The 72,089-nt window shown below is 43.1% G+C and overlaps 2 protein-coding genes across 3 annotated transcripts; one reads left to right on the top strand and one right to left on the bottom strand.

The window, feature by feature from the left end:
- Positions 1-483: 483 nt before the first annotated feature.
- Positions 484-5,152, bottom strand: rabl3 (RAB, member of RAS oncogene family-like 3). 2 transcript variants are annotated; one of them, XM_020462178.2, is made up of 8 exons: positions 5,031-5,152; positions 4,596-4,681; positions 4,225-4,354; positions 4,015-4,129; positions 3,715-3,865; positions 3,408-3,479; positions 2,095-2,133; positions 484-1,979 (listed from the first exon to the last, which is right to left on the bottom strand). In XM_020462178.2, exons 1-8 carry the CDS (start codon positions 5,074-5,076, stop codon positions 1,923-1,925), a joined length of 696 nt encoding a protein of 231 aa, XP_020317767.1. In that variant the 5' UTR covers positions 5,077-5,152; the 3' UTR covers positions 484-1,922. The 2 variants fall into 2 exon arrangements, with proteins under 2 accessions (XP_020317767.1, XP_020317766.1); XM_020462177.2 differs by having other exon boundaries at positions 4,590-4,681.
- Positions 5,153-5,246: 94 nt separating this feature from the next.
- gtf2e1 (general transcription factor IIE, polypeptide 1, alpha) lies at positions 5,247-43,490 on the top strand. Its single transcript, XM_020462162.2, has 5 exons — positions 5,247-5,377; positions 5,841-6,481; positions 37,786-37,987; positions 38,498-38,745; positions 41,671-43,490. Exons 2-5 carry the CDS (start codon positions 6,034-6,036, stop codon positions 42,135-42,137), a joined length of 1,365 nt encoding a protein of 454 aa, XP_020317751.1. The 5' UTR covers positions 5,247-5,377; positions 5,841-6,033; the 3' UTR covers positions 42,138-43,490.
- The last annotated feature ends 28,599 nt before the right edge of the window (positions 43,491-72,089 follow it).

Raw genomic sequence — 72,089 nt, forward strand, 5'->3', positions numbered from 1 at the left:
GCGGGCACATCAATGGACTGACCGGCTGCCTATCGGTTCCTAGGACACATTCTCTACACTTTAAAATCATGGCTTTTACCCAGAGACACCTATGATTGTGTACATTGTTGCTCGACTAAATACGAGCCAGTTAACTGCATCTGACAGAATTATGTAAATTGTTTTTTTTTGGTGCCGAGTGACTTGAACAAAATGAATAATAAAAGGTGATGTAATCTAATATCTGTTCCTGCACATTTGAAACAGTGATTCATAGCACACGGCCATAGTTTACGGCAGGGTTGCAAACGCACCTTGTGCTCTTACCCTCAGTTGTGTTCATAGACTCTGATTTCCCCAACGGTCAAACTCCTAGACAGAATATCAACAAGCACTAAGGATGGTGTCCTAGCCAAAAAGGTATAAGACTAGGTATTATGACCCATACAAGATACCACAGGAAGCATCCCATGCTTACACCCAGAAAATACCTTCAGTCCTGGATTCATTTTGTCAAAATGTTACATTTGTATTCAGAATTCTGTGTTCTTATAACAATTAATATTGGAAAATAAATTGAAACACATCCTTACTATGTCATAATATGGGTAATCCTGAATGAATCGTGAATAATGAGTGAGAAAGTTTGATGCACAAATATCAGAACCCCAAGACATGCTAACCAAGACTTTCTCGCTCGTCATTACTCAGGATTCATCCAGGTCTATCCATAATCATGTTAGCATCCACATTACTGTATAAGTGTTTAGAAACATTATATTCTTATTTACAATAATTGACTCAAATGACAATACATGATTCACCATTAATTTCTATTAGGCACAAAAATAATCTTAAACAATCCAAACAAACAGCAAATGCATCCAACAAATTTAGAGTCACACACTTGATGTAGTCATTGCGTGCTATGAATATGGGACCAAATACTACACTTTTTACTACTTTAATACACAAGTGAATTTGTCCCAATGACTTTTGGTTCCCTAAAATGGAGGGACTGTCAAAAGTGCTATAATATCCAAAAGGTTCACCCAATATGGATGAAAATACCCTCAAATTGAAGCTGACAGTCTGGACTTTAACCTCAGTCATTGTATCCTTTTCACATTCAAAGTACTGAAGTAGAGCCAAAACAACAAGTGTCACCGTCCCAATACCTCTGGAGCTCACTGTATATGCCAATGAGGAATGAGGGGGACGATTAGGTGGCCATGATGGAAATGGGGCCAGGTTGAGAATTTAGCCAGGACAATGGGGTTAACACCCCTACTCTAGCAATAAGTGCCAAGTGGGTTTGACCACAGTATTATAGGTCCACTGCAGCGGTTTCTCTCAAAAGGATTTCTGGGTAACAAATGTGATTGTTTGAAATTGGCAACCTCTGGAACAGTAGATTTTCTAGTAGGACCATATCCATTAGGCCAGAGAACAGCATTCCACACTTTGCCGTCTCCTGTACTATACACACACACACACACACAACAGGGCAGTGCGGAATACTGTCCTCTAGCCTAATGGATATGGCTGTTACTGTTGCAGAGGTTAAGAAGCTATTTCTCAATCAAGAATTGTGCTAGGACTGTCTAGGAGAAAACTAGCTATTATTGGCAGAGAGGTTTGGAGCGTTCTTATTGGTTTATTAACTAATGTATGTCACCAGGCCAAAACATCCCACCACAACAAGCTGAGATTTCACTCAGTGTTTTCAAACAGCTCTTACACTAAAAGGAAATTATCACAATATTATTTCAACCTCAGTGTGAAAAAAAAGAAGTAAAAACCCCCCAGAAAAATCACGTTTTTGACTGCACTTGGCCTTTAGAGATTTTTTTTAAAGAAAGAAAAAAAGACAAGGTTCACTTGTTGAGTGAGAGACTGCACTGAATCAGGTTGAAACCAGAGGCCCCAGCGCTGTCCACCTCTCAGTCGTAGTGAACACTTTTGAAGTTGAAGCGTTTCCTCTCTGTGAAACCTGTCATCTGGAGAGGAGGAGAGATGGTTTTATGTTTCAGAGCTGATAAAGTAATGGTTTCAAAATGGGAAAAACCAGAGCAGTGTTTCATGTTCATTATGGATACATAGACCATCACTTACTTGACTAGGGTCTCTGGTGAAGTATCTCTTCTCTACAACCTAAAATAAAAGACAAGTATTATGTTTTTTTGTACATGCTCATGCACTCTCGTATAGAACGAACAGTATCCAGTGCCTTCGGAAAGTATTCAGACCCCTTGACTTTCCACATTATTAGGTTACAGCCTAATTCTAAAATGAATTAAATTGTCCCCCCCCCCCTCAATCTACACAGAATATCCCATAATGACAAAGTACAAAAACAGGTTCAGAATATTTTGCTAAATTATTAAAAATAAAAAACAGAAATATCACATTTACATAACTATTCATACCATTTACTCAGTACTTTGTTTTAGCACCTTTGTGGGAGATATTAATGCCTCGAGTCTTCTAGGGTATGACGCTACAAGCTTGGCACACCTGTATTTGGGGAGTTTGTCCCATTTTTCTTTGCAGATCCTCTCAAGCTCTGTCAGGCTGGATGGGGAATGGAGCATCGCTGCACAGCTACTTTCAGGTCTCTCCAGAGATGTTGTCCTGTCCTGTTGGAAGGTGAAACTTCGCCCTAATCCTGAGTGCTCTGGAGCAGGTTTTCATCAAGGATTCTCTGTACTTAGCACCATTCATCTTTGCCTCGATCCGGACTAGTCTCCCAGTCCCTGCATCTGAAAAACATCCCCACAGCATGATGCTGCCATCACCATGCTTGACCGTAGAGATGGTGCCAGGTTTCCTCCAGACGGGATGCTTGGCATTCAGACCAAAGAGTTCAATTTGGGTTTCACCAGACCAGAGAATCTTGTTTCTCATGGTCTGCGAGTCCTTTGTCATGTGCCTTTTACCGAGTGGCTTCCGTCTGGCCACTACCATAAAGGCCTGATTGTCCTTCTGGAAGGTTCTCCCATCTTCACAGAGGAACTCTGGAGCTCTGTCAGAGTGACCATTGGGTCACCTCCTTGACCAAGGCCCTTCTCCCCCTGTTGCTCAGTTTGGTCAGGCTGCCAGCTCAAAGCGTCTTGGTGGTTCCAAACTTCCTCCATTTAAGAATGGAGGACACGGTGTTCTTAGGGACCTTCTTAGGGACTCAAATGTTATAGAAACATCTCAAGGATGATCAATGGAAACAGGATGCACCGGAGTTCAATTTTGAGTCTCATAGCAAAGGGTCTGAATATTTACGTAAATAAGGTATTTCTGGTTTTTATTTGTTATAAATTGACAAAAATTTATAAAAACCTGTTTACACTGTCATTACAGTCTATTGTGTGTAGATTACTTTATTAAGGGGGTTCAAATATGTAAGAAGAAGCATCCGCTTCTGAACATTTCACCTTGTCAAAGAATCTGCTCAACTTCACAGCGTTGGACGTGCCTGCAGCAAAGTATCTTTGGTTGGTGCAATCCTGTCATGAGAATCGAGGAAAAAACATGACCTAAACCACAAGCCTCAAGGCACTACCTGTAGCCTATTCAATAGCTGTTACAATATTAATGATGTGTGCCTACTGCCCATACATTGGGCTTTTATTGTTAGCAAATGCACATTGCTGCAGCAAATAATGTTCTTTTTGACCGAGTGATGGGTAGCTCAGAATCTATAGAGGCCTAGAAGGATAGTTGAGGTGAGGCTTCACCTACCAGGTTGATCTCCTCTGCGTTGAAGTCTTCAGACAGGAAAGCTGTCCTGGTGAGAACATCATTCCTCTTGTTCTCTGGGATCTGGTCAAACTTGGTGCCGATCAGGAGCAAAGGCACAGAGCTGTCAGCAAACTGTTCTCTGTCATAATCACTGGAAGTATTCAGGCAAGACATTCAAGAACAGACTTTCAAGAAGTACATAACCTTTCTCCTATGCAGGATAGCAACTTCTATTTAACAAGCTTTAAAATGTATTAAATTGAGGTAAGCTATTTAATTCCAGCAGTAGAAGATACTTGCCCATTTGAGACGATTACCCCCGTTGGGGAGGAGTCTTTGTTCAAGGCTTCTAGGGACCAGCGATACAGATTCTGGGAGGATTTCTTGTTCGTTAGGTCGTGAACTAACACAATACCTGTAAGGATACAATTATGTGTCATTACAGATCTATACAGGTTATCATTTTTCTCATGTGGTGACTGACAAAGCCAGTCAGTGCTGCAGCTTTACCATTGACAGAGTTGTAGAAAACGGCTCTGGTGCTTTTCAGACTGCTGGTACTGCCCACAGAGCCGCCAACATCCCATAATTCAATGTAGTAGGTCTTCTCCTCTGGAGTGCCCTCCTTGTAGTCGTGGACCTGTAAAACCAACTCTTAGAATAACCTTAGAATGTGACTGGTAAAACCTCCAAGAAAAGTAATCTTCAGGAAAAAACAATGAGTCAATTAATGGACTAAAGTAATAAAGAAAAAGCTAACAGAGTTGAGTTTGAGTTTATTTTTTTTTACAGGGGACAGTGCACATTAATCAACATTTCAGTAAAAGTGGCAGTTTTAGCCAGTTGGCTAATTTTCTACCGCAGTCCTTTCCTACCCGTACATCCACGGAGCAGCCTACAGTCCATGATGGATTTCCCAACACTTGGTTCTGACACAGCAGATGAACGAGTGAAGACTTCCCAACACCTGTCATGACAAAATAATAATTATAGCTAGGAGACAAATCCAGTATTTTTTCAAGCACATAGTTAAGTTCACTTCTCATGTCTAGGTATATTTTTAAGTGCATCAAGGGAAGCCATCAGCAGAGATTACAAAATAAGATTAGACTTAGGTTTTCTAAATAACTACTATATGTAGTTAGCAAACATTAGCTAGCTATATGTCTAGCTTAACCAGCTAACGTTAGTTACCACGGATAGGAACAAGGGGGACATTAATGTTTTAGATAAACATATTTGACCAAACCATGTCGAAAGACAACATTTACAAAAGACAATACGATTAGTGAGACATAAATTAATAGGATACCTACCTGAATCACCCAAAACTAGCACCTTCACTCTGTCAAGAGACGCCATTTAATTTTTGTCCTGGAAGTAAACAGTCAAGTTCCAGCCCAAAGAATACACTTGTTCTCTTATTGGTTTAGGCGAACGGTTTCCATTTCTAACTATCCACTTTTACAACAACAACATTGGAAATTGTGAACGTCAATCAAAAAAGTGTTGCGTTGATTGGCTGTTAAAGTACAGCATGACGTAAAGCCAATCGGAATAGAAAACATTTTTCCAGAGTTCCATGGCGAAAAAATGTAGAGAAAAGTACGAAGCAGATCATCCACAAGCTTTCAAGTTATTGCAAGAGAACACATGCAATTGAGTGAGTGTCGGATGTTCTGTATTTCATACATGTGTTGTAGTTAAAGCTAGCTAGCTCGTTTATTCTCACAGAGATAAATTGTATTGCGCTAACCCGTGATGTAGCTAGCTGTAAACTGAGCTAGCTACTGTTAGCATAGTTGCTAGCTAGCCAGTTTGATTTCTATTCATTCCGTTTCCATTCGCGAGTATTAGCTAACAACAAAAAGTATCGTTGGCTAAATAATATTTTGGCTAACCATATAGGTTTTGCATTACAGCCGGTTCATCTCTCATTTGGATATGTTTGACTGTAACTGTTATGACTTACAAGCTAGCTAACCACATTGCCACCCCGTCCACGTTGGATGAACACATGTTCATGTTTTTAACAAAGAGTTCCTTAGTTATTAGTAATCCTACTGATGGATGGTGATGTCTAAGTTTCAATACCAGATTGTATAAACAGTGTTCCTTTGTTGCAGATCCCACCACAGAGAAGGACCCCCTTGACCCCTTGCTGGGGTTTCTCCCCCTCAAGATCCTCTCCTTTCTGCCTGAAGTTTACACACCCTCCTATCCAACCACCCCACAGACACAGACACGTTTCAGGCTATCTATTGTAGCCTTTACTTATTCTCTACCAGTCTGCTACCCCATAGGACAGCCATATAGAAGATGTCAGAGCCAGAATTATTAACAAAGGTCCCTGCTTCGCTGAAGCGCCTGGCCAAGCAGGTAGTGCGGGGCTTTTACGGGGTGGAGCATGCCCTGGCTCTGGATGTCCTTATCCGCAACCCCTGCGTCCGCGAGGAGGACATGCTGGAGCTGCTGAAGTTTGACCGAAAGCAGCTGCGCTCGGTGCTCAATACGCTCAAGGGCGACAAGTTCGTCAAGTGCCGCATGCGGGTGGAGACGGCTCCCGACGGCAAGACCACGCGTCACAACTACTACTTCATCAACTACCGCCTGCTGGTCAATGTGGTCAAGTACAAGCTGGATCACATGCGGCGGCGCATCGAGACGGATGAAAGGGACTCCACCAACCGGGCGTCGTTCCGCTGCCCCTGCTGCTTCAGCACCTTCACTGACCTGGAGGCCAATCAACTGTTTGACCCCATGACAGGTGAGGAGAGAGAGGGTGGGGTGGGGGGTAGGTGGGATAATAGGGTGGAGGGGGGGTAGGTGGGATAATAGGGTGGAGGGAGGAGAGGAGGAAGTGAGAGAAAGAGGGAGAGTTTTGCAGAAGCATGAGACGTGTAGAGAGGCACTGGTGGACTTACCATTAGGCAGAAGAGGCATTTGCCTCAGGTGTCACATCATCAAGGGGCTGCATGAGCTAGGCATAATATATAAACCTGCAGAAAACTTTAGTGATGCCCTGATATGATGTTTTTGGCTGATATCTGATGTTTTTCTTGCCCCCCCAAAAAACGATACAGATAATCGATATTTAAAATTTTTGTGGCCTTTTAAGCATTCTAGTACAGTTAAATAGTTAACACAGACATGGACGCAGCGGTCTAAGACACTACAGTCCCTTGTTCGAATCCAGACTCTATCACATCTGGCCGTGATTGGGAGTCCCATAGGGCGGCGCACAATTGGCCCAGCGTCGTCCGGGTTTGAAGGCCGTCATTGTAAATAAGTATTTGTTCTTAACTGACTTGCCTAGTTAAATAAAGGTTACATACACACACACCACACTGACCCCAAAAAATATATATTTACCAGTAAAACATAATCAAAACCTATTTATTTCACTTACTTGCCATTTTGTTGTTAATTTCTTAAGTCGTTTCATTCTCAACCTGGATTTCTATGGAAATCCGTTTGGGTCTTTGCGTGTCAAAAAAGATACATGTCAAATAACACTATTTGACGTGTCAAATATGCTTGTTGACCAATCAGGATCTGAATATGACTGCATGTCACATAATGATTTAACGCTTTCATACATTTTTTTAATGTAGTTATTACACATTGATTACACGATCACTTGTATTTCATATGTCACAACGATTCATCGATACGTATGCTGTGATGCTGGTGAAGTCTCGCGCACCTACATTGCTGGTCCTAAAAAAAAAAAGCTAGCTCATGGATGCAAACAATGTTCTTCCCCAAAAACATAGCAAAATTACAATCTGTTTCAGGAGCTGTAGTTAGCTAGCTAACCATATCGCTAGGTGTCATCCATCTAAAGTAACCCTAATTTATAAGACAGTTCTTATTTCATTAATGGTGGTTGGACCCATCTATGTGAAGCTAGCCACAGTAGTGGACTTTGAAGTTGGCCTTCAAAATAAAAATATAGCATAATTCTACTGTTTGTATTCATTTGCATCGCTGTCAATGACATACTTTTATTTTGAAGGCAAACCTGCGAATTCCACTATTGTGCCTAATCCTTATTGTGGCTAGCTTCACAAAACAACCCAGTTTGGTCGAGCCTCACTAGCATGATGAAGGTAGCTGGCAGCTTTTAACATAAGCTTTGGGCAACGAGGTTAAGTAGCTGGCTAGTTATTTATTTTCATTTAAGTGAATTTCAATAGGCGAACAACAATTGTCAACCTAGCTAATACTTACTCGCAAGGACTCCTAAATCATTGCTAAGAATAATGAAAATGACTGCAGTTTCTAATAGTCAATGTTTTCAGGCTGTTTGTATTGCAGTTAGCTAGGTACCAAGCTAAAGCTAGCTACCCCAGAAGTTGCGGTCGAACAAATGATGCTTTATTACCAATGCGGTATTGGAAACACATTGTTCGTTGTCAGTGTTTGCAGACTTTTTTTGTACAACTTTGACAGTGCGACTGTATCTTTTTTGACACGCAAAGACCCAAACGGCGTTTCATCGAATTTATGTCATGAAGATATTAGCAGTGACGGGCATTGAATTCCTTTATCTTGGCTTTAATGGATTTCTCCTTTGAGTTGTCTCGCTGAAATTTCAACTGACTGCTCGACTTATTGACTGTTCGATCCACACAGCAGACATTGTGAGGTAGTTTGGGGATGCTGTGTTGCACGTGTAGCACAACATTTTGCCTGGCGTCATTACTTCATGTACCTACGTTATATAGGTATGCACGTCTGCTTTGACATCGGTTTTTCACATCGGCGTTAAACTAGACATCGGGCCGCTACTGATGTTGGCATTTTTAGCTAATATCGTCCGATTCCGATATGTTCACCGATATTATTGTGCATCCCTAGAAAACGTTATACTGAAGTACTGAAATTCCCACAGAAGAATGTTTCTTAAAATATATAAATATTATATAAATAAATACACCCTTTGCCTTGATGAAAGCTTTGCCAAATTCTTGAAATTCTCTCTACTAGCTTCATGAGGTACTCACCTTAAATGCATTTCAATGAACAGGTGTGCCTTGTTAATTTCTGGAATTTATTTCAGCCAATCAGTTGTGTTGGGACAATGTAAGGGTGGTATACAGACGATAGCCCTATTTTTGTTAAAGACGAAGTCCATATTATGGCAAGAACAGCTCAAATAAGCAGAAAGAAAAAATAGTCCATCATTACTTTAAGACATGGTCAGTCCATCTGGAAAATTTCAGGAACCTTGAATGTTTCTTCAAGTGCATTCGTAAAAACCATCAAATGCTATGCTGAAACTGGTTCTCATGAGGACCGCCACAGGAATAGAAGACCAGCCCCAGAAATTGCAGCCCAAATAAATGCTTCAGATTTCAAGTAACATCAACTGTTCAGAGGGGACTGTGTGAATCAGGCCTTTGTGGTTGAATTGCTGCAAAGAAACCACTACTAAAGGACACCAAAAGAAGAAGACTTGCTTAGGCCAAGAAACACGAGCAATGGACATTAGACCGGTGGAGTCCAAGTTTGAGATTTTTGGTTCCAACCGCCACATCGTTGTGAGATACAGAGTAGGTGAATGGATGATCTCCGCATGTGTGGTTCCCACCATGAAGCATGGAGGAGGTGGTGAGTGGGTGCTTTGCTGGTGACACTGTCTGTGATTTATTTAGAATTCAAGGCACACTTAACCAGCATGGCTACCACAGCATTCTGCAGCGATTATGCCATCCCATCTTAGTGGGACGATAATCTTTTTTTTCAACAGGACAATGAGCCAACACACCTCCAGGCTGTGTAAGAGCTATTTGACCAAGAAGGGGAGTGATGGAGTGCTGTGTCAGATGACCCGACCTCAATGCAATTGAGATAGTTTGGGATACGTTGGACCACAAAGTGAAGGAAACAAGTGCTTATGTGACAATGTGCGTCTAAGTGGTAGGTGTATAGGAGTCAGGCGCAGGAGAGCAGGGAATGTCTGAGAAGCGTGTTTTTTTAATAGAAAGTCCACCAACACAGGAATGGCACAATCAAAAGGTACAACGCCCTCGACCACAGAGAACCTGTGCAAACGCACAGAGAAACAAACAACGTTCCGACACTAATTAAACTTCAGAACCCGTGAAAACAAATGACGGGAATACCGAACCGAGCACCTCACAATAGAAGACTAGTCCCGCACAAACTAAGCAGACAACAGGTTACCATATTATACACACAGAAATGAACGCAAATGAAACCAGGTGTGAAAAAAAAAACGACAAAACAAACAGAACAGGAAAACGGGATCGGTGGTGGCTAGTAGCCCGGCGACGCCGACCGCCACCCAAACAGGGAGAGGAGTTACCCTCGGTAGAAGTCGTGAATGCTTAGCATATGTGTGAATTTTTACAAGACTGTTAGAAAAGCATTCCTCATGAAGCTGGTTGAAAGAATGCCAAGAGTGTCATCAAGGCAAATGGTGGCTACTTTGAAGAATGTAAAATATATTTGGATTTGTTTAACACTTTTTTTTGGTTACTACATGATTCCATAAGTGGAATTTCATAGTTTTGATGTCTTCACTATTCTACAATCTAGAAAATACAAAAAAATATATATAAAAATGTAAAAAATAATAGTAGCGAGGCTATACAGGGGGTACCGGTACAGAGTGAATGTGCTGGGGAACAATGCAGGTAGAGGTAAAGCGACTGCATAGATAATAGAGAGTAACAGCTGTGTGTGTGTGTGTGTGTGTGTGTGTGTGTGTGGGGTGGGTGGGTGGGGGGGGCGGGCGGGTGGGGGGGGCAATGCAAATTGTACCGGTAGCCATTTGATTAGCTGTTTTGGAGTTTTATGGCTTGGGGGTAGAAGCTGTTAAGAAGCCTTTTGGACCTAGACTTGGCGCTCTGGTACTGCTTGCCGTGCGGTAGCAGAGATAACAGTTTATGACCAGAGTGGCTGGAGTCTTTGGCAATTTTACGGCCTTTTCTCTGATGCCTGATATAGAGGTACTGGATTGCAGGAAGCCAGGCCCCAGTGATATAATGAGCCGTATGCACTATTCTCTGTAGTAGAGGTCGACCGATTATGATTTTTCAACGCTGATACCGATTATTGGAGGACCAAAAAAGCCGATACCGATTAATCGGCAATTTTTTAAATGATTTTTTATTTGTAATAATGACAATTACAACAATACTGAATGAACACTTTTATTTTAACTTAATATAATACATCAATAAAATCAATTTAGCCTCAAATAAATTATGAATTCAATTTGGTTTAAATAATGCAAAAACAAAGTGTTGGAGAAGAAAGTAAAAGTGCAATATGTGCCATGTAAGAAAGCTAACGTTTCAGTTCCTTGCTCAGAACATGAGAACATATGAAAGTTGGTGGTTCCTTTTAACATGAGTCTTCAATATTCCCAGGAAATAAGTATTAGGTTGTAGTATTTATAGGAATTATAGGACTATTTCTCTCTATACCATTTGTATTTCACAAACCTCTGACTATTGGAAGTTCTTATAGGCACTTTAGTATTGCCAGTGTAATAGTATAGCTTCCGTCCCTCTCCTCGCCCCTACCTGGGCTCGAAGCTGCGTTACCCATGCAGAGCAAGGGGAATAACTACTCTAAGTCTCAGAGCGAGTGACGTTTGAAACGCTATTAGTGCGCACCCCGCTAACTAGCTAGCAATTTCACATCGGTTACACCAGCCAAATCTTGGGAGTTGATGGGCTTGAAGTCATAAACAGGGCAATGCTTGAAGCACAGGGAAGAGCTGCTGGCAAACGCATGAAAGTGCTGTTTGAATGAATGCTTACGAGCCTGCTGCTGCCTACCATCGCTCAGTCAGAATGCTCTATCAAATCATAGACTTAATTATAACATAATAACACACAGAAATACGAGCGTTAGGTCATTAATATGGTCAAATCCGGAAACTATCATCTCGAAAACAAGACGTTTATTCTTTCTGTGAAATACGGAACCGTTCTGTATTTTATCTAACGGGTGGCATCCATAAGTCTAAATATTCCTGTTACATTGCACAACCTTCAATGTTATGTCATAATTACGTAAAATTCTGGCAAATTAGTTCGCAATGAGCCAGGCAGCCCAAACTGTTGCATATACCCTGACTCTGCGTGCAATGAACGCAAGAGAAGTGACACAATTTCACCTGGTTAATATTGCCTACTAACCTGGATTTCTTTTAGCTAAATATGCAGGTTTAAAAATATATGCTTCTGTGTATTGATTTTAAGAAGGGCATTGATGTTTATGGATATGGACACATTGGAGCAAGGACAGTCCTTTTTCGCGAATACACACCGCATCGATTATACGTTAGATAAACTATTAATATCATCAACTGTGTAGTTAACTAGTGATTATGATTGATTGGCCTCCTGGGTGGTGCAGTGGTTTAGTGCGCTGTACTATCAGAGACTCTGGGTTCGCGCCCAGGCTCTGTCGTAACCGGGAGGTCCGTGGGGCGACGCACAATTGGCCTAGCATCGTCCGGGTTAGGGAGGGCTTGGCCGTTAGGGATATCCTTGTCTCATCGCGCACCAGCGACTCCTGTGGCGGGCCGGGAGCAGTGCGCGCTAACCAAGGTTGCCAGGTGCACAGTGTTTCCTCCGACACATTGGTGCGGCTGGCTTCCGGGTTGGATGCGCACTGTGTTAAGAAGCAGTGCGGCTTGGTTGGGTTGTGTTTCGGAGGACGCATGACTTTCAACCTTCGTCTCCCGAGCCCGTACGGGAGTTGTAGCGATGAGACAAGATAGTAACTACTACAACAATTGGATACCACGAAATTGGGGAGAAAAAGGGCAAAAAAAAATCTAAAGACAGATTATGATTTATTGTTTTTTATAAGGTAAGTTTAATGCTAGCTAGCAATTTACCTTGGCTTACTGCAGTTGTGTAACAGGCAGGCTCCTCGTGGAGTGCAATGAGAGGCAGGTGGTTAGAGCGTTAGGCTAGTTAACCGTAAGGTTGTAAGATTGAATCCCCGAGCTGACAAGGTAAATGTCTGTCGTTCTGCCCCTGAACAAGGCTGTTAACCCACCGTTCCTAGGCCCGTCATTGAAAATAAGAATGTGTTCTTAAATGACTTGCCTAGTTAAATAAAGATTAAATAAAGGTGTTACATTATTATTTTTTAATCTGCCAAATCGGTTTTCAAAATTTACAGATTTCCGATTTGTTATGAAAACTTGAAATCAGCCCTAATTAATTGGCCATTCCGATTAATGGGGCGGCAGGGTAGCCTAGTGGTTAGAGCGTTGGACTAGTAACCGGAAGGTTGCAAGTTCAAACCCCCGAGCTGACAAGGTACAAATCTGTTGTTCTGCCTCTGAACAGGCAGTTAACCCACTGTTCCTAGGCCGTCATTGAAAATAAGAATTTGTTCTTAACTGACTTGCCTAATTAAATAAAGGTCAAATTTAAAAAAAATCATCGTCGACCTCTACTCTGTAGTGCCTTGAGGTCGGAGGCCGAGCAGTTGCCGTACCAGGCGGTGATGCAACCAATCAGGATGCTCTCGGTGGTACAGCTGTAAAACCTTTTGAGGATCTGAGGACCCATGCCAAATCTTTTCAGTCTCTTGAGGGGGAATAGGCTTTGTCGTGTTCGGTCCTCCTTTTCCTGTAGTCCACAATCATCTCCTTTGTCTTGATCACATTGAGGGAGAGGTTGTTGTTCTTGCACCACACGGTCAGGTCTTTGACCACCTCCCTATAGGCTGTCTCATCGTTGGTCATCCCAGATGAGGGAAAAACACAGTTTCAATGCGTAGTACATGTAATTGCTAGGTGTTACATAGAATTTAGCAAGTTAAAATGATGTGTAACTTGAGGGGTACTTACTTGTACTTAAAGTGTGCTTTATATAGTTCATTACCCATCCTGACAACCTGGCCCTCCTTTTAAAGCTTCTGGATATTTCACTTCATTTCTGTACCTTATTGTGAAATGAAACTTCCGGAAGCTTTAAAACGAGGACCAGGTTGTCATGATGGGTAATGTACTATTTAAGCCCACATTTAGTTACAAGTAAGTACCCCTCAAGATATACTTAATTTTAATGAGCTAAATCCTGTGTAACAACTAGTTATTACATTGTACTAGGCAACCATTACATGTACTACGCTTTGAAGTAGTGTATTTTTCCACATCTGGTATGCCACCCATATTAGATCCCAGTCAGTGAGGTTGATCTACAGATCTTTGTTTTTACCAGCTCAACCAAGTTAACCCAAATGGTACACTTTTTATTTTATTTTGGGGGCCATTGCTAGCAACATCACTGAGTGGAGACATAGTTTGAACAGTGCACATTCGAGGGTAAGTAATTAGAGCCTATTTAGCATAGACACCCAGCACATCCACGGGGGATCACAACCTTTTGTGACAGCAACTGTATGCAGCTGAGTAGAAGCGAAACACTAAGTTGGTGAATTTAGTGGAAACATGCCCATTTGTAACCAGCATGGTAACAAGCATGAATTGTTATACCTCTGTAATTATATACTTCAATTACGACCAGTTACAGTTAACTAAAATACTTGTTAGTGTAATCGCATGTATTACATTGTAATCAGTACCCTTTAATATGAAGTGTTACTGAAAAACGGTTAGTGCTTCGCCCAAGCAAGGCATTTGATTGGTCTCCACCCCTATTTAGCTATTTTGCCATGAACTTCTCCAGGCTTTCCCGTATTAGGGATGCCTGGTTTTTGATGAGGCTAGCTTGGGGGGGGGGGGTCTCACACTGGGCTCTGCCTGGGGCCTTCAAATCACTAAATCTTACCCCTGCAGAGAGGAGGGTTGGGGAGAGGGGGAGATATTTTGGCAGTTATAGCTGCAATATGTAACTTTTTCTGACCAAATTCACATAGACTTGCTTTCAATGAGAATGACAGATATTTCTATGTGGTATATCTGTTCTATGTGCTCTATTTCTATACCTCACAAATACTAAATTTAAGAAGGTATCTTTTGCTTTCATTTTTGTACACCAGCTTCAAACAGCTGAAATACAATAGTTTTGGTTAGATGGTACAATGATTCTCTACACTATACGTGCTTGTTTTGTAACAAACTAAAAATAGGCAAACTATTAGATTTTTAGCAACCAGGAAATGGCGGAGCGATTCATGCATAGTGCACCAACCTTCCAGGCTTTTCTTCTGCTGATCGGTGTATTCCATTGTCCCCGATATTCATTTTAGGGACATGTGGTCATTCATGGGTTCTTCCACTAGATGGCAGTAAATGCTAATCAAATGTGGATATTCTGGCTCCCCGCTCAGTTTGCACTCCATGCACCATTGTCTGTCTGGGCCTTCTCTAGAGTTGGACCTCTACACAGCATGTAATCCAGTATGTTCTTCTCAGGGTTCTAGACTAACTTCGAACTCTAACCCTTTTTCAGTTGATGACATCAATTTTTGGTGACCTGACCAAAATGTGCCTGCATTCCATACAGAACTAGGCTAATAATGTCTAGCCATTATTTAAATGTTACTTTTTTTTAAATTTGCGGTCTGAGCAAGTATCCTATAGTCTATAATGACCTATCCTCCATACACAAATAATTACATTTTAACTTGATGATATTATTTACATGGATTGTTTGGATGGAAAAAATAAAACCTTTTGCCAAAAGGGAAAGGGGTTGTTCTTGTTAGCTATGTTCTATAGTTGTAAGGACCTGTAATCTGTTATCTTTTGGTAAATTCTGTTTTTCCAGGTTTCTTAGTTTATCTTTTTTTTTCTTCAGGTTTTCATGCTCAAAATCAAACTTTTTAAAATATGTTTTTATATAAAATAAATTGGATGTATGTACACAACAATTCTTAAACCACGTCAGTAGACCACTTTTGAGGCCTGGGAACAAAAACAACCAGAGAAAGAGAAGACAATATATGCGCGAGACGAGACGCATGCGCATGTTTACATGGTTCTGCGCATGCTTCAGGTGATAGGAATCTGAACCCACTACCAGAGCTTTGAAAAGTGGATGTAATTATACTTTCCTGTGGATATGTCTCACATTCCTACTGCCAAAAGGACCACATGGACAACCGGTAAAGTATGTTCAAGTATCATTTTATTCAACCTTCTGGCTTGTAGAGGATACTTTCCTGATTTTAAACACTAATTTCTGCCCGATGTAGACTTCGTGTTTCCAGGCAAAGGAGAAGGCAACTCAATTCTGCCACGAGTCGATGTTTGTCGGAGTGGATTGTCAGTGGACTGGAACAACATTATAATCATTTGTTCACTGCAAATTGACCACAACTAAGCCCAGAAATAGATTTGTATTTGAATATAACAATGATTTCTTACCTTGATTACATTGAGACACGATCACGTCTCTTTTTTTTATTCGTGGGAATACTTGGGATCAGATTTCCTAAATTAAATTCATTTTTAGCTATATTCCTGGTAATTTCAGTCTTTTCTGACCAAAAATGAAAAACTCCCCTCTGTCTTCTCCCTACGTACGCTGTGTAATAGGCTACCCTTACGGGGGGGAAAACACATTTTACACGTCAAATCAAATGTTTAAAAATGTGGTTTGGAAGACTTCACGTGATATTTCACACGTGGATAATTTTCACGAGATTGCATCCCTGCAAACAAAAATGAGTCGTAAGGATGTCCAACTTTCAACTTGTTTTCAACTTACATGTTAGAAAAATACTTTGACATACATGACTACATTGTCTATGTTAATTTATTATTTAACATGTCCTCACCTGGGATCTGAACTCACAACCTCGTGGTTCATTGCATTCCGATCATCCCGCTACGCCATCACGTCTGTCAGTAACTGATTTAATCTGTATTCCTATGCTTTGGACTTCAAAGTAAATCTCAGCTTTGTTAAAAATACACTTGAGAAAATGGATTATCGTGATTCATGAGTAACATTTAGGACTGTGGCTGTCATGACATTGTCAGCCGGTTATTGTCATACAAATGACTGCCGGTCTTACAGTAATTGACAGCTAATTAACAAACATGTTTAGCATCTCCTGGTTTCCTCGCATACAAGCCGCATAGAAGCCTCTGACGACTTTGGAAAACATCTGCAATTAATCCATTTATTTTAGGCAGGTTTAAAGAAACATGATATACAATAGAACTTAGCTGAATAAAAGAATTGGTTATGTTGAGTGTAAAAGTGACTATTTTGAAACAGGTCCTATATGCTAGATTTAGAGTTATTTGTCCATTTTAGTTGTGAATGATACAAACCTTAGAATGTCTTAGAAATCAAAACATATGTGGGCTGCAGGATGCGACTATAGGCTATCAATAAAAAAGCTTGCGCTCTGCTCCTTGCCTCAGGATGCATACGCTGTTCTCTCATTATGTGATGACATTTTTACCCATCAGACTGTTCTCAATTCAATCTTGTCTTTACTAATGTCAAATTATACTGAACAAAAATATAAACGTAACATGTCAAAGATTTTACTGAGTTACAGTTCGTATAAGAAAATCAGTCAATGTAAATATGTTAATTAGGCCCTAATTTCACATGATTGTGCAGCCATGGGTGGGCATAGGCCCACCCACTGGGGAGCCAGGTCCAGCCAATCAGAATTAGCCCCCCCCCCTCCCAAAGGGCTTTATTAGATGATCCCGCAGGTGAAGGCGGTTGTTTGCGGTTGTGAGGTCAGTTGGACATACTGCCACATTTTTGGAGGCATACTGCCACATTGGAGGCAGCTTATGGTAGAGAAATTAACATTCAATTATCTGGAAACGTCTCTGGTGGACATTCCTGCAGTCAGTATGCCAATCGCACACTACCTCAACTTGAGACATCTGTGGCATTGTGCTGTGTGCCAAAACTGCACATTTTAGTGGCCTTTTATTGTCCCCAGCACGAGGTGCACCTGTGTAATGATCATGCTTTTTAATCAGCTTTTTGATATGCCACACCTGTCAGGTGGATGGATTATCTGTGCAAATGAGAAATGCTCACTAATAGGGATGTAAAGAAATTTGTGCACAACATTTTAGAGAAATTAGCTTTTTGTGTGTAGAGTTCAGCGATTTTGGTAAAGAAAAAAGCTCATGAAATATGGGACCAACACTTTACATGTTGCGTTTTTATATTATTGTTCAGTGTAGTTTCCCGTTATCAAATGGGCAGGAACAGGGGCAGAGGGATAACGACATGTCATCCATATTCACTCGAATAGCGAATTAAGGCCACTTTCATTCCAGGTTGTATTTCACTCATGCCAGGTAGACTACGCCGATTATTTCACTCCACACATCAACCACTGTTAGAGGAGCATGCAGTCTCTCGCTGCGCGACATGTCATATTCCACCCAAACTCTGTATGCCATGGGCTCTCTAACCCTGTTTCTGCAGCTACCCAGTGCTTAATTTGGGAAACCAAGTGAAATCTGTTCGGGAACATCGATGCTAACATGTTTTCACAAAGAAACATATTTAATTAAACTGTTACCAACCCTTATCTTTGCTCGCTCGAGAAAGGAATGAAGGAGAGAGAGGAGATGGAAACACAGTGGTGAGATATTCTGTAGCTATAGGTAATGTCAGCCTATTAATTATGAAAAAAAATCCCTTTTACTAGACTATTCAAATACAAATTAACTATAATTGTAGGATGCCCTGCACAATCTATGAACCAACAGCATCGCCTAGGCCTATACGTTCTCTCCTAGACTCATGGATAAAAAGTTTAGAGCGTAGCATGAGGTAACCAGTCTATCCAGTATGCATAATAATACAGTCCACACTAAAAGGCGATTACTAGAATTTGATTAATTTTGGAGTGTAGGCTAGACCACGTGTCGCCAACCTTTTCTGAGTCAAGATCACTTTCTGAGTCCTACTCTTATCTATTTGTTTTTTTACATTTAAAAAAATGTAACTAGGCAAGTCTGTTAAGAACAAATTCTTATTTACAATGACGGCCTACCGGGGAACAGAGGGTTAACTGCCTTGTTCGGGGCAAGAACGACAGATTTGTTCCTTGTCAGCTCGGGGATTCAATCCAGAAACCTTTCTGTTACTGGCCCAACACTCTAACCACTAGGCTACCTGCCACTTTAATAACTCTGCCCACATGTATATATTACCTCGACTAACTGGTGCCCCCGCGCATTGATTCTGTACCGGTACCCCCTGTATATAGCCCCGCTATTGTTATTTTACTGCTTCTCTTGAATTATTTGTTACTTTATTTCTTATATTTTTAGGTATTTTTCTTAACTGCATTGTTGGTTAAGGGCATGTAAAGTAAGCATTTCACTGTAAGGTCTACCTACTCCTGTTGTATCTGGCGCATGTGACATAACATTTGATTTGATTTTGATTTGATCATCTTTGCTGTGCGCTCTAGGCTTGTTTGTTTTTACATTCTATGGCTCGAGGAAACTGTTCAGACACGGTGATCTGAGCTATCTGATTGGTCAGCGGTAGGCCTATAGGTGCACTTGATTAGCTATTTGGTCCTGCCTGGTATGCGGAGTTCTACTTTCCGATACATGAAATGGTTCAAAATGGGAACAATTTGCCTTCCCGGCGCTAGGCCTGCTGAATCAAGTGCACCTACTGCCAACAGCGTTAAACCCCCAAAAATCGGAAAGCAAGGCTTTATCGTTGTTGTTTTTTAAAATGTTTGGTGATTGACAAGTTGGTGCGTAATATGCAGTAGGGTAAGGGCACAATCATTATTTTAATTCATTTTCCCCCATTTCTTTTTCAAGCTTGGGCTCAAATACAGAGCCTTCAGAAAGTGTTCACCCCAGGACTTATTCCACATTTTGTTACAGCCTTAATTCAAAATGGATTAAATCATTTCCCCCCCCACCCATCTACATACAATACCCGACAATGACAAAGTTCATTTAAATACATTTTAAAATTAATAAATATCTCATTTTCACAAGTATTCACACTCCTGAGTCGATACATGTTCAAATCACCCTGTCAGCGATAATAGGTGTGACTCTTTCTGGGTATGTCTCAGAGATTTGCACACCTGGATTGTGCCCATTTAAAAAAAAATATATATAAAATATAAAAATATATATATATATATATATTAAAAAATTCTTCAAGCTCTGTCAAATTGGTCGTTGATCATTGCTAGACAACCATTTTCAAGTCTTGCCATAGACTTTCACTCACTTAGAACATCTTGGTAGGCAACTCCAGTGTAGATTTGGCCTTGTGTTTTTAGGTTGACCTGCTGAAAGGGGAACCAGGTTTTCCTCTAGGATTTTTGCATGTGCTTAGCTCCATTCCGATAAAAAAAAAATATATATTCAGGAAAACTGTCCTTAACGATTACAAGAATACCCATAACATGATGAAGCCACCACTATACTTGAAAATATGGACGGTGGCACTCAGTAATGTGTTGTATTGGATTTTCCCCAAACATAACACTTTGTATTCAGAACAAAAAGGGAATTGCTTTGCCACAAGAATCAATCAACACCTTAGAAATGCTGTCCGTTTCATTTTTATTAGGCTTTGAAACAACATCCACAACGTCCATGTTTTCCCACTCAGTTTCAACCTGTTGTTGAACCAACGCATGTCCAGAGTGAATAAGAGATGACTTTGACTAAACGGACGCGCGTCATGACCTCGGTAAAATTCCACGACTGCCGGTGCAGCGGCAACATAGTCAAAGCAACACCACTAGTAACATTAAATCAGAATTATATACCTCACCAACATTCGAAAACTACACAAAGCCCTTAAATTGCTGAAATATCCAGTGGAGTTCAAATCCCAGGTGGGGTCATATTGAAAGTCATCACTAAGTGATCATGTCAAATGTAATCATACTGATTAAAGATGTTAACACTATTTTAACTGTACAGCATACCACTTACCTTGGAAAAAAACCCCAAACCATTTATTTACTTCCCTTACAAAAAAACCATGTGAAATCGCATTTTGGCTGTTTTCACATGTTGAACAATGAGCAAAAATTATCACGTGAAAGAAAGACACATGAGGTCAGTTGTTCATATGTGAAACCATATGTTCACATGTATTACAGTTCACATCTTAACACCCTTTTCACATGTGAGGAGAATAACATGTTTTCACCTCATATGTGAAATCTGCAGTTTCACGTGTGAAAAACATCCAAATGTTGTCACGTGTAGTTTAGTGGTATCATGTTGAAATGTTGCATCCCCATGTTGTATTTCACATGAGATCATGTTTTCACATGTTGAAATGTTTTCATTTGTGCAGTTTCATGTTGTCACGTGGTTTTTCCATAACGGTACCCTGACTGTGTGCAGTGAGGCTCCAGTTTGCCTTTCAGCGCTCTCTGCCATGTATAATTCATCCGACCTGCAGTTTAGTACTGCGTCTCCCCCCCCCCCCCCCCCCCCCCCATTTCCCCCAGAATTATTTACTAAGAGTGGAGAGGGGGAGTAAAGGAATGAGAGAGCGACTGAAGGCGAATCCACACGCGCGGTAGTCACACCACAGCTCCTTAGCGTGAGTTATAACTCAGCCTGCCTGGCTGGTTGGTAGCGGGGGACATTGTCGTAGATTTGAAGACTGTCTAAATACTCCGGTGTATTTCACACAAACCCAAACGCACACAAATCAGCTATGAAGTCTGGCTGCCTGCTCCTAGCTCTCTCTAGGGCATCCATTTTCCAACAGGACAGCTGGAGATATAGCTGTAGCAGGGCCCAGGCCTACCAGCACAGTCAGGGAGCCCTGCCCCGAGGTAGGCACAGATCCTGCTGACTGCACAGTGCACACTCCCCGGAGTGGAACCCTTTTTGGGGGGGTTGGATGGGTTGGGGGGGGGGGGGGGCTCGAAGCTCGCTCTAAAAACTAATTTTATTTAAGAAAAGTTAAAACGCTGATAGAGCGCCCTCCTTTCCATATTGGGTCTATTCTTTTCCGTAACAATTGAGCAAATTGTTTAAACAGTCTTCCGTAGCTCTTAAAGATGATTTTTCAGTCACAGAAATCCCAGAGTAAGAAAATTCTCGTCTATTGAAAACCTTGATTGCTTATGTAGACAACCCTTCATTTTCAAACCGCAATATCTATTGTCATTAGAAAATGAATAATTCAACAAGCATTTACACTTACACTATACAAGTGTACAAAATGTATGAGTCATCGTGGCATGGTTTGTATTAGGCTTGGGCAGTATACCGTATAGTACAGGGGTCACCAACCTTTTCTGAGTCAAGATCACTTTCGCAGTCAAAAAGAAAGCTGAGATCTACTGCTCAGATATATATATATATATATATATATATATATATATATATATATATATATATATATTTTTTTTTACATTAACCTCACACAAACAATTTTGTAGGAATGAAGTTTGGGCAGTAGGCCTAATAGATTATCACAGCATATTGGCTATACGATTGGCCTGCCAATATTGTTAATCAGACCATGTTATATTTCTAACTCGAGCATTGATAACAAAATAGAGCAGTTGGTTTAGCACTTGTGAGCCACTGTGGAGCATGAATTGAAATAATTCGCTTTTTTTATTTTACTGGACTGATGGTACCTGCATCTGATGTTCAACGAGGTCAAATCACGACGTCAAAGTCGGAACTCTAGAAAGATGCCCGAGTTTCCGACTTGGAATTTCATTTTGGATGACCGTTCAAAACCATTTTTCCCAACCGCCTCTCGCGGTCTCTGCTCTCTCCTTCCTTTCCTCTGCTGAGACTGACCAGAGAGAGAGGGGACAGTCTTCCACCTGCTCTCTCCTTCCTTTCCTCCGCTGAGACTGACCAGAGAGAGAGGGGACAGTCTTCCACCTGCTCTCTCCATCCTTTCCTCCGCTGAGACTGACCAGAGAGAGGGGACACAGTCTTCCACCTGCTCTCTCCTTCCTTTCCTCTGCTGAGACTGACCAGAGAGAGAGGGGACAGTCTTCCACCTGCTCTTTCCTTTCTTTCCTCTGCTGAGACTGACCAGAGAGAGGGGACACAGTCTTCCACCTGATGGCAAAACTCGAGTCGCACCGCATCTGCCTCATGCACAAATTCATGTTGTTCCTATGACCAGAGAAAGTGAAATATTCCTTCATATTAAAATTGACACTCCGAGCTGCTAATAATAATGAAACGCAGGGCTTTCAATACTTGGCTATTCATTCATTGCAACTGCAGCCCGAGCGGAAGAACGGAGAAGCGCGTTTTGTAATAGTGTTGAATAAAAACAGTGACAGTGCTGAATATCAACGTAAACATGAACTCACTCATCAAAACAGCAGCTCTTTGCTGTATTCGTTAACAGTCCCTCTGTGGTCATGGTTTTAAAAGTTATTAAATCTTAAGCAGGCTAGTAGCCTATTAAACTTGACTGTGGCCAGGGTCATGGAAGTTCTGTAGCCACGGTGATTTTAGCTATCCGATTGGGCAGCCCAGTAGGTGCACTCTATTTAGTCACAGATTTGCTGGTCTGCCGGGTGGGCGGAGTTTGTCTCATGGGAATACTTTGCTCACCCGGTGCGCAGGACTTTTGAATCAAGTGCACCTACCGGCAACAGCTCAACACTATTTTTTTTTTAAAGGAGCGCAAGGCTTTGCCGTTCGTTGGCTTTTCTACAGAAATATTTGGTGATCGACTAGGAATGCCTTGAAGATCGACCAGTTGATCACGATCGACCGGTTGGCGACCACTGGTATAGTATTTAACATATAATTGGGTGTTTTGAAATACTGACAGTAAGATTTTCAAACCCTCCCCCCAAAAATGCATATATCCCCAAAAGCACATGCCCATACAGTGCATTTAAAAAACGATTCACACCATGACTTTTTCTGCATTTTGTTGTTAGACTGAATTGTTTTTGTCACTTACTTACACACGATATCCCATAATGTCAGTGGAATTATGTTTTTTGAAATATTTTTGTCTTGAGTGAAGTATTCAACCCCTTTCTTATGGCAAGCCGAACAAGTTCAGGAGTAAAAATCTGCTTAACAAGTCACAACATAAGTTGCATGGACTCTGTGTGCGATAATAGTGTCTAACATGGTTTTTGAATTAATAACTTTACTTAACTTAATAACTGTACTCCAAACATTTATCTGTAAGGTCCCTCAGTCGAGCAGGGAATTTCAAACACCGAGACCAAGGAGGTTTTCCAATGCCTCGCAAAGAAGGGCTCCTATTGGTAGATGGGCATGGCCGCGGGAAGATGTTTTGGGTTGGGTGTGCTGTCACGAGGAATGATAAAGTTCTAGTACACTCATTTAGTTGAAAAAGCACACTGATCCGAGTAATAAAGGCCTAGTTAACAAAATGTTTTCAAATATAGAGGCCTCCATCGCAGCGCTAGCTGTGCCACCAGAGACTCTGGGTTCGCGCCCAGACTCTTTCGTATCCGGCCGCGACCGGGAGGTCTGTGGGGCGACGCACAATTGGCCGGGTTAGGGCGTCGTCCGGGTTAGGGAGGGTTTGGCCGGTAGGGATGTCCTTGTCTCATCGCGCACCAGCGACTCCTGTGGCGGGCCGGGCGCAGTGCACGTTAACCAAGGTCGCCAGGTGCACGGTGTTTCCTCCGACACATTGGTGCGGCTGGCTTCCGGGTTGGATGAGCGCTGTGTTAAGAAGCAACTTGGTTGGGTTGTGTTTCGGGGGACGCATGACTTTCGACCTTCATCTCTCTGAGCCCGTACGGGAGTTGTAGCGATGAGACAAGATTGTAATTCCTAACAATTGGACACTAAGGGGGTAAAATAAATAAATATGTATACAATTATTCCAATCATGAATCCTGTTTGCATCAAGGCACTAAAGTAATACTGCAAAAAATGTGGCAAAGCAATTAACTTTTAGACCAGAATACCAAATACAACACAGTACCACTCTCCAGGACTGGGTCGTTTTTCAGGATAAAAGATTAACTGAATGGAGCAAAGCACAGGCAAAATCCTAGAGGTAAATCTGGTTCAGTCTGCTTTCCACCAGACACTGGGGCTTAGCAAAACTGTTACAGTTTTGCCTTAGATCTGTCAAGACCTGAAAATAGTTGTAGCAATGATCAACAACCAATTGACAGGGCTTAATGAATTTTGAAAAGAATAATGGACAAATGTTGTACAATCCAGGTGTGGAAAGCTCTTAGAGACGTACCCAGAAAGATTCAAAGCTGTAATCGCTGCCAAAGGTGCTTCCACAAAGTATTGACTCAGTGGTGTCCCCTGAATGCTTATGTAAATTATTTCTGTATTTCATTTTCAAAAATGTACCAAAACATGTTTTCACTTTGTCATTATGGGGTATTGTGTGTAGATGGGTGAGAAAATTCAGGGTGTAAGTCGAGGGGTATGAACACTTTCTGGACACACACGTGCGCACCTGCACACACCCTAAAGCTCGGAAACCGTTCCTATATTCTCTCTGCTCTCTCGTTTTTCTAATTTTCTGCTCACTGGATAGAAAATTGGGAGCTAATTTGAGGAAATTGGCTGCCTCTTGTACGCTTTTAGGCGATTTGAATGAAGCCGAGTTGGTTGGTAAAGTGCACAAAGGCCTCATTTCCACTTAGGCCTAGCTGATGACAATTGCCTCCCAGGTGAAGCAGGAACTAGGCTAATTGCTCCCGTATCTATGATTACTGAATAACTAAGTTGTTTCAGAACACAGCTACTGTAAAGTGCCATGTCCACAGCACCACTTTATACAACACAGTTGCTCTGATAGTTAGTGCTAGAAAAACAGGAAGCACGGCACACATTTGTCAACAGCAAGAGGGTAACTCTTTCCTCCATTTCCTCGCCGTGCGAATCACAGCTGCCAAGAAAGTACACTTGTGTAACGACAACATGCCAACAGCCTAATTGAGAAACGTGGTTCAGAAAGCTTAGCCTAATGCTGCAGAATCCTACAAAACACCCCGTGCTGAATCCTTTGTGTCCATACGGCCTGAGGTCATCCTCGGTGCCGACACATTGACTGAGGTTCAGTGACGGGCGAGAGGGAGAAAGCTAATTCATCTGTCCCATGTTTATTAATCTCTTCTCTCTTTCCTACACTATCCTGGAGGACTGGCACCTGTCCAGGGTGCACTGCTGCAAAATGGATGACATCACAGCCTTCCCGCTGCTGCAGTGGGAGCTACACATTACACACTCCCTCTCTTCTGTGTGTGTGCATATGTCTGTGTGGTATGACTGGTACACTGCTTTTCATGAGATGTCTCGTTGTGATTCCAGACAACATAGTCTACATTCAACTTTGTCTGGACCTACGTCAAAGTTCTGTTCTACTGTTGGATAATAGCTAAATACATGTGTTCATCATTCCCTTTAGCGGTCTTGATTGTTCCTTCGTCAAGGTGAGGCTCCATGATATCACTCTGCCTCAAAACAGACATCAGAGAACTGGAGCTGTTGCTAGGATACGCACGACAGTCAGTGAAGAGGTAGTACACAAGTCAGCCTGGGTAGGAATCCAGTTAAAAACCGAGCTGTTTGTTGAAGGAACACCATTGGTCATGCAGGAAAAGGGAATATCCAAACTTGTGTAGCTAAATGATACTCTCCAGGCCTACTCCACACTCTGAAAGACTGTCAGCTTTGTGAAAGTGAGCCTAACTAGACCCCACCGAAAGTTTTCATTTCTTACAAGAGTCAATATGTTAAACGTCTTGAATCCTTTGCACCTTTTTTAGATGCTAAACACAACAAACCATAAAGCCATTGAGTGGTTGACGGTGATGCCCAACTCAGCCCACTGCAGAGTCACTAAACGAGACCTTGTTCTCAGCATGACTCGCTGTCAAAATAAAGGTTGAGTGAAATACATTTGAGCCTTCTAGCCCACTCATGTGTTGCCAAACCATCCAGGCCTAGTGATTAGCTCCAGTGAGACTCATGTCAGTCTCGTGGAAGAAAGCGCAGAGAGGGACAATGTTGCTCGACCAGCATTGTTTCCAAATGTGAAGTTGGTAACAGTAGGTTAGTGGTGTCATCTCCATCAGTTTGAGGAGAAGAGCCGGAGACAGACTGTAGAGCTTGAAGGACCGCGTGAACCACTCTTCCTCTGCGTCGGCCCCATATCGTCTATGATTGGAGAAGGGAATATCCAAACCTTTTGTAGATAAACGATACTCTCCAGTTATTAGGGCTACTCTGTGTTTTATCATGAAGAAGAAAGATCTATATCATGATTGGCTGTTTGTCCCGGGCAGATAAGCTGATCTTTGGTTTGATTGGCTGTGTGTCTCGGGCAGATAAGATCTTCTTTGGCGGTCGAAGTCGCATTCAAACATAAAATTTAGCCGATGCTCCTATAGTTTCTGAATAAATGGCTGGGCCTACATAAAGCTGTCCCAATAGCAGAGCTTTCTTTTCAGCACCATGAAGTGAATCCTTACCACTGCTAGAGCTGGCTATCAGCAGAGCCTTGTCTGGCAGCAAAACAGATTATAACAGCTTCACCTACTGCCTTTAAAAAAAAACATTGCTGATATGGCTCTTGCGTAAACAAATGTGGTTTCTACTGACAATTGAGATGTACAAACTATGGCATAACGGGACAACAAGAGGATGAGGCAATCCACAATTTTGATTAAGACAATGAGTGAGCTAGGATGGATGTAGTCAATATAACTATTTGTTCAGCACTTTTGAAATGTACAGCGACATAATTCAGAACATGGGCCGTTCTTACAGTATTCTCCCTGTACACCAAGTCAGAACCGTATGATAAATAAAGGGGGCATATAAGCAGACAATGAAAGGTCTTACAATATTCAATAATTACTTTAGTCTAAAACAGGCTATAGGCTACATGTGCACTACCAAGTCTGAACAGTAGGCTAAATTATGAGGGGGAAAGGGACCAAATTATTAGGGTGAGGCACATGGGCTACTAACAGCTTAACACACTTAGTATTACTTTCTTAGCTACCGTATACATGTCTCCCTGGCATATTACATAATTTATGCAGCTGCATACAATAAATGTTTGGACTCACCTTGTTCTGCTGTGCTCACTTGAACAGGAAGGTGATGTGGCGGTCCTTGTGGGCAAATTTTGTCATCAGTCTGCCATTCCCTGGATTTTAAGGTGCTTTCAAGACAGCGGGAAACTCTGGGGAAAAAAACAAGGTTGAATTATGACATCAGTGATCTTCAGATCAGAGTTCTAGAAAGAGGCCCGAGTTCCCGATTTGTAATTCCAAATTGGATGACCATTCAAAATGTATTTTCCCAGTTGGGGAGAGTTAAAAAAAAAATTTTTTACGAGTTCCCAGTTGTCTTGAAAGCACTGAAGTCTGTGATTTCAGAGTTTCGAGTTGTTTTGAATGCGGCAGAAGTCATGCTGGATTGACAGCATGGCCAATGCCCACGGTGTTGGAATGTTTATCCTTTTAAGCTTGGAAAAAAGACCCTTAAACCCAGACTTGGACCACACACCCACTCCACTGAATGGCAGGCTAGGGATTTATTTGCAACACTTGCAGTTATCCACTGATTCCTTCCAAACCACTAATTTGTTGAATTTGTGATTTCAAACTTGTTGTGTAATGTTTATCCAATGGCTGATGAGCACCAATACATTTTATTTATAATTTCTCTTCATATGACAACGATTGAAAAAGATATGCAAGTAGATTGTCGGCTTGATTCATGATGACTGCTAGCTAAGATTTCGAAAGAATAATGTTGCCATGTCCAATCAAAGCTATGGTAGATATAACATGATTTGACATCATTTTATATGTGGCCAATGACCTTGAGCCTTCTTGGATAGGCACTTCTAATGTAACACTATGGTAGCACCCAAGGGAATTTTCGAGCTCTACCCGTAGATTCTGCGGTGACGTAGTGGTCTCATGAGTGACAGAACACTGAGCCAATCCCGGCGCAACTAGAGAATATTACCAACCCCTACACTTCGTATTCTCCGCTAGCTGCCCCACCACCACAGAAAGCACTGAGCTAGGCTGAAACACCTGCATTTTGGAGCTGCCTTACTCAAGAAAGCAAAAAGGAGACCATGTTTATGTGCGACTTTTTTCACTCAATGATTATTTTTTTCCTCCATTGTTTGCAAACTGATATGTGACACAAATGAATGCCAAAATAACATGCAAAACAGGCAACAAAAAAAGTATCTTAAAAAAAAAAAATTTGCTAAATAGGTAAAGCTCTGCCCTGCTCTGATTGATGGGTTACCAGTGCTGTTGCCAAATCTTGCCCTACTGTAAAAAAATTATAAAATGGAAGCATTTTGCTTACGTCTCTCAATTGTTTCCCTCGCCAGTAACCCTTTACACTTGGCACAAGACTGAATCCAAACCTTACACTGTTGATTTTATGTGCATTTTACTGTACTTTTCGCTGCATTTTTTGATAACGAAATCTGAAAATACTCTGGATACATTCAGTAACATGATATTTTGGGGGAAGGTAGAACATACGACAAATAAAAGGGTTTGAGTGAGAGGACTAACTGGACACACTTCCAAAGTGCACAGATCCTACGTAATTTCAATGCTTTTTTAGGACTCAAAGAAGAGTCAACTATAAGGCTTTTAAAAATGTTTGCTCTCCTAGCTGTGCCGTTGAGGAACTAGAGCAAGCACACTTATGGTTGCTTTGCTTGCAACACAACCTGTCTCAGACAAGTCGTGAGTGCATTCAGGTGAGTGTTCCGCGGGCAAAGTTTCTTCACAATACAAAAACAAGCTCATTCTGTTCAGAACAACCCAAGAGTATGACACCATGTTCATAGTGATCATGTTGACACTGTATATGACATGGGTTTTATGTGCAGAGCACATTTTTTGCCTTGCTTGTATGACATCAAGTAGTATTAATTATAATCCTCAATGTCTCATCTTTTAAAATACATAAAGTCCTCTTAATTCACAGCATTTCCCTCACTCAGACAACGGAAAATGAGCAAAAGTTGCCCAATTACCGGGAGGGATGGGGGCAGCTTGTCGTGTGCTGTGCTCCGGTTCAGAACGGATGTCAGTCAAAACCCAAACAGCACTGTGAGCGCAGAGCCAGAGCTCTGACGTCATGTATAGTATGCTACTGTACAGCCACTATGTTCCAATTTTAGTGCCCAAATCTGCCATTTTCAACCCGTATACATACGGATATGAGTGTAAAGGGCTACTTCACCGTCCATCTCTCCAGAGCACTGAGCACCTGTTTTCCTGTCGTCCATATCGAATGGTGCCGCTGTGGCAGTAACAGTACCCCATACCAGAGAGACAGCTAGGCCTGCCTGCAGAGATTGACAGGGAGAGAGCACGGGGTTCACTGTTACCAATCTGTTTAGCTGTTTCTGCTGGCCCAGCAACACTCAACACCACATCACAGAGAATAACAGATGACAATGGAAGTGTTTCCACCCTCCCTAAAGCACAGCTCTGGACTTTCACAGCTACCATTGGAATGTGATCGAGGGGGTGTACTTGTACAACAAGCTGCCTCGCGCTACAGAAACAGGAGATGGGCTCCTGCTGCAATGAGCTGTTTTGGCCTGCGTAAGGCAAGGCTACTTATTTACCATCAGAATAGATCGGAGTCAAATATTAACTCCTGCAGAAGTAAGCAGCTTTTACAGTAAAACTATTCACCAAGTTTACATTTTGACTGGAACAGGAGTGGAGAAATGTGATTTATTTCTCTCAGCATCTTGAGTGTCACGTATGCTTGCTCTCCCGGCGCTCGAGGTCGGCAGTCTGCTCATTATTACGCACACCTGTCACCGTCGTGATGCGCACCAGCGCCTCATCAGGCTCACCTGGACTCCATCACCCTCCTGATTACCTTCCCTATAACCGTCACTCCCTTTGGTTCTTTCATCAGGCATTGTTTCTGTTCCTATCTCATGTCTGTACGCTACTCGTGTTTCTTGTTTCTTGATTTATTAAATTCACTCCCTGTACTTGCTTCACGTTTTTTTGTGTGCATGTTACAGGGAGAATGGATGTGTGGTTAGGGACCGTCTATAAAGGTGCTATATCTTTATCAGCATCATAGAAGCTAATAGTATTTCAAACACACAAAATATGCATCCAAGCCGAACTGAAATCTTATCAGGTACATGTTGGGTCGATTTCACGTCTTTTAATTCCCTTAAAACCGGTCAAACTGATGTCGTTTGTAAATTTTGCCCAGAATTTTTTGTTTTTTTGTTTTTGATATTACATTATCTCCCTGGTCCCTAAATGTCGTGTGTGTGTGTGTGTGTGTGAGAGAAGCCGAGAGAAAAGATTACTTTACCGACGTCAACTACACCAAGCTATAAACACAACATGTAAAAAATGTCAAAGATTTTACTGAGTTACAGTTTATATAAGGGAATTAGGCCCACATCTATGGATTTCACATGACTGGGAATACAGATATGCATCTGTTGGTCACAGATACTTTTTAAAATATTTTTTTAAAGTAGGGGTGTGGATCAGAAGACCAGTAAGTATATGGTGTAGATCTCCTTCGCATAGAGTTGATCAGGCTGTTGATAGTGGCTTGTGGAATTTTTCCCACTCCCCTTCAATGGCTGTGTGAAGTTGCTGGGTATTGGTGGGAACTGGAACACAGACATCGTACATGTCGATCCAGAACACCCCAAACATGCTCGATGGTTGACATGTTTGGTGGGTATGCAGGCCATTTTGAAGAACTGGGACATTTTTCAGCTTCCAGGAATTGTGTACAGATCCTTGTGCCATGGACCTTGCATTATCATGTTGAAGCGTTAGGTGACGGCGGCAGATAAATGGCACAACGATGGGCCTCAGGATCTCGTAACGATATCTCTGCATTCTAATTGACATCGTTTGTAGCTCATGCCTGCCCATACCATAACCCCACCGCCACCAAGCAGGCACTCTGTTCACAACGTTGACATTAGCAAACCGCTCACCCACACGACGCCGTACATGCTGTCTGCCATCTACCTGATACATTGGAAACTGGGATTTGCCAGTGGCCATCAAAGGTGAGCATTTCCCCGCTGAAGTCGGTTACGACACCTAACTGCAATCAGGTTAAGACGCTGGTGTGGACGACGAGCACACAGAAGAGCTTCCCTGAGACAGTTCTGCAAACTCTGTTTCATCAGCTGTCCGGGTGGCTGGTCTCAGACGATCCCGAAGGTGAAGAAGCCGTATGTGGAGGTCCTGGGCTGGCGTGGTTACGTGCTGTTGTGAGGCCGGTAGGACATACTGACAAATTCTATAAAACAACGTTGGAGGCGGCTTATGGTAGAGAAATTAACCATTTCTCTGCAACAGCTCTGGTGGACATTCCTGCATTCAGCCTGCCAATTGCACGCTCCCCTAACTTGATACATTTGTGGCATTGTGTTGTGTGTTGATACGGCGCATTTTAGTAGCCTTTTATTGTCCCCAGCACAAGGTGCACCTGTGTAATGATCATGCTGTTTACTCACCTTCTTGATATGCCATACCTGTCAGGTAGATGGATTATCTTGGCAAAGGAGAAATGCTCACTAAAAGTATTTTTAAAGAAATTTGTGCACAACATTTTAAAGAAATAAGCTGGGATCTTGTATTTCAGCTCACAAAACATGGGACCAACACTTTACATGTTGTGTTTTATATTTTTGTTCAGTGTAGCATTCATTCTATTGATTTTATGACAATTTCTGGTATGAAAGGTTTTATTTAGTCTTCCAGGGCAACAAGTGATGGCACAAGAAGCTGCATGTATCTAATTATAGACAAGTTGACCAAGAAATAGCCCACCAAAATGTTGTTGATTATACACATGTTTCTGCTTATCTAAATTGGGCAAATAATAGTAATAATAACACTGCACCCCCTGTCAAAAATCCTTCCTGCATCTCTGACGGTAGGCTGCAGTGCATTTTCTAAATTTGCGGGTTATTTTATTTAACCTATTTTAACTTGGACATTGCGACCCAGTTCTCTTTTTACAAATGAGACCTCTGACTGTAGAATACAGAAATAGACTCATCAAATACGAAGTGCAATCAATAAATAGGGAGGGGGGGAACTATCATAAAATTTAAAAAACACATTCCACAGTAAAGAGGTCTTCAACCAACACTCTGAATTGCCCGACTGGCACCAATGCGTCCAACTGTAGGTTATTCTGAACACTGTTCCATAAATGAGATGTGAAATAACAAGCTACTCCGACTGTACAGTACTAGCAACTAGGTAACCAAATGGTAATACTGTAGACTTTCCTTTTTCCTGGTAAGACTGAATTCACTTCCTTCAAGTCTTTATGATTAACTTTGAACTCAACCCATGGGTCAACCCAGCTACAACTCCCCAGCTCCAACTTCAACACATTTTATTTAGTCACCAGCCTCCCAATTTAAACCACCTTCTCCACTACAGACCTCAAGTCTTTGTTCTCTACTAAAGACGTATCACCACCCAACTCTCTACGACGGAGTCCTTATCATTTTTTGCCCAACGTATTAATATTTGATAAGCATTGAAGGGGAATCTGCGTGCCAACTTTTCCCCCACCCAAATAAGCTGTGAGCAGAACTGTAATTAGGATCCCACTTCCAGATACATTCTGTTCTCAGTTTGAGACAAAAGCCTCCCCAAGCCTCATTGTCTCTGTCACCCGGCTAATTGTCACGGGCTTTGGTGAGATAGAAAAAGGGCCCGCTAACGTTGTCTAGGCTCGCCAGCCAGCACTCTGTTTTTAGCCTGTGATTACGTGTAAATTGCAAAGGCCTGTCTTTATTCAAATCATAGACGGTGATTTCCTTTTTTTTTCTCTATTTTCTTTCCGAGAGGGGATGGAGTGTTGGGGAGTGGTTATTTTCTGGCGAGTCGGCCTTCACTGTCAGGAACACAGCAGTGTATTCTGGAGGGATGTGCTACTCGCATAGCAACGTACACTTAATCTCTGGCCTCACTCACTGGTCTCTCAATTCAGTAGACTAAATTACGTACATTGGCAAAGAATACTTATACCAAAAGAATGGCGGGACCAACGGCAATAATATAGTAGTAATGGAAATGGGATTACCATTAACAGCCTCGCTCTCTGGTCACTCTCAAAAAAAATGGATTTCTATTGCATGAAATACAATTTTTAGATATTACCAAAACAGCGTAGTGGTCTTTACGGTGGTCTCTCTCTTTCTATATGGTCTCTGTCTATAGTCTCTCTCTCTGGTCTCTGGTCTCTCTCTCTGGTCTCTGGTCTCTGGTCTCTCTCTCTCTCTCTCTGGTCTCTCTGGTCTCTCTCCTGGTCTCTGGTCTCTCTCTCGCTGGTCCTCTCTGGTCTCTCATCTCTCTGGTCTCGTCTCTCTCTCTCTGGTCTCTCTCTCTCTCTCTGGTCTCTCTCTCTCTCTCGCTACGATCTCTGTCCGGTTTCTCTCAGGTCTCTCTAGTCTCCCTTCTGTTACAGACTAGCATGGGCTCCCTCTGAGGCTTGTTCTCGCTGTATGGGTCTGAGCTCCCCCCATTGTCCTTGGCATTAATGGGGAGGTTCCATGTATTTGAACTAGTACATCTGTTTCTACTTTTAAACAAATGATCAAGCCCTCGATTAGGTAAATTAATTAGCTAGTTCAGGGCTACAACAAACTTGTGAAACGTTTGGGGGTCCACTGGGCAGTGTTGTACCACTCTATTTTCTATAACTGTCTGGCTGGCTTTTGAAGGCTCATCTGTGGTATCTGACTTTTCCTCATTGCAGTTTGTGCTAAGGAGTTATTTTAAGCTTTTCAATATAGATTTTCTTGTTGCAGGGAGTATTTTGTTCTTCAGTTCGTCAGCCAGAGTTGAGTCATGTCACCTCCCTCTCTCCTGCGGCGGTAATGACACCTCAGTCCATGTCAGTCGCTATTCCTCTGTGGAGAGGTGTCACTCTCGACAAGCGTGCCCTCACTTTCCACCTTGTCACCAATCAGAAAGCCGGAGGCCATTTTCTGTCACACACACACACAGTGCGAAGCGGCTGTTGGTCCTCTCTGTTCACCTGGTGCAGCCGGTACTAGCTCTTGTGCATTGTGGTGGCCAGACGCACACACAGAGAGCGAGAGAGAGAGAGAGAGAGATATATCACACTCTTCTTGCTTGTCGATACATTCCCCTGTCAAGGGACAAAATTGCTATGATTTCACCCGTAGCTATTTTTCTTATCTTCGTTTGTCAGATTTGAATTTTTTCCTTATTTTAGTCTGTCACATTGGAAACTGGAAAAGCAGACCGAAACGGACTGTGATTTTTGTTTCTTGTTATTTTGAGTTGTTGGCGACGAGCCAGTGGATCTTTCAAACTGTTGACAGGCGTTCATTTGAGAGACACACACACACACACAGGGCGGGTGGTTGAGGGTCTGTAGTCATGCGGGTGCCGCTCCCATCGAAGGGACTGAAAATAGCCTATGGAGCAGATGGCTCAGTTTTGAACTGATGCGTAGCCAGCGAGCCAGGACACTTCGATTGTAACTAACCTCAAAAGAAAATGATGTATACTCTCTTGTACTTTCATGTCGCTAGGCTATTTTGTTTTGATCACATCAGATTTTTTTTTTTTGTGCGCTGTTATTCATCTGTGTGGCCGCTCTCGTGGTCGGCAAATGCGAGTGCATTTTCTTTTCTCCCCGATGTGGGAAAATATTTATGCTATTAGCAATTGCTTGATATTAGAAGCACAGTAATATTTCGGGCAGTGTTGTCAAGCTCAGATTATCCCCCTTTTTTTAAGGGAATAACTTATCTACCGCATCCCAGGGTTGTGATTGGGAGAAAAGAGCGGTATACCTAAACTGTTTAACCTGTAGCCAAGGCTTTGTAGCCGACATGGTAAATCATGGCTGGCATTGGTCGCAATGTGTCAGCTATATGAAGCGATAGTAGGTCTATTTGAATCAGCCTAGTTAGAAGTTAGAGGTAAATAATATTAAATACACTGAACAAAAATATCAACGCAACCGTCAAAAATGTCAAAGATTTAGTTCATATAAATGATTCAGTCAATTTAAATAAATAAATTAGACCCTAATCTACACATATACCTTTTATTAAAAGAAAAAGGTAGAGAGCGTGGATAAGAAAGCCAGTCAGTATCTGGTGTGACCACCGTTTGCCTCATGCAGCGTGACACATCTCCTTCCTCATAGAGTTGATCAGGCTGTTGATTGTGGAATGTTCTCCCGCTCCTCTACGGTGGCTGTGTGAAGTTGCTTTATATTGGCGGGAACTGAAACACGCTGTCGTACACGTCGATCTAGAGCAGGCCTGGGTAACTCCAGTCCTCGGGGCCCTGATTTGGTGTCACACTTTTGCCCCAGTCCCAGCTAACACACCTGACTCCAATAATCAACTAATCATGATCTTCAGTTTAGAATGCAATTAGCTTAAATCAGCTGTGTTTGCTAAGGATGGATGGATGGGGGGGGGGGGGGGGGGGAGAAAGAGTGTGACACCAATCAACCCCCCCGAAAACTGGAATTGCCCAGGCCTGATCTAGAGCATCCCAAAACATGCTCAATGGGTGATATGTCTGAGTACGCAGGCTATGGAAGAACTGGGACATTTCCAGCTTCCAGGAACTGTGTACAGATCCTTGCGACATGGGACTGTCCATTATCATGCTGAAACATGAGGTGATGGCAGCGGATGAATGGAACGACAATGGGCCTCAGGATCTCATCACGGTGTCTCTGTGCATTCAAATAGCCATCGATACAATTCCATTTTTGTTTGTTGTCCGTTGCTTATGTCAGGTGGATGGATTATCTTGGCAAAGGAGAAATGCTCACTAACGGGGATTTAAACAAATTTGTGCACAAAATTGGAGAGAAATAAGCGTTTTGTGTGTATGGAACATTTCTGGGATCTTTTATTTCAGCTCATGCATCTTGGGACCAACACTTTACATGTTGCAGTTATATTTTTGTTCTGTATATAAGAGAAAAAGACATGTAATATATCTGACAAAAATGAACGTGTGTGTGTGTCCATCATGTTCCAATACTATAATCAGGACCTCTTAGCAGGGGGCACCGTGTTTGTTTGTGCGTTCCATGGGCCACATTGGGTCTCCCATGGTGTGTGGGATGAGATACTGTAACTGTCCCCCTCAGAGGACCAGAGGGGAGAAGTCTGTGTATGATGACAGACACTCGGGTGGGTTTCCGTCACACAGCCGGTTTCCTCCAGGGGGATTGATTAACTATAGAGGAACGAGACAGACACCTCCCACATCCGTGTTCATTTTTCTGGCCTATCTGCTCCGTCACTGCATTGCTCCTGCCTGTGGTCTGAACCGTCTAACCCAACCAACTTTACCAGCGTCACACTTAAGCAATAACGCCTTAGGAGGTGTGGTATATGGCCAATATACCACGGCTAAGGGCTGTTCTTAAGCACGACGCAACACGGAGTGCCTGGATACAGCCCTTAGCTGTGGTATATTGGCCATATACCACAAACCCCCAAGGTGCCTTATTGCTATTATAAACTGGTTACCAACATATGACAATTTTTTTTGGGGTTTTACTAATTGCATGTGGTATACGTTCTGATGTAGCACGGCTGTCAGCCAATCAGCATTCAGTGCTCGAACCACCCAGTTTATAATCGCAAAGATACCAGTGAAATCTCTGTGATATATGATTTACGAGTGGCAGTGTAATCACTTTGCAGAAAAATTATGTACGTTTTCAATTAGTAAGTGAAGTGCAGTGCTATTCAAGTTCAGATTGGTCAATTACTCTTATTTGACGCATCAGATGACGAGTACTGACCAAAACGGCGTTCGATAGTTTTTTTTTTCCGTGGTAGGGGTGGGGGGGAAGGGTGTGTGTGTAATCAGCTAGCCAGCGGGGGTGAGAAAGAGGGAGGGAGAGCGCAAGAGAAATGCACATTTTCAAGTTTTATCTGTTCTCTGGAGCAACACCACCACCGCCGCCATGCATTATTCATCAACCATGTTCATGCAAGCCTTAAACTGCACCAGCCCTGGAGACCTAGAACTCATGCTGCACTCTCTCTCTCCTTTCTCTCTCTCTATCTCCTCCCTATCGCTCTCTCTCTCTCTCCTCCCCATCTCTCTCAGGGACGTTTCGCTGTACGTTCTGTCAGACGGAGGTAGAGGAGGACGAGTCTGCGGTGCCCAAGAAGGATGCCAGGACCCTGGTGGCCCGTTTCAACGAACAAATCGAGCCCATATACGTGCTGCTGCGTGAGACCGAGGACGTCCACCTATCAAACGACCTGCTGGAGCCCGAACCTGCCGAGATCCCCGCCCTCAAACAGAGGTCGGCCCCCACCCCTTTTCACCTCCAACATCCAATCAGTGTTCACGTTTTTTTCCCCGAGTCCCGCTGTAAATGTGTTCCTGTCACCGCTCGGCTAGTCCTGTACACCAGAGCGTTATATTTAGTTAGGACATTGAGGTTTCTGCCTTTATGATACATTTTACATGACACTACAACGTTCTATGGCAGCCATGTCATCACCACATTAACATTACATGGGCGGTATTTAAAGAATGCTATGTCACAATGTCTAGAATTAGAACGGTATTTCAAATGCAAAAAGTTGGCACAACTTCCTAAACATGTGGTTCTCCTGTAAACTGACCTGTGACATCTCTGCTTAACCTGCAATCTGTGACTTATTCACCGAGGAAGTCCCTGTCTGTTATTAGTGGAATGCAATGTCGTTTACGGCTCTCGGGCTTCTCATGAACAGATCACACCGTGAACTACTGTCCCGTGCGACGGTGCTAAGTTGTCGCTCTCTCTCCTCTCTGTCCCGCCCTGTAGCCGGGACCGTGCGGCGGCGGCAGCGGGTGCAGCTGCCGGCGGTCCCCACCGCGAGGCCTGGTCCACCAAGGGCTCGTCCTACGCCGACATGTACCCCCAGAGCGTGGAGATCAGCATGGGAGAGCAGGAGGAGCAGCAGCAGCGTCGGCAGGCCAGCGAGGGGAAGGCACCCAGGGAGAGACCCGTGTGGCTGACTGAGAGCACTGTGCATGGAGGAACGTACAGCGAGCCAGACCCACTCAAAAACTGTGAGTTACCGAGTGCTGCTGTGGCGCAAGTACAGACTCTGCTGTTTCTCTCTCTCTGTCTCTCTCTCGGTCCCCCTCTGTCTTGTCTGTTTGTGTCTCTCTCTCTTTGTCTGTCTAGGCTTTCCTCTGTGTACTTGTTCTCCAAATCGTTTATTGAAGCGACTTCAGTGCCAACAGTGTTTTCATTTGTATTAGGATATGGAATTGAATATTTTTGCATTTGTAATTTGTATTGTATTGTATTTGTATTTGTATTTCATGATTTGAAATTGAATGAATATCACAATGTATTATTCAATATGTATATATTCAGTTTCAATATGGTAGCTATTGCATTCATTGTCTATCAAGTTTAGAAAACCTGCCATTTCAAGTTGATCAATGTTTCGTATTCAACTTCCCCAATGGATTCAGATGTCAGAGACAACATCCTGGTACTTTGCCAGAGAGGAAAGACCGAGGAGAACAGTTTCTGAATCCAATGTGGCATGTTGAATATATTTTCTTTCCCATGGTATTTGGCTCTAGCATTTGAACCAATTTGGCTACGAGCTCTTATGAATGCTAAGACTCTGGAGCGTGGACGTGCCTTCTGTTCCACTTTATGATGATCACAGGCCGCGTTAGAAGGGAGCGTCACTCAAACCGCAAGACGACCCCAAACAGAATATAGCTAAATAGCCATGTCAGAGCCCTTCTAAGGGATAGTCTTTCCACTCCCTGTTTCCTCTTGCTCTTGTGACTGACTCGGTTCGAACCGGGTCTCCTGCATGTCACAATCCTGTGTTAGCCCACTTGGAGAAAGCCCACAGGGATGAGTTCAGGAAGCTGACGCAAGTCTCCAGCAAGTTTCATCGAAACCGCCTCGGTTCACATTTCACACCCCCTTTGACCTCGTACTCCGAGATCACGGCACCAATATAACTGACTGGGTTCGAAATCAGGCCTTACCGCACAACAACAACATTCTCTGTGGCAAACGGAAAGCTCTGTGCACCCCATTTAATGAAAGGTGGATTGGTGATCCATCCATGTGATGAGTCGTCTTGCAATTACCTGACTGATTCCCGCTTGTAGCGAACCCTTCATGTAAGCTCGCGGGGTCAGGACCAGGTGCGAGGAGGCTATGTGATGGACAACCTTGGCTACAGATGTGTTCGTTTAACTGATGGGGCTCTAACCCAGGTCTCTTGTGCATCAGACAATGACGCTTTTCAGGTCTCAGACAAGTTTCTCTCAAACGAGCCTGGTCACCGAACCACCTGTGTTACACTTCATTCCCCTTTGACCTCCTCCTTGAAGAGACCCGTCCAAGACATGGGACCGATGCCTGTGCTTTAGCTCAACAGGCTAACACAGTCTTAACCCAGTTAGTCACGTTAACCTTATAACTGCTGCCCTTACCGGAGACTTGAAAACAAGGAGCGGACTAGGACCGAAAATCGTCCCTGGCATTTCTAACACACCGGCCACTTCTTTCCCCTGAGGCACCCACAATGGCCCATTCTTTTCCTAGAGGCCCCCATTATTAGCCAGAGAATGATCATTTTGAGCAAGAAACCAAAGTTTAAAATGGACGAGCCCATCTGGCATTAGCTCGAAATGCCAGATAACCAGTCCACCCCTGCTTAAAAAAAAAAAATAATCTAAACCGGTCTCAGGCAAGGTTCCCATCACATAATCATGGATCACCAAACCAGGCGAGTAACTTTGCCGGATCTTCGAAGACTTGTATTGTTGCAGCAGATGGGGAAATGTAACACTCACTCACACAGCCTGAAGTGCCCTTGCGCAATTGTAGAAGGGCTCTTTTTCTTTTCTAAATAGCACGATGGGTTCGTGTTAAGACCCGCGTTCGAGTCTCCATATGAGCTGGATCAGGGGAAGCGTAACTCGCTAAGCAGGCAGCGTGACTTCTTTTAAAGCGGTGCCACTGGACCTACAGTTGCTCCGGATCAACTGCCGGGGTCACTGTGGAGTGATTTTGAATGGGGGTGAATGAAGCAGATGACGCCCTTTTTTTTTTTTTTTACTCACTCATCAGCGTGAAGCGTTGCTCCTCGCGGAATTTGAAAAATACTTTTTTTAAAAATGTAATAGCGGAGTGGGCTGGAATGCTTCAGGTGTCAGGGTTCATGTGTGTTTGTGAAGCAAAGGTTCCCAGTTGGAGTCTCTGGATGAGCTGAATCAGGGGGGAGCGGTACTCGTTAAGCAAGCAGCAGCGTGTCATCCTTTTACGGGAACTTCCTGAACTTATCCCTGTATTGATACAATATCCCTGTATTGATACAATTTGCAAATAGAAAAACAAATTCTATATCCTAATACAAATTCAAAATTATGAAATGGGAATACAATTTCTGTTGGCACGGAAGTCGCTCCGTATCCTCTGTTAAGGCCTTAAGACCTCAGGTTCTACATTTTTTTACCATCTCCCACTAAAGGCTGATGTCTGAATGGGAGTAATCAGTGTGTGTGTGTGGCTGAGGTTAGACTGCTCATTAAAGGCCGAGTGCAGGATTTTGGCATTGAAGCCCTTTATCTACTTACCCAGAGTCAGATCGCATGGATACCATTTTCATTGGCTCGCGAATCTACCTCGTAACTTCCTCCATACTGGATGCAGAGACATTCAAATGGTATTAATGAGTTCATCGGACTCTGGGGAAGTAGACAGATAAAACACTTATCCCTTTAAAACCTGATTCATGACCTTTCAGTCCTTTACTGGAGGCATTTGTCTTTGTAATGACCTCCTTGACCATTGGACCGAGTCACTTTAAAAGAAGACATTTAATCTCTGTGATGAATTTGCACATCTAGCCACATCTAGTTTACTTGTATTTGCATAGCCGTATGTACTGTTGTTTTTCTAATGATTTATTATCAGCTGTTTCTGATTGACTTGTGATGTTCTCTCTGCAGCCGGAGACGACGCGGGAGGAGCCCAGGTGGGCGTGGTCGGGCTCGGCGGCGGCCAATCGGAAGAGAACGAGGAAGTGATGCGCGCCCTGCTCATCCATGAGAAGAGGAGCGGTGCCGGGCCGGCAGGAGGCGGAGCCGTAGCGGCAGGAGGCGGAGCCATAGCGGCAGCCAGGGGCAGCGACTCGGATAGCGACACCAGCGAATCAGACGAGGACTCTCCCACGGCTCCGCCGCCTGTGGCAGCGGCCCAGCGGCGGCCGACGGGCATGGAGATGGAGGAGGAGGAGGAGGATGATGACGAGTTTGAGGAGGTGGGGGCCGATGAGTCCATGGTGATGGTGGGGGGGCGGTCGTTCTCCTATCGGGAGGTGAGCCAGAGGCCAGAGCTGGTGGAGAAGATGAGCTCTCAGGAGAAAGAGGCATACATCGAGATGGGACAGAACATCTTCCAGGAGATGTACTTCTGACTGAAAACACACAGACACTCACGTACACAGCCTCTCTCTCTCTCTCTCTCTCTCTCTCTCTCTCTCTCTCTCTCTCTCGCTCTCTCGCTCTCTCGCTCTCTCGCTCGCTCGCTCTCTGTCGTGTGTCCTTCACCCTCTCGTCTTCTCCCCTCGAAGAGGGAAAACAAGATGTCACTCTAGTTCCAATTCTGTTCTAGAGACCAGACTGCCTATTGCCATGACATGTGTATTAGCGGTGTGTTCGTCTGGCAAGTCAGTCAGACTCGGCTCCACCAGTCAGTGTTTCCTCCCAGTATTACAGAAGCTGAATGTTACAGCACACTCCTCTAGTGTTGCTCTGTAACCACAGCATGATGCCTAGTGAAGACACACACACTGCCTCCCCTCTCATCCTGTCTCTACCTCCTGTACCCATTACTAAACAGGAACAGAGTTGAAGATCTGGGAACCTGTCCAGGAAAACAAGTCACACGCACACACAGTTGCCAACCAGTTCATTAGACCACAGTAGACCACGCCGCTCCTTTTCTCTCCCAGTGCTCCTCCAACCTTATGGCTCTCGGTCTCCACACTCTGTGAATTCTTTACTGTTCTCAGGGCGAGCTGTTTATTAATTTCTCTTCTCCTCGCCCCTCTCTCTCGTTTTCCGTCTACACACACACGCTCCCTCTTTATTTTCAGATGCTCTTTTGGGGGGGGGGGCTCTCTCCACAAGGAAAGAGACAACTCTGGAGCGAATAATACTGGCTTTGATGTTACCGCGGTAACCCCCGGGATGGGGTGACCTGCTCAAACGCGGATGCACCCCCCCATAGCGAGGCCTTTAGCGGTGGCGTGGGGATGACATTTGCAGAGCATGTGGCTTTTTCCCTCCAAAATGTGACTGTATATGACAGTGTCTCTGTCGCTGTGTGAGACACAGTACCACTCCAACCTTCAACTCTCTGCTTCTGATGAATTTTTCACTGTTTTCTTTTTTTAACAGAGCAGTATTTACCTGTTAGGGAAGAACTACCATATACTGTGTAAAGAGATTGAGAAGAAAACAATGGTAATTCAATGTTTTCTTTTAAAGAGAGGGTATCCTTATTGAATTCTATGCTGGCAAAGGGGCCAAGTGTGTCTAATTTTCATTTTTTGGCTAAACATGAACATGGACTATGTTAAATTTCTCTTTGCTTTTCTTTAATATGGTTTTGACTTTTGCCCTTTTGAGTTGTACCACCTCCCCACCACTAGGCTCCGCCACATCTTTAGTTGAGCCTGTCAATGAAGAGCCACTTGCCTAACGTTTTAAGTTCATTGATTTGTAAAGGTACAACATTAAAGCAGATGATACTTTTGAGGATTTCAGTGAAGTATTTCTTTGTCATTATTGGTCTATTTGATCTTGCTTGGATACATTCCATTACAGGTTTGGTTGTCTTCTTATTTCTCCTCGTAGAGACATTGCCGCTACCTCGTCAACAGAGTAGTTTCTCTTCAGCTTTCAAAAGTGAGCTTGCTTATGGGGCTGTCGAACCTGGCCAAATGGCTTAGGGAGAAGCTGCCAGTTCGCATTAGTTCAAATGTCGACAGTGGAGTTTAGACAAGGTGAAGTGCTATCCCCGTGGACTGGCGAAGAGACGGGCGCACACACACACACACACTTCCCTTGCATCTTCAGGCCAATTAAATTAGTAGAAAAACAAGCGGAGCTTCTCAGGGGCTTCCATATTGTATAGCAGCGTAGCTTTAACCTGTCCTATCAGATCTGTGGTCCTGAAGCAGGCCAGGAGAGGAAGCTATTTAAAAGGGCACATTCTGTTTGTCATGCTGCTAATTGCTCATGCTAACTCCTGAAATGCTTTAGAGAAATATGTTTAATCGAGAAACTGTATCCAACCTTACCTACAGGAATGTATCCAACCTTCTCGGACCTTCATAAGAGCAGAGTAAGGATGAATGTATATTTGTACAACCGTGCCATACCATACTGTTGACTTTTTACATAAACCTACGGTAGAGAGGCCTCTGGGTAAAAGAGGGAGATGAGAGGATGGCCACCCGCAGTGCACCGCCTCAAAGGTCAGGATGAAACACGACCCCTAGCTCATTAAACTCACCTGGCCTCCATGCAGCCCTTTGGAAGTCTCAATTAAAACCAACGGCATAGCCACACACAGACCATTGATCTGTCATGGAGGGGGGTGGGTTGGGGAGTGTGGCTGTCGTGGAGAGGGGAGGGGTGAGGGGCAAACCAGCCCCTTTACAGGGTCTCTTCTCAGATCTGCCACATCCCAGTGTATTGTGGGGGCTTGGTCTGGAGCTGGGGGTCCCTGTTGGTGCAGTAGAGAGGGAATTATTGAACAGGTAAGGGATTAAGGTTGGCACCCCTGGTTGACTGGGGAGGAAGCTCATGGGGTTATGGTGGGGGTGTAGAGTGTCTCTGGTGTGGTTCGTAATGATTGATGCTCAGGATGGATGCCGGGGGAGATTACATGCAAGTTGACGTTTATCGTCGTGAGTCTTGTCCTGGAGACAGAGCAGAATGATTTCCCTTTGGGGCTATATTGTAAAAAATAAAATAGCTTTTTGGCCTTGATTTAAGGTTAGGGTTAGGATATGGGTTAAGCAGTGTGGATAGGCTTAAACTCCAGTTTTTCTGACTTGGTGGCTGTGCCAGCTAGTGACCTCTCTGTAGAGCTGCCTCCAGAACAAGATTCATGACGAATAACGCTAACCTGCAGATTACATAGTGATTGATTTGAAGGTTCTGTCATCATTTATCTGATGATCTGGTCTAGAAGATTCATGTTCAACCCTGTCTGTGCCTGTCTGTCTCTGCGTACCTAACAGTCTGTCTGCCTCCTTGCCCTCCATCTTCTTCTTATGGCTCATCAGCCTGGTAAGTACTGTAGTCTGGTAAGACCTAGCAGTGTCTCAACCCCATGGGACGCTGGAGATTGGTTGCACTGCAGATCGGCTTTCCAGTCCAGTTAGTGGACAGTGAATTAGTCAATTCTGAAGTACGGAGCCAAGATGCAATAGCGAAACAGCCAAAGTTAATATTTTATTGCATGCTTATGCATGTCAGTAGGCTATATGGCAACAGAAGCCTCGCATCATTATTGAAATAGTCAATGATGAAGTCTTCTGAATGTTCTGAGGAAGTTTAGTGTTGGCTTTGATGCATTGTGTGACAATGCAAGGAAGCATAGCAGGTAGCGTACCGCGTTTATTGAGGCGAGTGAATGAACCTTAGCGGTTCCTTTCTGAATCTAGTCTGACATTCAGTCGGATGCGGGCTCATTCGACAGTGACTAAATACATTGAGTAGTTGAAATACAAAGCCCTGACATTTGAAATGAGTACAGGCTGTATAGCAATTCAAGTTCTGAAATCAGATCACCGTGTTTTAATCTGAAATTGACTTCTGTGCATATTTTCTATTCTGATCTGTTACCTTTCCACTCACTCATCTCCTGTTGCCTTCTCCATCTCTCTCTCTCAATCTATCGTACCCTTCCCTCTTCCTCCCTCCCTCTCTCTTCCTTTTCTCTGATTGACAGAGGGGTTTGCGGTGAGAGAAAGCAGATGGAGGGAGGTTTGAGTGAGAGCAGCTGCACTCCTCTATCCACTCTCTACCCACTAATTTCTCATCTCCTTCTCTCCTTCTCTGAGAGCTCATCTATCTCATGGCAGATGTTGGTCATAATGAGAACGGGGCTGTGTGAATGAGATCGTTTTCTCCTCTCAGATCTCCATCCAAACTAGCAGATGCAGCGGGCCTCTCACTTAGGCACAGGTAATGGGAGGGGAGAGCAACACAGATGTGGACCACCTATTTTCCTTTTTCCCCTGATCCCTCATTCATTTAGCTTTTTTACAAATAATACTGTTTGCTTGTTTGTCCCTTCATCATTGCCTCCCATTATCCTGTCTTCTTCCTCTCTTCATGTCACTCTTTCATATGCCTTCACTTTTTTCTGCATCCTCGAATCAACATTGTCAGCTCGCATCTTTCTCTCTACTTTTAGTGCCAGCGTCTCTCTCTTTTCTCCTCGCCTCTCTTTCACGGCAGAGCTCAACTTTCCCACAGGGCAAAATCCCTGACTGCCAATCAAATGTCAGATTTCAACGTTTGACCTTCATAGCCCCTCCCCCGCCCCCAGCATGCCATTGTGCCCATCGATTCCTCAAGACCTCTCGGCAGAGAGAGAGACTGTTTGGGAAAACGAGTACAGAGAGAGAGAGGAGAACCTGCTACGATGGGGGCGCTCGATATCAATTGTGACCCTCCCATATTTGTTTTTGTACCAGAAGCAATGATGTGGTCTATACCTGTCCCAACAAACACACGCTAAGCTATCTCCAATCAAGACGTTCCACACATGACATCTGTCCTCATTTCAAAACCATTAACCTTCTCAGGATGTGGACCCCTGGACACGCACGCGCACACACACACACACCGCTGGGGAGATTGATCTCTATTTCTGTTGACGTGGACAAAGGTTAGAGATGGATCTCCTTAACTCAGCGGTAACAAAGGCACTTTGTCCCTCCCAGGGATCATTTTCTGTAAAGGCAATTGTAAAGACTGCTGCTGCTCCTTGGCGAGACAACAACAAAGGTCACCCCTGATTACGTATGTTTGCACAGTGAAGCCTTTCACCTCCGATTCACACGGGCGCACTCGCTTCTATCCCAGTGTAGGCCGCCTTTTCAAACGAAGCAACCTGAGCTGTTTTTTGGCTTTTATCACGACTGAACAGTTTTCTTTTCATGATCTTACCACTTAGCACCTTTTTTAAAATTTCTGTTATTTTGGGTGATTTTTTTTTCTTCTCCCCCCCCTGACTTTCCTATGTGAGCAAGATGTTTGTGTTACTTTTATTACCTGCAAAAGAATTGCACTGAGCAAAAAATGCCAAAGATTTTACTGAGGTGCAGCTCATATCAGGAAATTTAAACCAATTAATCAGGCCCTAATCTGTTAATATCACATGACTGGGAATACAGATCTGCATCTTGTTAGTAGTAGGGGCGTAGATCAGAACCAGTCAGTATCTGGTGTGACCACCATTTCCCCAATGTAGCTCAACACTTCTCCTTCGCATTGAGTTAATCAGGCTGTTGATTATGGCCTGGGGTATGTTGTCCCACTCCTCTTCAATGACTGCGAAGTTGCTGGATATTGGCGGACACTGGAACACGTCGATCCAGAGCATCCCAAACATGCTCAATGGGTGACGTCTGGTGAGTATGCAGGCTATGGAAGAACTGGGACATTTTCAGCTTCCAGGAATTAAGTACAGATCCTTGCGATATCGAGCCTTGCATTATCATGCTGAAACAACATGAGGCGATGGCAGTGGATGAATGGAACGGCAATGGACCTCAGGATCTGGTCACGTTATCTCTGTGAATTCAAATTGCCATCGATAAAATGCAATTGTGTTCGTTGTCCGTAGCTCATGCCTGCCCATACTTTAACCCCACTGCCACCATGGGGCACTCTGCACTCCGGGATTCGTTCGTGAAGAGCACACTTTTCCAGCGTGCAAGTGGCCATTGAAAGTGACTATTTCCCCACTGAAGTCAGTTATAACGCCGAACTGCAGTCCGGTCAAGACCCTGGACGACGAGCATGCAGATAAGCTTACCTGAGATGTTTTCCCTCAGGTGAAGAAGCCCGGCTGTGGAGGTCCTGGGCTGGAGTGGTTACATGTGGTCTGCTGTTGTGCGACCGTTTTGGATGTACTGACAAATTGTCTTTAACAATGTTGGAGGAGGCTTATGGTAGAGAAATGAACATTACATTCTCTGGCAACAGCTCTAGTGGACATTCCTGCATTCAGCATGCCAATTGCACGCTGCCTCAAAACCTGAGACATCTGTGGCATTGTGTTGTGCGACACAACTGCTCATTTTAGTGGCCTTTTATTGTCCCCAACACAAGGTGCGCACCTGTGTAATGACCATGCTGTTAAATCAGCTTCTTGATATGCCACACCTGTCAGGTAGATGGATTATCTTGGAAAAGGAGAAATGTTCACTATCAGGGATATAAACAGATTTGTGCACATTTTCAGGGATGTTTTATTTCAGCTCATGAAACATAGGACCAACACGCGTTTTATATTTTTGTTCAGTGTACTTGAAAATACACACACACACACAATCTCTATGTTGTATCTCCTGCCTCACTTTGTTTTGAAGGAGAGATGGATGCAGCTGCTGAAATGAAGGGAGCTCCAGTGGAGATGACAGTGCTGCCTGCCTTAACTCTTTCACTGGTATTGATAGCTCACTTTCAAGCGTTTGATGTACAAAGTGTGTGTTTGTGCATGTGGGTGTGTGTTTACGTGTGTGTGATCCCAGTTTGTGTGTGTGTGTGTGTTTCTCTCAATGTAACCACAGAAGCACTGTTTCACACCTCTTGGTGTATAGTACAAGTTAATAGATTGTGAGTATTTAAAAAAGTGTGTGTGTACTTTCGAGGGTGTAAACTGTGTGTATGTTGTGTTTACACATGTCTACGTGTGTGTCGAGCCTGGATCTTCTGTGACGGTCACAGTGACACGGTGGCAGCATCTTGTCCCCTCCTCTCCGTTCCCCCTCATCTCCCTTTCTCTGCAAGTCCATGTTACTGCCTGGCTGTCTGAAGTACACTGCTGTTGTGCTGGTGAATCATGGCCTCTCTGCTGACTGACACACATGGCGAGGAGGCTGTCTGCTTATATGGATGCTACAGACATCCATATATGATTAACTGGGGATCATTTTAGTCCAGCGAGCAAGTTACATCAGCCTTAACCTAAGGATACAAAGTCCAGTAGACCCACTGTGCAGATGTGTGATATTAGCCACAGGTTCATACACAATGTGTCTATCATTTAAATGTCTTATATATGCATGCCAGTGGAGGTTAGTGGTTTTGAAGAACCACTCTACTGCCTCATCTCAACTCTAGTAGGGTACCTGGATGTCAGGACTACCTGACCACCGGCCTATGCCCTCCCTACCATACCCTCCTGTCCTCCCTACCATACCCTCCTGTCCTGTGGAAGGGGGATTAGGATGCATGATGAATCCAGAAGTATCCACACCCCCAGCAGGTGAGTCTGTCACTGGGATGGACACCAGGGTGAATGCTTACGGTCTTTATAGTAAGATCCAGCCTCGAACTGATACAAGACGGATGTGTTGACAGATAATTGTTGTACAGAAGTGAATGGCTAAAGCATTCAATCAATCAATAAAATGTATTTTACACCAGAAGTTGTCACAAAGTGCTTTACAGATACCCATCCTAAAACATCAAAGAGCAAGACATGCAGATGCACAGTGGCTCCTTGTAAAGCAGGAACCTAGGAAGAAACCAGGCATCTACAGGTATTTGTAGATGTTCTTGCTTTTCCCTTTCTGTTGTTCTTTTTCATTAGTCAACCAAGGATAAGTTGGTATTCTCCTACTAGGGAAGTATTGCAGAATTTTTCAAAATGTTGAGCTGACATTCTTTCAGAATTCCATGGTGACTCAAATGTGTCTCTTGAATTGAATGTCTTATTTGTACTTTTTCACCAGTCCTTCATATGTTACTTGACTTGGAGTCACTCACAGCTGCTGCCCCTCAAGTGGAAACACGAGGGAGAGAGGTATTGGCATGAAGGCAGTAGACTAGAGGTGACCTACGGTTTTACATTGAGTCATTTAGCAGACTCTTATCCAGAGCAACTAGGGTTAAGTGCCTTGCTCAAGGGCGCATTGACAGATTTCACCTAGTCAGATCGGGGATTCAAACCAGCGATCTTTCAGTTACTGGCCTAACACCCGCCCTCGTAGAGGGTTAACCTTTTTGATGATTCCTGTATCCATCCTATCCCGCTAGGAATTGGGGTGTCGGTAGATTTCCGACATGACAGATGAGCTGCCAAGTGATACCCTTCCAGGCATTGGATTTCCAGGTCACGTTCTATCGGAGGGATACAATCAGGGCAGCTCTATACAAGACATATACAAGACAGTTTTATCTGCAACGTTCAGAAGGTCACGCCATCCTGAAAGCGACCCCCGTTGGATCACAGCGCAAGGAAGGAAATGCTTTGTTAATTAACTCTCCATATCCCAATAAGGTATGCAACAAAGTGCTCAAATCAGGTCAAGCTTAGCCCTTTCTCATTTCATCATGAAACAATGTAAAATGCCATCATTAAAAAAGCCTATCCTAATGAAAGACTGAAATAAATCTAGACGGTCTATGTCCATGGATCATGAATCACCAGACAGACTTCTGTCTACACCTGTTAATGAAACTGAAGCTAGGATCTCTAACCCTCCCTGTGTCTGTCTGTCTGAACTTGTCTCAGGACCTCTGCCTGCCTTGAACCTTGACAGAGAGAGAGACGCTATATTTAGCTCACAGTCGAGTTCTTCTTTGACAGCCTGCCTTGATATGTTACAAGGCATGGCGAATTCAACTCTCAGACGAAAAAGAACAGAAGTATAAGGGAGAAAAGAGAGCCATGCATTCCAGGATAAGAGGAAGATGATGGATGGATAGATAGGTAATGATGGAGGAGAGAGATGGTATTGCCAAGCAGTGGAGGCTCCTCAGAGGAGGAAGGGGAGGACCATCCACCTCAGTAAATTTCATAAAAATAAAAATTGTGAAACATTTAAAAAGTTATCCTTTTTAGACAAAACGACTAAATATATTCTATTCACGTCACCAAATAATTGATTAAAACACACTGTTTTGCAATGAAGGTCTACAGTAGCCTCAACAGCACTCTGTAGGGTAGAACCATGGTGTAGCCTTCTTCTGGGTACATTGACTTTAATATAAAACCCAGGAGGCTCATGGTTCTCACCCCCTTCCATAGACTTACACAGTAATTATGACAACTTCCGGTGGATGTCCTCCAACCTATTTGAGCTCTTGCACTGACATGTTGTCCCACCAATCAAAGGATATGAGAATGAATCTAGTACTGAACGCATAAGCTACAGCTGGCTCGCACAAAATGTGTTGGACTAGTGATTACACCCTAGATCAGCTAGATGCAGGCAAGACGGTGCAAGGCGTTATTGAATGTGTCACAGTCTGTCACCTTGATTACTCAAAATTCTCTCTACCTGTGCACCTACGTTGTAAATTTTACATTCATAGGCTAGGTTGTAGCAACCTCATGACGGGTATAGGGAAAATATCGATGTTACATTGGGCTGGGTGACTGGAAGATGAGTGACAGTCATCCAATATGCTATAATAGAAATAAGACCATGCTCATAAAAAAATAAACTTCTCCCTCGTTTTAAACGGCACTGACCGCCATTGTTGTCAAGGTGTAATAATCTACAAGCCTCTATCTGTGTGATGTTTGTTTTATCTGTACCGGGCTTAACAATTTAAACTTCTTCCACCAACAAAAATACTTTGACAGCTAATCTTGAAATTTCCAATGAGTCTGTGTGGTTGACGTAGGGTCTTGTTTGTTTGTACCTTGCCAGACACGCAACGTGGAGCCTGCCTGCCACTGTCTCCTGGCCAAATGAGCACAGGGCCTCATCAGAAAACTAACAATTAATTTGTGTCTGACTCAGTCATTCTCCTAGTGTTTCTCATTAGGATAGCAGATATCGCGATGGCTGCATTTACACAGGCGGCCCAATTCAGATTATTTTTTTTCTTCCTCTAATTGGTCTTTTGACCAATCAGATCAGGTCTGAAAAAGAGCTGATGGGAAAGATCTGATGTGATTGGTCAATAGACCAATTAGTGTAAAAATATCGGAATTGTGTGAACGCATCCATATAGCTTTGTTGCATTAGCCACAGGGTATTTTGGTTCTGGCTGGTTATAGTCAAAGACCAATCGTTGTATGATTGCGCTGTGAACACAGTTTCAACTTCACAGCTTAAGCAATATAAGAGGTTAGTGTTTGAGCATGTCCTCGGCATGGTCCTCTCTGATGAAGTCTTATTTTGAAGGTGTGAGCTTTTATCATTCCTTCCTCGTTAAGCTAAATCGATGTCCTGTTGATGTCAATTAGGGGTTTGTGGCTAGAAAAAAGTAACAGGTAATTAGTTTTGAAGTTTAACTGAATCTCAGTCTCTACAAGTTCCTGTATACTTTATGATGCACCATGCATCCAAACAACTACAACAGCTACATCTAACATGAAGTCTTGTAGCTTGCGTTACACTGGAGTCTAGGTCCAAAAGGCTCCTTAACAGCTTCTACCCCCAAGCCATAAGACTGCTGAACAGTTAATCAAATGGCTTTTATTTGAACCGCACACCCTTATCTTTATAGCAATACCTCACATGAATCCATACACAGTTAGGGGTGACATTCACATGAACCCATAAACACATTCACCTATACCATGCTTCTCCTATACCCTCTACAGGTCCCCTCCTCTGGGCTAGGGCTGCGCAGCTCCTCCCTGCTATCTGTGGATGACTGGAGCCAAAGTCAGACTGGTGGGAAATGACAGGAGACCGGCTGGAGACCCTTCCCAGGGGCTCTGCCACATGGCTGCTCCCTGGGACCCCAGGGACAGAACACTGCTGGCAGGAACACCACCATCCGCCCACTATGAAGGCAGACATGGCAATTAGCAGATCTCATCATCATTACCAGGAGTAGTAATGTAGGGTCAAGGTTCAGTATGTAAAACTGAGGCGGGAAAAAACAACAACACTTTGTTAAAAAGCAGTTTCAACGCTAACTAGCACATTAAAAGAAATGATATAAATGATTTTAATTTTTGGTTTGATATACAATGTGATTGAGGTCTGAGTAGCTAAACAGCCAATAAAGTTACGATGAATTAGAGGTGGAAATTAGGAGTATTGGATTTGATTGGCTAGGTGTCGTATGTAATCAATCAATTAAATCACCAGCTGCCCATCCAGAACGATCAATGAATCAAGACCCTGTATCAACATCAAACAAGATAAATAATGTCCTCGTACTGTGAAGTAACTGTGTGTTTGAGAAACAGAAGACATTCAACTGGAGAAAAAAATCTTCATTTGTTTTTAATTGTTGTTACTTTGAGCCCTTTTCCGTGGTATCCAATTGGTAGTTACAGTCTTGCCTCATCGCTGCAACTCCTGTACGGACTCTGGAGAGGCGTACATCCTCCGAAACACAACCAAGCTTGCACTGCTTCTTGACACAATGGCCACTTAACCTGGAAACCAGCCGCACCAATGGGTCAGAGGAAACACTGTGCACCTGGCGACCGTGTCAGCATGCACTGCGCCCAGTCCACCACAGGAATCGTTAGTGCGCGATGGAACAAGTACATCCCTGCCGGCCAAGCGTTCCCCTAACCCGGACGACGCTGGGCCAGTTGTGCGCCTCCTGGTCACGGCCAGCTGGCACAGAGCCTGGACTCGAACCCAGAATCTCTAGTGGCACAGCGAGCACTGCCTTAGACCGCTGCGCCACTCGGGAGGTCCTTTAATCACACCATTCTAACCTGAAGGGACTAGTGGGATCCAGTGGTAAGCAGACGTTGATTAAGAGTGAGGTTGAAAGTTAAGAGGTTAAACCGTAGTTAAATGATGTCAGTCCAGGACCGACGGGGGACAGGCAATACCAAACGGACAAGTCAGGGTCTCTCTCTCTACCCCTCGTCACTGATCACCTCCATCACATGTGTGTGTATCACGTCACATCAGATTTATGAAACGTATGTGCATGTCGACATGCGCGCTGAGGATAGACTGTATCCTGATTTATGACATGCGTGTGTATGATGACACGGTCATCATACATCATGGCTGAACGGTCACGGCAGGATATTACCTTTTGTCGCTGACCTCCAGTTGACATGAGGTAAAGGACAGCCCATGTTGTGGTAAGGTGCAGGGTGAGGGTAGTGCTTTCATCCCACTCGGATATCATTATGATGTGGATACTTGGTTAGCTCATAGAGGACAAGGAAGTTGAATGTTGACTCGTGTTAATAGTGGTGTTATAATATACGCCATTTTGCAGGCATGTCTATTGAAAATCAATTTTGTCATTCTTTTTACATGTGGGTGGCCCTAGCAGGAATTGAACCCACAGCATTTGCTATTGCAAGTGCCATGCGCTACAGACTGAGCCACACAGGACCAGTAGGGTAGAGTTTGGTAAGTTGAGCCAAAAGGTTAGTTGAGACACCCCTTATTTCTAGGAAACAATACACAAAATGAATCATGTGACTAAATATTTAGGAAGAGGTCTGTGAAGGAAGATACCACATGGAAAAAAGTGGTAAGCGAGTCAAATTAATTTATTGCGTTATTGGTTTTATGATGCTTGTATCTAGACCAAAGTAAATAGTGTTAAGATTGTTTTATACATCAGTTGGGATTTCTATAAGCTACACAATGAGGTCCTAAACTTAGCATGAAATCGCATCCTTGTAGCTGTTTGGGCTAATATAGTCAAAATGTCAACTTACCCCATACAAATGATGATGCAATTATGTCTGTTTTATGCACAGTATTTTTGCAATGTGCCATGCATATGAACTCCAGACATCATCATGCCCCGTGAATACAAACGGAGCCCCCCTTGAAGTTCTTGAGAGAGCAGCCAAGGAAGTGAGATGAAAAAATGTAAATGATGAAAAAGAAAAGAAGCATGTACAGTTGAAGTGGGAAGTTTACATACACCTTAGCCAAATACATTTAAACTCAGTTTTTCACAATTCCTCACATTTAATCTTAGTAAAAATGCCCTGTTTTAGGTCAGTTAGGATCACTACTTTATTTTAAGAATGTGAAATGTCAGAATAATAGTAGAGTATGATTTATTTCAGCTTTTATTTCTTTCATCACATTCTCAGTGGGTCAGAAGTTTACATACACTCAATTAGTATTTGTTAGCATTGCCTTTAAATGGTTTATCTTGTGTCATATGTTTCGGGTAGCCTTCCACAAGCTTCCCACAATAAGTTGGGTGAATTTTGGCCCATTCCTCCTGACAGAGCTGGTGTAACTGAGTCAGGTTTGTAGGCCTCCTTGCTTGCACATGTTTTTTCAGTTCTACCCACAAATGTTCTATAGCATTGAGGTCAGGGCTTTGTGATGGCCACTCCAATACCTTGACTTTGATGTCCTTAAGCCATTTGCCACAACTTTGAAGTATGCTTGGGGTCATTGTACATTTGGAAGACCCATTTGCGACCAGGTTTCAACTTCCTGACTGATGTCTTGAGATGTTGCTTCAATATATCCACAACATTATCCTACCTCATGATGTCATCTATTTTGTGAAATGCACCAGTCCCTCCTGCAGCAAAGCACACCCACAACATGATGCTGTCACCCCCGTGCTTCACGGTTGGGATGGTGTCCTTCGGCTTGCAAGCCTCCCCCTTTTTACTCCAAACATAACAATGGTCATTATGGCTAAACAGTTCTATTTTTGTTTCATCAGACCAGAGGACATTTCTCCAAAAAGTACGATCTTTGTCCCCATGTGCAGTTGCAAACCGTAGTCGGGCTTTTTCATGGTGGTTTTGGAGCAGTGGCTTCTTCCTTGCTGAGCGGCCTTTCAGGTTATGTCAAAATAGGACTCGTTTTTATTGTGGATAGAGATACTTTTGTACCTGTTTCCTCCAGCATCTTCATAAGGTCGTTTGCTGTTGTTCTGAGATTGATTTGCACTTTCGACCAAAGTACGTTCATCTCTAGGAGACAGAATGCGTCTCCTTCCTGAGCGGTATGACGGCTGAGTGGTCCCATGGTGTTTATACTTGCGTACTATTGTTTGTACAGATGAACGTGGTACCTTCAGTCATTTGGAAATTGCTCCCAAGGATGAACCAGACTTGTGGAGGTCTACAATATTTTCTTCTGAGATCTTGGCTGATTTATTTTGATTTCCCCATGATGTCAAGCAAAGAGGCACTGAGTTTGAAGGTAGGACTTGAAATACATCCACAGGTACACCTCCAATTGACTCAGGCTAATTGACATAATTTATCAGAAGCTTCTAAAGCCATAACATTTTCTGGAATTTTCCAAGCTGTTTAAAGGTATGGTCAACTTAATGTACGTAAACTTCTGACCCACTGGAATTGTGATACAGTGAATTATAAGTGAAATAATCTGTCTGTAAACATTTGTTGGAAAAAGTACTTGTAGTGCACAAAGTAGATGTCCTAACCGAAATTTGTGGAGTGTTTGAAAAACGAGTTTTAAGGACTCCAACCTAAGTGTATGTAAACTTCCGACTTCAACTTGTACCTGTGAGAAAGAGGCTATGATGGAGTAGCAGAGACACACAAGGTCCTATCTGATGACATGGAGTCTGAGCTCGCTAAACATATCAAGAATCTTTCTGACCAGTCTCATGGACTTAGTAGCTTCAAATGCAGAGAACTAGCCTATGAATTGGCACATTGAATCAACATCCCTGCCTCAGACAACTGGTCATGAAGTTGAAGGGTAAGTGATATTGAACAGAGAGCTATATGTAAATGTTGGCATACATTTAAGATATACAATATACTACACCCACGTTCCATGAATTTAACTTTGACCTACCAGCACCAGCACCCACTGTCACAGGACACCAGCACCCACTTACCCCAAAGCTGCACAACTTACCCCATAGTTGTGTCAAGCGACAGTTATGTTTTCAACATTGTAATGTTTAGATGAATTCTGATTATTTTCAGGGACAACATTCTGAGATATATGTAGATGTCTTTGTTAGAAAAGAATGCTTCATTTCCCTTGACAGAATGATGCTGATTGTAAAACAAATGGCTCAACTCACCCCGCTCTCCCCTAGAGGTGATCAAGCATGGTTGGATAAGTATGCTAAGAGGGTATTACTCGTCATGGGTGAGCTGATACTACCTGGACAGTTTGTTAGCTGTACAGATTACATGCCTGGGAGGGGATCGTTTGCTGGGGTCAAACATTAAATTATGTGGGGTCCCATGTGTGGCTCATGGCATTATGATGAATGACTCTTTAAATGTGTAGAGTTTTTTCTTTCTCCTTGGGAAGTGAGTAGTCAGAGCACAACAGGGGTTAAAATATGCGGATAGCATGTTGACATACAGGTTGAAAATAGGACACATTAGTGTGCAGGCTGCTGAAGTTGATAAATTATACAGCACATTATCGGCGCTAGAGAATGAAGTGACATAGACGGACGTAACCAACTGCCTCAAATCGAATATAGCCACAAAACTGTGTTGGTCCACTGAGCTAAAGTCTAAGATCAGGGAAATGATGCAATTCTTCTGTTCTCAGGCAGGGTTACTCATCACTAGGTTTCAAAATTCTGGTAATTTTCCCAAACCACTTATGGATGACTTGGGAATTTGGGGGAAAGATACCAGAATTTTGCAACCCTACTCATCATGTGAGCATGTTTCATAAAACCTCCATTACTCTGGCAGGATATACCGTGTGTTTTATTATATTAGCTTGTGATTGTGGACTATGGTGATTACATGCTGTATACCTAACTCCAACCTGGACTCAAGAGTCGATATAACATAGTAAATTAAAATCCTGGATGATATGGTTGGTATGGTATGTATTAATTTGTGGATGCCGATAATCCATCTTGTATGATATGTTATGAATTACAATCCGTATAATATGTTACGAATTAAAATCTTTATATGTTATGAATGTGCAATTTGTTGTGGCTAAAGTTAGCTAGGTGGCTAACACTAATGTTAGCTAGGTGGCTAACACTAACGTTAGCTAGGTGGCTAACACTAACGTTGGCTAGGTGGCTAATGTTTGCTAGGCTAGGGGTTTTGGTTAAGGTTCGGAGTTAGCTTAAAGTGTTAATGTTAGGGGAAGGGTTAGCTAACATGCTAAGTAGTTTCAAAGTAGCTAAAAATTACTAAGTACATGCATGTTTTCTAAAATGCTAAAGTTGTCCGTGATGAGATTTGAACACATAACCTGTGGGGTGTTAGGAGATTACATTACACCCTCCTTTCCCTTTTGCCTTAATGTAACTTTCTGTCTTATGTACCAAACGTTACATGTCATACTCATTTGAGTGTCCCGGATTTTAGTTTACTATGTTACATCTGGTCTATGAGACCAGGCTGGTAACTGGTTAAACCGATGTATTTTGATTGCTAAATACATTTTTCTCCATGAAAATCAGTCATACCATGAGACATACAGTATACCTCTAGGCAGAGGGAAGATAAACAGGAGTGGGAGTATCCCATCTTTTAGTGAATAAAAAGCATGAAGGAAAGAACGACGGTTGATGTAATACAGACAGATGATTATGTCAAACATGACAAAATGTAAATATAGAGGACAACAACAGGGACTGCTACAGTACATTGGTCTTATAGGGGCTATATGCAGTTCACACAATAACAAAGCTGACTCCGCCACTGTTTTGATAAAAAGCTGAGGGATGGGGCTGGAAATGTACCCACTGGACAAAAACTGTTTGAATCAATGTTGAAATGAACTATGTGCAGAGTGGGTAACCACTCTCAAATTCATAGACAGCGCTATGGATGCAAGGACTGAGTTTTAGCCATGTTTGAAGCCTATGTAGTGTTTATTTACAATGACGTTGTTTAATAAACACTGGAGTAAAACAATATATTTTGGGGTTCTGATGTGGTATGACAGTTTAACTAAAATACTGAGGGCTCAGTATGTTTGTCTTTACTGAACCAAGTCTACAATATACAGTATGTGCACAAAACATTAAGAACACCTTCCTAATATTGAGCACCCCCCCCCCCCTTTGCCCTCAGAACAGCCTCAATTCATCGGGGCATGGATTCTACAAGGTGTTGAAAGCGTTCCACAGGGATGGTGGCCCATGTTGACGCCAATGCTTCCCACAGTTATGTCAAGTTGGCTGGATGTCCTTTGGGTGGTGGACCATTCTTGATACACACGGGAAACTGTTAAGTGTGAAAAACCTAGCAGCGTTGCAGTTCTTGACACACTCAAACCCGTGCATTTGGCACCTACTACCATACCCTGTTCAAAGGCACTTCAATCTTTTGTCTTGCCCATCCACCTTCTGGATGGCACACATACACAATCCATGTCTCAAAAATCCTTCTTTAGCCTCTCTTCTCTTTCCTACACTGATTGAAGAAGTGACATCAGTAAGGGATCATAGCTTTCACCTTTTTTTACTACACAAGTCAGTTCAGAACAAATTCTTATTTTCAATGAAGGCTTAGGAGCAGTGGGTTAACTGCCTTGTTCAGTGGCAGAACAACAGATTTTTACTTTGGCAGCTCGGGATTCGATCTAACAACCTTTTCGGGTTTTTGGCCCAACGCTCTAACTTCTAGGCTACCTGCCGCCCCAGGTGCGTGAAAGGATATGAATCAGAGACCAACAGAAAATATGTGTCTGTCAAGCATCACAAGTGACTTCAAAAAAATGTGACCGACCGGCTTGACTCGGTCTTATGTATCAAAATTTGAAATTGTGTTTTTTACGTTGGATAAAAGTAGAGACTCAGAGTTAGACAATTGTATATCATACACTACAGGGACAAATGGAAAGTAATTCTGCTTTGAAAGTTGATCAACTTGTATCCTCATTTTTGAGAAAATGGCCTTTGAATGTTTTGGTACCTACACCCATTCAGCATCGTTTCCACCCTCTCTTAAACTTTAGCGTCCTGTCCTTTAGTGTTCTGTCCTAACAACAGAAGTCAAGCACCCAAGTTAACTGGCTAACATTGGCTAGCTTACTAGCTACTTCCAGACACAAATGAGAGAACAGCTCACTGACCATTTTACTGGCCCTGGCAGAGCTGGTTAGGCTGTTTTTATGTTACTGTTGGTGACTGCAACCGTGCTACTGGCAACAATTTACACTTTTTTTGCCAACGTTTACTGACACCGGCCATTTTCAACGGGTGTTGAGCGTTCGTAAATTCGGCAATTTACTAGCTACGTCTATCAACAGTGTTATAGTGACATTCTATTGAAATGGTTTCTTGCATAGTGGAATCTTTTGTTAAGACACAGCTAGTTAGCTAGGTAAACAATGAACAATAATTCCAACTCTTGACATTACTATATGAAACTGCAGGTAGCTAACCAACCAGGTTCAATGTTAGCTAGCTAACATTAGGCTATAATTAGCTAAGCAAATGGCTCTGAGATACAAATAATATTACTACACAGATCATACACGTAATGCTAGCTAGCAAGCCAGCCAGCTAATGTTAGCTAGCTAACTAACAGTACACTTTAACTTGAAATGAAAATGACTTTCTGTCAAATGTGTATGTGTAAAATGTGAAAATGTAGTTAGTCTAGCTATCTTACCCATATACATGGAATGGTTGCTTCTCCCTGTCATGGATGCCATGGTTGCCCTTAGTTTGAAGATGAAATCCGGAAACCAATGGATTCTCCATCTTCTTAGCTATCAGACTCTAATTCCACTGATTTCAAAACCCGGTCCTACAGAAAGTGGAGAGCAACACTTATGTAGTTCTACTACGTGGTATATATATATATTTTAAAGCCATGTTAGATAGGATTCCCTACACATACTGACCAGCTCAAATAGACAGAAGCGTGCTACAATGGCAGACCAATCCGAAACCATCTCTCAGCATGTCCAGCCCACTCATTATCTCAGACATTCATGGCTAGCGGGAAGGTTGCTGACTTTTTCTGTGGCTAAACCAACTAGGCTCGTCATTTAAAAATGTTAATCGTATTTACAGATGGCATGTAAGTTTGTTATTAAGGCACATGAAAGTTCACATTTTCCAGAAGGCATTTCTGCAACAACAAAAAAAACTGTTAAAAAAACCATTACATTCAAATGGCTCGCGTGTTTCCTGAAACTAGTCACACATTGTGTTCTTTAAAAAAATATATATATATTTTTTAAATTTTCCACTGGCTCTTATGTGATGAGAATAGCTTGAGCAAAACAAACAAAGCACCAGTCTGCTCTGAGTGCACTGAAGCCCATCACTTTGAGTCTGCCACAGTAGAAATCAATGGCCATTCAGACTGGAATTATACTGAACAAAAATATAAATGTAAATTGTTGGTCCCATGTTTCATGGGAAATAAAAGATGGCAGAAATTGTCCATATGCACAAAAAGCTTATTTCTCTCAAATTTGTGCACACATTTGTTTACATTCCTGTTAGTGAGCGTTTCTCCCTTGCCAAGATAATCCATCTACCTGACAGGGGTGGCATATCGGCAAGTTGATTAAACAGCATGGTCATTACACAGGTGCACTTTCTGCTGGGGACAATAAAAGGCCACTCTAAAATGAGCAGTTTTGTCACACAACACAATGCCACAGATGTCTCAAGTTATGAGGGAGTGTGCAATTGGCATGCTGACTAACTGCAGGAATGTCCACCAAAGAATTTCATTTCAACGTCATTTTAGAGAATTTGGCAGTACGTCCAACCGGCTTCACAACCGCAGACCACGTGTAACCACGCTAGCCCAGGACATCCACATCCGGCTTCTTCACCTGCGGGATCATTTGAGACCGGCCACCCGGACAGTTGATGAAACGAAAGAGTATTTCTGTCTGTCATAAAGCCTTTTTGTGGGGAAAAACTCAAATTCTGATTTGCTGGGCCTGGCTCCCCAGTGGGTTGGCCTATGCACTCCCAGGTCCACCCATGGCTGCACCCCTACCCAGCTTCACTGGTTGGTCAGTCCATTTTTAGTCGTGATCCTCACAAGGCCATCGCTCATATAATGCTGTAACCTTGATGCTGAGCAACCAGCGTGTGATGTGATATAGACCAAGGTGAACATCTGGCTGTTGTCAAACTGGTTGGTGTGAGTGTGATGGCCAAGCAGCAGAGGAGAGCAGAGCTAAGGGTCTCAGCTCAGAGGAGAGGAGCAGACTTTTATTCCCATGAATGGACAGACTGACCTGTATTAAGCTGAATGGACAGGCTATCAGCCACAGGGCCAACAGGGCAAAGCCGTGCACCTTTCTCCGCTCAATCATGGGTCACATCTCCTTAGGGGTGTTGAGGGGTTTGGATGACAGAACGGCTACGGATCATGACACACAGGCACAATAGTGCAAACACACACACACTGCCTCCCCTCTCACGCTGTCTCCATTACTAAACAGGAACAGAGTTGAAGATCTAGGACCTTGTCCAGAGCGCACTCACTCACTCACGCCGGTGCACATTTCAGTGCAGCGCACACCCGGGATTCAGTGCAGAGGTGCACTCAGTACTATAGCGTTAAGTCTTAGGCCTGAATACCCAGAGCTGTGTCTCCTATTCCTCTCCTCTGTGGGACTGATGCTGTCTGTCTATCAGCCTTATCCTGTTTCACACCGGGCTTAGCAGACAATGGAGCCCTGCAGGATTAGGAGAACAAACAGGGATGTTCTTCACAGGAGAGAAAGAGTCAAGGGAGCGAGAGAAGGAGGGAGGAATGGAGAGATTCGGGGCCGCGTGGCCCGATTTCACTATTTACTGTCATGCTGATTGCCGTTGTCAGCTAATTCTAAAATCACATGTCTGGAAGGAGGAAGAAGAACAAATTGCATGAGGTGTTACATCCAGAGCCTGATGTGGGTTACATAACAGAACGATGTGATTCAGGCGTTATTGCAGTGTTGTTTTTAAACTGAGGGTGGAGGATGATTGTCTGGCTAACACCTAACTCGACGTCCTCCCGATTTTCCCAATCTGGAAAGGCTCTGTTGATGTTCTCGGCACGAGGCGTTGATAATGAAGGGGGCTGTGCTTTTAATTTTCTATTTTTTTTACTGATTTGGTTCTGCTCTTTGTCTTTCTCACTTAAACACCCACATGGACAACGACACACAGCCCCTGAGCGCCGCCCACTTCCAATACAAACAACGTGAGGTCTCAACCCCCCCAGGAAAGAAAACAAAATGTTCAGAGAACCAATCAAAACTTAGCCCCTTGCTGCGCTAATGCTGCATTTACAACAGAATCTTGTCACGACCAATGTGTCACTGCTCTCTCTCTCTCTCTCTCTCTCTCTCGGCTGCGTACCAAATGAGTCGCGTCAGCCAGGCTAGGAGGATATCGAACAGTAACACAATCTGAACTTGTCATCTCACAACAGTACCTGCATAAGATGGGTAATAAATACAATTAATAATCAATACAACATAATATGGTTATGATAACATGTTTTCGTTGATGAACATATGGTGGCTGCAATGTAGAGGGCTTCGCAGGTCCAAAAGAACCGAAATTCCAAGACACAACCTTTGACCAGAGAGGGTCTGGGTTCAAAATTCAGACTTTTGTCTCTGATCTTGGTCGTGTCGGACACAATTTCCATGTTTCTCGGGAATGTGCAATTACAATATCTTAACAGACTGTGTCCTATTGGACCCGTTCTCAGTTAGTTTAATGTGTGGTTGAGAAGAACTGCGCAAGCTTGTTATCTGTGTCAGCCAATTGCAACTCAATAAAATCTATCACTTATGTCCAGCTGGAACTGGTTCCGGCTGCTCACCACACACACACACACACACACACACACACACAGAGACCAGAGAGAGAGACCAGAGAGAACAGGGAGAGAGACCAGAGAGAGAGAGACCAGAGAGAGAGAGAGCGAGACCAGCGAGAGAGAGAGAGAGATCATACAAGCTGAGAGAGAGAGAGAGACTAGGCTACTGTTGATTGCGAGGATTAATGGCCAATAAACCTCAGTGGATCAACGAGAGAGCGTAAATCTGCCTCTTTATTGGACAGTAGGTGCGCTCTGCACTCTACTTTTAGCCCCTATGTGTGGGGGTTTGTGGCATGTATGAGCTTTACCTCTGTGATCTGGAAGTGAATGAGATAGCGGGTGATATCAGAAACCTCGTATGACCAAATCTCCTTTAGACCACATTAAAACAATACTAATCCAATTAGCCTTCATTCTCCAGGAATATATTAATACCGAATGCAACCGCCTTTTCACCGAAGTAATATAAAATAACATTTCTTTTTAATAGCCCATCTTTCAATTTATATTCAAATAGGCCGTTCTTCAGTTAATTCACGGTGAAAACCCCTATAAGAGGTTGCGCTGGGGATGTATTGTGAACGTATATGATCCTCTTGCTCTAGTGGTATTGACACTTTGATTCGAGGGGTTGTTCTGGAGGAAATGACATAATACCCACTCTGATTGATTTCCCTCTCAGACGACCCGAAGCCGCCCTCCTCTCATCCAGAAGACCCCTTAGAACAGAATTGCTGCTCAGGGGTAATGACTAACCCTGTGTTGTGCATGGACCTTGGTAATTGAAAACGTAGCATCCAAACTATCCCCCATGATTGGTTGTTTTTCGTTCACAAAATGAGAGAACCTGCTCTTGCGATTCTTCTGATCGAAGGAAGATATTCATCGTACTCGACTTTTAGCCAATAACGTACAGCGCTGTATGTGTAGGAGCGTATTTACCAGCCCATTTATATGTAAATTTGCTATCCCCAACGGATGTGCCCATCTCCCTCTCCCACGACCCCCATTGTCACCAACCACGCACTCCCGCCACTGATACTCAATTAGTGCGGGTCTCGCGGCCCCAATCTGAATCTGGAACTGATTAAAACTCTTTCCTTTGTGGTTGTAACCTGCCTCTAACTCAGGCTCGTGTGCATCTTTATCAAATCTCGATGGTGCCAAATGGCCCAAAGTGACTAAAGAGATGAGAGGAATGGTCCCGGTCAATGGTGATCAACCCAGTAGGGGTGTGCTGTTAATTAAACATGCACAAGCAGAGGTGATTAAAGATGCTAAACATGGAGCTGACAATGTGTGTGACCGAGGGAGAGGTGGGATCAAACGATGAGGTCAGACTCACCAAGCGCATCCTGCTGATGGCACGGAAAGCTGTAAGGTGTTCCTTCTCTGTCTGTCTTTTCACACTTGAAGTCTCCTCACATATTCAATTGTCCTAATACACCACTGCTTCCTCCATCCACAGGGATATGAACCTATTTCCTCTGTGGTGTTGACTTTTACAGGCATCAGAGGGCAGTCCAGGCCAAACTTTGGCGTACTTAATTGCACTTTTTCCACACGTGGTGGAGAGTCGGGAGGAGCGAGCACTTTTCCCACCACTGGAGCATCGCAGTGTGGAACTGCGCTGTGGCGCCACGTATCATTATCCTGAGCGGTGAGTCACTGCTGTGCCTGGCAGACGTTGGGTGAGAAAGCGAGACCAATTCCGTTGTGACAGTGACTACGTCCTCTCTTACTGTAGCCAAGCACCTTGGCTCATGAATCCTGACCGCCGTTGAAGTGCAGGGAGGGAGAGACGCAAAGGTGGTTCGACAAACCATGCTAACTTGACGAGTCACCTTGACTGAGACCTCTAACTTGCATTGGCTCCCGTAGCTGATGACTAGGCCTTAGCTCAGCAGGCTTATACAGGCTTGTGGAATGCAGGATACCTGGGATCGAACCCAGTCGGTCCGACCTCAGTGTGAATAGCCGGTGACTGTGATGATTCAAGACATTGCTTAACAGCGGGTTGTCAAACTTGGCTTTTCCCTGTTGTAGCCTAGTCTCTGAACAATGGGTGGGATTTCATTTGATGCATTGTGGTGAGCAAAGACATTACGTCTCAGCTGGTTTTACAGTGTCATGTTTGGTGTAATGATCATCCTTCAAATATCAGTAGACATGTTTTACATAATACAGAAAGCACCTACATACTTATTTCCCACCATAATTTGCAAATACATTCATTAAAAATCCTACAATGTGATTTTCTGGATTTTTTTTCTCATTTTGTCTGTCATAATTGAAGTGTACCTATGATGACAATTACAGGCCTCTCTCATCTTTTTAAGTGGGAGAACTTGCACAATTGGTGGCTGACTAAATACTTTTTTGCCCCACTGTATACAGCCTATAGATTGTCACAACAACATCCCAACTGTTATTGCATACTGTGCTGTCTGGAAAACATCTCTACGTGTCCAGATATTACTGTAATACAATGTCTATCTAGACTGAGAAGGTATTTTTCACCCCCTACTAGTCTTATATTATACTAAGTGGAGACTTTGACAGATGTTAGCTGTGGAGGTATTGCAGTGGGCAGGGTGTTATACAGTGTCTGTTCTCAGACCAGTGAAGAGGCTTTAATGAGTGTATAAATATATCTGTACTGCTGGTCTGTCTACTGACTCCCATCACCTCACTGTCAACTCTACTCTACTGGCTAATGTAAGGTAGGACACTGTTCACACACACACACACACACACACACACACACACACACACACACACACACACACACACACACACACACACACACACCATCTTCCTCGTCTCCTTGTCCGCCAGATCAGAGTCAGTAGAGATGACGAGGGATGTGTGTGAATTTCCTGTCCTGTTAAGAATTCCAAACATAACGAGTACTTTTGGGTGAAGTAAAAGTGGCCCCAAAAAATAAATAGTCAAATAAAGTATAGATACCCCCCAAAAATACTTAAGTAGTACTTTAAAGCATTTCTACACCCCTGCTGAGCAGTGAGAAGCCTCATGTCCGGTAGATTTATAGGCTTGACTCTTCCCTTGTGTCTGAGGGAAACACATGGGAAATGGGTTGTAAAGGAGATGGAGTCACAAAACAGGGAACCTCACAACGAGCTATTCGATTTTCTAGGTTGGCCATGGATGTAATGACCGATTGAAGTGGGGTGTGTGTGCATGCGTGTGTTTGCTCGTGTGTGTGTCCGCTCTTGGAGTAGACGCAACACCTCTCGTCTTCACAGTCAAGGTCAAGGGCCTCTAGGTCAAAGGTAATGTCTTTTCTGATCCCTCGCCAACGACTCCCACAGAATCTTTACACTCTTTGCCCTTTGGCCTCTTCTCTTTTCTCTCTCTTTCTCTCATCTGTTGCGCCTGTAAATCCCCGGTTTAGAGAGGAATTCCCTGACTGCCATTGGTACCAGTGGCTGTTAGTGACTTGCGCCATGAGGACAGCTCTCTCTCTCTATTCATCGATCACGGGATCTATGGTTTGGCTCATGTTCTTAGGAAGTCTGTAGCGTCGACCTCTAGTGATTTGAGAATATGCTTTTTAGCTGCTTTTTGCACAAGAATGGAAAGAGATGATTGTCTGAATTCTCCCCTTAGGCACAGATACGGTTGCAACGGGAGGGTAAATTACTGGGAACTGTCAAAGTTTACCAGTAAACTACAAGAATTGTATATAATTTATCACAAGACGTCTAGTGGCCATTTTGGGTACTTCAGATTACTTCAGCCTTATGACATTTTCAAATATATAACATACAAAATGTAACAACAAAGCTGTAAAACACTATCATAAATATAAAGCAATGCAGTGAATACCATTTGTGTTTAATATGAGGGTTTCAGCATGAAATGCCCTTTTATATATATTTTTAATTCACTTTTATATATTTTACTATGTCTTTGTTTGGCAGTTGTGAAAAGAAGTCAATAGTTGTAAGAGTTGCAGAGTTAATTGAAAAGAAATGCCACTGTTGATTAGAGGCCATTGTTCTGCGTTGCCTCTGCGAATAACAGTGATGCATACACTGACACGAGTTCATCAGGAAGTGCATAGGGGATGTTGTTCCTACTGTGTCTATTAAAACCTACCCAAACCAGAAACTGTGGATAGATGGCAGCATTCGCGCGAAAAATGAAAGCGAAAACCTGCCATGTCGCCGACACCGATGTCTTGCTCCCAGACAAGCTAAACACCTTCTTCACCCGCTTTGAGGATAACACAGTGCCACAGACACGGGCTGCTCTCGTTCTCCGTGGCTGACGTGAGTGAAACATTTAAACGTGTTAAACCTCGCAAGGCTGCTGGCTCAGACGGCATCCCTAGCCGCGTGCTCAGGGCATGTGCAGACCAGCTGGCTGGTGTGTTTACAGACATATTCAATCTCTCCCTATCCCAGTCTGCTGTTCCCACATGCTTCAAGATATCTACCATTGTTACAAAGGTAACTTAACTTAATGACTACCGCCCCGTAGCACTCAATTCTGTCATCATTAAGTGCTTTGAGAGACTAGTCAAGGATCATATCACCTCCACCTTACCTGACACCCTAGACCCATTTCAATTTGCATGCCGCCCCAATAGATTCACAGAGGATGTAATCGCATTGCACTGCTCCACCCATCTGTACAAGAGGAACACCTATGTAAGAGTGCTGTTCATTGACTATAGCTCAGCATTCAACACCATAGTACCCTCCAAGGTCATCATTAAGCTCAGGGCTCTGGGTCTAATCCCACCCTGTGCAACATTCCAACACTTCTTCCATCTTGTGCCAATTTCAGTTATTTTTAAGTCTTGGTTCAAATAGTTAATATTGTTTTCTAAGAGATTGTTTGTTGGATAGGTTTTCTGTAAGGTTTTGTGCATATAACCTATCATATGAGTATCCTTTACTGTCTCAAATATAATTCCCTCAACATTGCTCTGATGTCCAAAATATTCAGATTGATATTTTGATTTATAAAAAATTTAAGTTGCATATATTTGAAAATGTCTACATTGGTCAGTCCAAAATTGCTTTTAAATTCAGTCATGGAAATAACTGTATTTCCTATTACAAAGCCATTTACGGTTTCAATTCCTTTAGTTTTCTATGTGAGACCATATCTATGTGAATTCTGAGAAGCTACGCAAGGATTGTTCCATAGTGGTGTGTTTTTAGGGAGTGACATTCAGACAATTAAATATGTTAATATTAATCACTGGCTGTTTAAGAGAAACGTTACTTCACTTGATCTATGCATTCGGTCATGTGAGAAGAAGAGAGGTTAGTCCAGGAATTTCACATTAGTAGTGAAATGGTTTGGGGTTTTTAATAAGGTAAGTGGTATGCTGTACAGTTAAAATAGTGTAAACATGTTCAAATCAATATGAATACATTTGACATGATCACTTAGTGATGACTTTCAAAATGACCCCTCCTGGGATTTGAACTAGATTTGGGGTACAATGATCTTTCTGATGCGTCACGAACAGATTCATTCAGGGTTGCAATTATTATTATTTAAAAAAAAAATCAATTCGGATAAAGAACTCCAACAGCCTACCCGGGGGGGGGGGGGGGGGGGGTAATTTGTGTAGTAATGAATCATGAGTAAGGGTTTTTGCAGATGCATGAGGTTACGACTGTTCAGAATGCCGACATGATGAGAGGTACATTTTTTTATGTATTTTTCATTTAACTAGACAAGACATTTAAGATCAAATTGTTATTAACAATGACAGCCTACCCCGGCCAAACCCGGATGATGCTGGGACAATTGTGTGCCACCATATGGGACTCCCAATCAAAGCCAGATGTGATACAGCCTGGATTTGAACCAGGGACTGTAGTGACACCTCTTGCACTGAGCGACAGTGCCTTAGACCGCTGCGCCACTCGGGAGACCGACTGATTAATAAGATTACTGTTTATCGATTAAATAGATATATACCTTATAGAGTTTAATTCGGGAGATGGTAACTCTTTAAACAACCTCTTCCATGGTGCCCCAAATCCTACTGAGTTAATTGTTACATGACTAATTTAATCGGGTAACAATTAAACATAGTAAGTGGATTAAATAAATAACAGTCACGTAAAGTCACGACACCACATACAATTTGACATGTCCGAAACATGAAATCATGTGGTTTTTCCATAAGTGATAAGAGTTAACAGTGCAGACAGAAGGCTGCTGATAGGCTTGCTCTTCCCTGGCCGTAACTCAACAATCCTCATTCACACCCTCTGTTAATTTATTCAGTAGTCATTATGGTATTGTGCTTGGACTTGCTTATTAAAGATGGATTTGTCTCCTGACATGCATGGTAACAAGGTGGATCTGTGTGTATTCGTCTTTGTTAGTTTGCTTTTGTGTCCATGCGTGCATGACTGTGTGTGTGTGTGTGTGTGTGTGTGTGACATTTAGTCCAAGCAAAGGGTTAATCCCAGTTCGGATACTATTCATCTAAAGGTGCTCAAATCTGTTGTATTCCATGTCCATGGCCACCTCGCCTCCTAATCAGCACAGCCCATGGTGAGATTAATCACAGAACAGACCAGAACAGACCATGACTACAAATATCTCCCTTACACCAATGAGCTTTAATTATTACACCACTGCCCTTTATGAATCCCTGATTGCATACGGCAGGCTGATTGTTGCTCCATGGCGAAAGGAAAAGGACAGGCGCACAATAGAAACGACGAAGGCCGCTTTCTGAGAAGTGACAATTAAGTTATAATAAGACTATTCATCCAAACGGGCTGTGACTGGATTTATGACCCATGTCTGACGTGTCCTTGAGAGAAAGTTAAATATTTCTGCTTTTTAATTCCTCAAGTGACAGCAAGGCATTGTGTGATCATGGAGGCCATGGATAAATTACGGATGCTCCATCTCCGTCGACCATTGAATATTCAGCAATGACCAATTATCCAAAACCTTCCAGGACAATGTGTGAATGTGCTCAAGCAAACGAGTGTGTAGCTGCATGTGTTTGTGTCATGTTCGTTGGAAATATGCGCACGTACGCACGCACACACACACACACACACACACACACACACACACACACACACACACACACACACACACACACTCTAATTGTTGTGTATAGCCTAGGCCCCAGGGGTATCTCTCTCTCTTCCTCTCTCACTCTCTCTCTCTCTCGCTCTCTCTCTCTCCATGTCTCCTACACACAAAGATCAAACGATGGTGAAGTAAGACCCTCTGAGCACAGTTTAGTGTTGTGTTCACCAGACAGCTCTGAACATCCTATGTGAAATCCCCCCCCCCCCCCCCCCCCCCCCCGGTTGTGTCCTAGTGCGTCGAGGAATGCATTAGTACCAGGGGTAATGGGCGGGTGTGTTTGTTTAGTATTTTCTCTTCTATCACAAGGGCCTCGGCCAACTCATGGCAGCGACCCATCAAACCATATATTCTTAGAGCCGTAATGAAGGAGGTACTGAGTGCTCCGCTGTTTCATATAGCACTCGGTGAGAGAAATGCAGACGTTATTCAACATAGATGCCGTGCACGGTCATGTATTTTGCAGTCCATGCAGCTATGATTGATATTTATTTATAATTCTCATGGCTTTTACTGATATGCAGTACCAGTCAAAAGTTTGGACACGCCTACTTATTCCAGGGTTTGTCTTTATTTTTTACCATTTTCTACATTGTAGAATAATAGTGAAGACATCAAAACCATGAAATAACACATTTGGAATCATGTAGTAACCAAAAAAAAGTGTTAAATAAATTACAAATATGTTTTATATTTGAGATTCTTCAAAGTAAACACTTTTTGCCTTGACGACAGCTTTGCAAACTCTTGGCATTCTCTCAACCAGCTTCACCTAGAATGCTTTTCCAACAGTCCTGAAGGAATTCCCACATATGCTGAGCACTTGTTGGCTGCTTTTCCTTTACTCTGCGGTCCAACTTATCCCAAACCATCTCAATTGGGTTGAGGTCAGGTGATAGGCTATCTGATGGCCTGGCTATCTGATGCAGCATTCCATTTCGCACCTTCTTGGTCAAATAGCCCTTACACAGCCTGGAGGTGTGTTGGGTCATTGTCCTGTTGAAAAACAAATTATTTTCTCATTAAGCGCAAACCAGATGAGATGGTGTATCACTGTGGTAGCCATGCTGGTTAAGTGTGCCTTGAATTCTAAATAAATCACAAACAGTGTCACCAGCAAAGCACTATCACACCTCCTCCTCTATGCTTCACGGTTGTAACCACACATGCGGAGATCATCCGTTCACCTACTCTGTGTCTCACAAAGCCACGGCGTTTGGATCCAAAAATATCAAATTTGGACTCATCAGACCAAAGAACAGATTAACATCAGTCTAATGTTCATTGCTTGTGTTTCTTGGCCCAAGCAAGTCTCTTCTTATTATTGGTGTCCTTCAGTAGTGGGTTTCTTTGACTC

This window comes from Oncorhynchus kisutch, linkage group LG26, assembly GCF_002021735.2.
Source record: "Oncorhynchus kisutch isolate 150728-3 linkage group LG26, Okis_V2, whole genome shotgun sequence".
NCBI classification, from domain to species: domain Eukaryota; kingdom Metazoa; phylum Chordata; class Actinopteri; order Salmoniformes; family Salmonidae; genus Oncorhynchus; species Oncorhynchus kisutch.

What these genes read in the sequence shown, in the direction of transcription:
- rabl3 (XM_020462177.2), bottom strand. Translation starts at nt 5,076, where the DNA reads ATGGCGTCTCTTGACAGAGTGAAGGTGCTAGTTTTGGGTGATTCAG. An exon ending in GCTAGTTTTGGGTGATTCAG is followed by an intron (nt 4,682 to 5,030) that starts GTAGGTATCCTA and finishes TTGTCATGACAG; the next exon opens with GTGTTGGGAAGTCTTCACTC. An exon ending in ACGCAGAGGAGATCAACCTG is followed by an intron (nt 3,480 to 3,714) that starts GTAGGTGAAGCC and finishes TTCTCATGACAG; the next exon opens with GATTGCACCAACCAAAGATA.
- gtf2e1 (XM_020462162.2), top strand. Translation starts at nt 6,034, where the DNA reads ATGTCAGAGCCAGAATTATTAACAAAGGTCCCTGCTTCGCTGAAGCGC. An exon ending in ATCCCCGCCCTCAAACAGAG is followed by an intron (nt 37,988 to 38,497) that starts GTCGGCCCCCAC and finishes CCCGCCCTGTAG; the next exon opens with CCGGGACCGTGCGGCGGCGG. An exon ending in GCCAGACCCACTCAAAAACT is followed by an intron (nt 38,746 to 41,670) that starts GTGAGTTACCGA and finishes TTCTCTCTGCAG; the next exon opens with CCGGAGACGACGCGGGAGGA.